Source organism: Cynocephalus volans, chromosome 14, assembly GCF_027409185.1.
Source record: "Cynocephalus volans isolate mCynVol1 chromosome 14, mCynVol1.pri, whole genome shotgun sequence".
Classification (NCBI taxonomy): Eukaryota; Metazoa; Chordata; class Mammalia; order Dermoptera; family Cynocephalidae; genus Cynocephalus; species Cynocephalus volans.
Window position 1 is genome coordinate 65,994,978 of NC_084473.1, and position 70,412 is coordinate 66,065,389.

General features: G+C 36.0%; 1 protein-coding gene across 2 annotated transcripts; it reads right to left on the reverse strand.

The window, feature by feature from the left end:
• Positions 1 to 7,290: 7,290 nt before the first annotated feature.
• On the reverse strand, positions 7,291 to 60,735 carry GFPT1 (glutamine--fructose-6-phosphate transaminase 1). Of its 2 annotated transcripts, XM_063077997.1 has the most exons (20): positions 60,578 to 60,735; positions 49,746 to 49,853; positions 46,958 to 47,065; positions 41,953 to 42,078; positions 37,345 to 37,403; positions 36,295 to 36,429; positions 34,817 to 34,878; positions 33,617 to 33,696; positions 33,360 to 33,413; positions 30,288 to 30,393; positions 28,344 to 28,507; positions 27,326 to 27,421; positions 24,048 to 24,145; positions 21,105 to 21,225; positions 20,576 to 20,733; positions 14,221 to 14,335; positions 13,825 to 13,952; positions 13,101 to 13,268; positions 12,219 to 12,380; positions 7,291 to 11,527 (listed from the first exon to the last, which is right to left on the reverse strand). In XM_063077997.1, the coding sequence occupies exons 1-20, from the start codon at positions 60,582 to 60,584 to the stop codon at positions 11,483 to 11,485; spliced, it is 2,100 nt and encodes a 699-aa protein (XP_062934067.1). In that variant the 5' UTR covers positions 60,585 to 60,735; the 3' UTR covers positions 7,291 to 11,482. The 2 variants fall into 2 exon arrangements, with proteins under 2 accessions (XP_062934067.1, XP_062934068.1); XM_063077998.1 differs by lacking the exon at positions 33,360 to 33,413.
• Positions 60,736 to 70,412: the final 9,677 nt, after the last annotated feature.

The window sequence follows — 70,412 nt, forward strand, 5'->3', positions numbered from 1 at the left end:
AAAAATGACCAAATTGAGTTTATCCCAGGAAGACAATGTAATCCAATTCATTAACGGATTAAAGCAGAAAAATATGATTATCTCAATAGATGCAAAAAAGCTTTTGATAAACCTAAGTAGTCTACGGGATAAAAAATAAAAACAAAATCTTCTTAGCAAACCAAGAATAGGGAATAAAAGGAAAAATTCCTTAACCTCCTAAAGAGTATCTACAAAAGTCTACAGCAATATAATAATACTTAATGATAAAATGTTGAAAGCTTTCCTTTGAGATCAGGAACAAAACAAGGGAGTTTCTATTATCATTTCTTTTTGAATTGTTCTGGGTGTTCCTAGGCAGCACAGTAAAACAACTTTTTTTTTTATTTGTAAGGATTAGAAGGGAAGAAACAAACCTGCTATAATTCACAGGTAATATGACAGTACTTCAAAAAGTTCATGAAGAGATTCATATTATCTTTTAATTCTATTTTTCCATGAACTTTTTGAAGTACCCTTGTATGATTATGTACATAGAAAAATCCCTAGAATTAATGTGAGGGGCTAGCCAGTTAGCTCAGTTGGTTGGAGCACAACCCTGTAACACCAAGGTCAAGATCGGCCCCCATATTGGCCAGCTGCCAAAAAGCAAACAAAAATAATTATTAATAAGTGAATTTCGCAAAGTTACAGCAAACAAAAATAAACATACAAATTTCATTGTATTTTGAATATCAACAAAAAGCTAGAAAATGTATTTTTCAAAGATATTTATAAACACGACAAAAATTATCAAGTACCTAGTAATAAATACAACAAAATGTGCAAAACCTTTTAATTGTTTCCTGTGGCAGCTGTAACAAATTACTACAAACTTGGTCATTTAAAACAATAGAGACTTATTCTTTCACAGTTCTGGAGGCCAGAAGTTTGAAATCAGTATTGCTGAGTAGAAAACAAGGTGTTGGTAGGGTCACACTTTGTCTGGAAACTCTAAGGGAGAATCTGTCTCTCATCTCTTCCAGCTTCTGGTGGCTGCTGGCATTCCTTGGCTTGTGGCCACATCCCTCCAATCTCTGCCTCCATGGTCAAACTGCTCTCCCCTCTTCTGCGTCATCTCCCTCTGCCTCCCTCTTATGATGATACATACAGGCCCGACCCAAATAATCTAGGATCATCTGCCCATCTCAAGGTCCTTAACTTAATCACATCTGCAAGGCCATTTTCCATATAAGGTAACATTTATAGGGTCCAGGGATTAGGACCTGATATCTTTGAGGATCATTATTCAGCCTATTACAGCCTGCATGGATTAAAATTATAGAAATGTAGAGTCACTAATGGGACTTACATAAGCAGAGAGGTGCTCAAACCATGTACATAGATTGGAAGACTCAATACAGTAAAACTGTCAATTTTTCCCATATTCATCTATAAAATTAGTGCAATCCCAATAAAAAACTCAGTAGTGTGTAACTTGACAAGTTGTTTCTAAAATTTCTACATAGATGCAAAAAGAAAAGAATAACCAAGGCATTCTCGAAGAGAAACAATGACGGGAGGAGGGTTACCAGAAATCGACATTTTATAAAGCTGCATAATGCAGACTGTTGAAATGGTGCAGAGAAAAATAGCTCCTGAAAACAGGTGCACTCATATAAACACTTGATATAAGAAGTGAGGTGGGAGATACAGAGAAATTGGGAAAGGATGACTGATTTTTATAAATAGTCCTGAGAAATAGGGTATCCACATTAAAAAAAAAAAAGTTAAAATTAGTCCCTATCTAACACCAAACTTAAAATCAATTCCAGTTGGACTAAAAACCCAAGGATGAAAGGCAAAGCTATGAGGGTTTTAGAAGATATTATAGGAGAATGTGTTTAAGACCTATGAAAAAGAATTTCTTGAACAAGTCACATAAAAGCACTAACCATGAAGGGAAAAAATTGATAAATTTGATTCTGTTAAAGTTAAGAACATCTATTCAATACCAAAAAGAATTAAAAGACAAGTCACAAGGGGGAGAACATATTTGTAATACACATAACAGAAAAAGAACTAGAATCTAGAATATGTAAAGAACCCCTACAGATTAAAAAGTAAATAAAAGATTATCCAATTTTAAAAAACCGATTATAAAAACACTTGATCAGACACTAAAAAAACAAGCAGAGAGCCACAGTCACAGGGGCCACATGCAGGCAGTAGGGTGTGAGGGCTGGTCACTGTGCACCCCCACAAGTCGGTCCTTGTAGATGAAGAAACTGAGGCAAAGGATAGTGGGGCCTGCAGGTGTGGGAGCAAGGTCCAGCTGGGCTCCAGTCCAGGGCCACACTCCCTACCCTTTATGCCTCAATAAAACACCTTCCCATCCACTGGCCACTCTCAGGTTTGCAGAACCCTTGATCTGTGTCATCTCATTTACTCTATGGCTCCCCCAAGGGTTTATTGCAGATGTGGAAACTGAGGCAGGTGCTCCCATCACCTGGTTCTGCCCCAGGCCCTCTGAGTATGGCCAAGTCTGCTTCTGGCTGGCTGTTGACTTTGTGCAGTTGCTAATCTCTGAGTGCTCAATCCCTCACCTGAGCCATGGAGGGGAGGCCCCAACCCTACCCCAGGGATCAGAGCCTTGCACTGGTTCATGCTCTGAAAGGCTTTCTCAGCATGGGGCAGGGAGGATGGGAAGGGCAGAGGGCAATGAGAAGCAGAAGGGTCACTTAGCAGGCCCTTGGTCTGTGAGAGTGTGTGGGTATGTGCAGGTGCAGGCGTGGGGGACTGTGGGGTCTTGTGAATGGGATGAAGGCCCTTATAAAGAGGCTAGGCACAGAGTTGGGCTCACTTGCCCTTCCATCTTCTGCTATGTGAGGACAGTGTTCCTCTTCTCCACAGACTAGACACCAAACTCGCCAGTGCCTTGATCTTGGACTTTCCAGCCTCCATGACTATGAGAAATAAATTTCTGTTCTTTATAAATTTTTTTTAAAAAAGCAATCAATAAACATATGAAAAGATGCTCAACTTATTAACAATCAAGGAAATATAAATTAAAATCATGATACAAAAATTTATACAATGGCAAAAATTTTTAAAGCCTCACAATGCCTGTTGAATTGAAACTTTTATCATTACTTGATGACAATTTTTGCTTGTAACAAGCCTTTTTTATTTTAATTGTGGTAAAATATATATAACATAAAATATGCATTTTTTTTTTTTTTTTTTGGTTTGGCAGCTGGCTGATACAGGGATCGAACCCTGGCCCTTGGTGTTATCAGTACCACACTCTAACCAAATGAGCTAATTGGCCAGCCCCCCATTTTAGCCATTTTTAATTGTACAATTCAGTGGCATTAACTACATTCACAATGTTGTGCAACCATCACCACTATTTTCAAATTTTCATCACCCCAAATGGAAACTCTATACCCATTAAGCAGTAACTACCCATTCCCCACTCCCTCCAGCCCATTAACCTCTAATCTGCTTTCTGTTTCTATGAATTTGCTGATACTAGATATTTCATATAAGTGGAATCATACAATATGTCTTTGGCTTATTTCACTTAGCATAATGTTTTCAAGGTTCATCCATGTTTTGTAATGTATCAGGACTTCACTCCTTTTTATGACTGAATAATATTCCATTGTATGTATGTGCATACATCACATTTTGTTTATCTATTCATCTGTTGATGGACATTTGACTTGTTTCCATATTTTGGCTACTATGAATTATGTTGCTACAAACATTGGTGTACAAGTATGAGTCCATATTTTCAATTCTACTGGGCATATACTCCTCTAGGAGTAAAATTGCTGGATCACATGGTAATTCTATGTTTAACTTTTTGAGGGACTGCCAAACTCTTTTTCACAGCAGCTACATCATTTCTAGTAATGTGTTTTTACTTAAAGTCTATCTTGTCATATTAATATAGCTCCCCAGCTTTACTTGGGTTAGGATTTGCCTATTATACCTTTTTCCATCCTTTCACAATTCAACTTTTCTGTGTGCCTATATTTTAGATATATGTACTATATTTGTGGTGATTATTACCAATGTATTTGAGTTTATTTTCCAAATTCCATTTTTTCCCTCTATCACTTTGGAAACTATATCCTCTAATTGTAATCTTTTAGTTGTTATCATAAAATTTTTAACAAGCATTTTTAACTTAACAAAGTCCAAGTTTATTATGTTGGTTATTTACCCTCATCCCACATAATAAAAAGGGCTTTATAATATTTTACTGTATAATGTAGGTCAGCAAGTATTTTATTAAGCAACTATGATAAAATCATTGTGCATAGGCACTGTGAAGTAAGTATGTTGTTTTGGTGAAGTTCATTTTTCCACAGGTACTTCTCTTATGATCTGTGTACACAGTAAACCCAGTATACTGGACAGAACAAGGTAAGAGAGTGGAAAAGAGTTTGCTGTTAAATTTTGTGAAAGGATTATCCATTTAAATAATGATCCAAGTTTTTAGGCATCTCATTTGGGCACAAGCCAAGCCATGGATAGGTTCTTTAATTTTAAAAACAATAAAATTAAAAATCAGCTCTATTTTCTGATAGGATGATTGTCAACATGTTCAGAGCTGTCCTCACTTGGTTTCAGCATATTAAGCCCAAAGGAGTTGAGAACCACTGACCTGGGAACATCACACTGTTGCAAAGATCAAGTTGTGGAGACCAATGTGTCTCCTAGTCAGCTAGCTTTTCTCTGTCCCAGGGAAATCCCAGTCACTCTCCTTCATTTCTGATCCTGTCCCTGGAAGAACCAGGAATATGCAAACCAATTTATACAAATCTGACCCTGCTGAGAAAACAAATCAAAGCATTTCAGCTACTAATGTTGTTGTCAGTCAAGTCAATTCTGTATTCAGAGGCCAGCATACTCTCCACTTCACTTGAAGCACCAAAAATACCTACATATATGAAAAAGTTTCAAAATTAATTTTTTTCAAAGAAATGCTTTAAACTTTAGTAACACCACATAGATGCAAGTTAACAACCAAGAACAAAAGAGAAATCTGACAAAGATTTCCCACAGTTCCTATGTAGCAACAATGGAAGTAAATTAATAATAAAATCAATATTGGGTTTTCTATTTTATTCAAAGGATAAATATAAAATTAAGAAAGCAAGAGATAAACTTCAAAGCAAATATCTATTTGATGCAAAACAATTCTACATATAAGTACAATAGGAAAAAACCAAAAGCCCCCATAAATCAAACTGGCTAGACACATTCAAGTTTAACAGGAAAAAAAGCTCAGAATTTAATGCAATGTTATTTCTCTTGCCTGGAAACTAAGCCTTTATTATCTCAGATATTTTCCATCACATTAGGGGCATTACTTGAAGACAATGGATCAAGCTTTCTAACCAGTTTATCTCACATTGAACCTGCCATAGTAAAACACCTATGACTGAAGTCATACTGGAATGAGGAAAAGCATGTCACCTGAAAGGGAGCTATTGACAGAAACAAATTGTAATAATACTGGTACATCAAGGCCTTTGCATGCTGGATATTACAACAATCTAAAATTAATGGATATCAACCTTTGGGTCTCACAAATTAAGTACATTTTAGTTAAGAACCAAGGGGTTATACCCAGTTCACAATACTCTTTCCTTCATTTGTCTTTTAGGTATAATGGGTCTGAAATTCTCAATGATTATATGCTTTGAGGATTCTGGCAATTTTCCTTCCAAGACTTCACTACATTTATTTGCATTTGAAAGCATACAAAGTAGAGTAACAGAGGCAAAAATTAACTCCTAAAGATACCAAGATTTCAACAGCTGTTAAAAATTTTTTGGTATGTCTGTGATATAATTTTCATGATATAATTTATTTGGTGGTTCTGGCTTATGAACTTTTGGATGCTTCTAAATACTCAGTATACTGCAGAGATTAAAAGCCTATGAAAATATGCCAATTGCTTTCATCTTAATAAGCATAAACAGTCTTAATTTTATACAACTATGTAGAGGCAGACTGATAAATGAATGGAAAGGAAATAAGTATACTTCTACCCAAAGAGCACTTTTCTAATTGTTTACAAGATCCATTTTTGCATCCATATTTTCAATTATATATCCATACTTCATGTTCAAAATCTCTTGAGCATAAAAAGAAAAATATGGCTATATAACAGCATTCTCTACGAGAAAATGCATAAGTGAACCCCGGAGTTTCATAATCATGTTAACATGAAGTTCACAAATATGTATTTCAACCATGGAAATAAAGTGTTTTTTACACATGCTAAACAAAAATAATAATGAATTTATCTTATGACATATATACTACATAGGAAGAGGTCAGCAGATTAAATAACCTAAAATCTGGTAACTTTCCTATGTTTTATCACAAGATCAATTTATTGCTCCTGCATGCTTGTTAAGCTAATAAAACTCTTACATCATCTAAAAAAGGGGGAAAACTATGTACTTTCAAATTAATGAGAGAAATTTAACCTTTACTTCAGATTAATGAGAAATTTTAACCTTTACTTCTTTCCCTCATTCAAAAAAGTTTATTTTTCTCTAAATACCACTCCTCTGAAAAATGACCTCAGTTTTTAGGGAAATTATTTCTTGGCCTTTAGTAAGCACTCAGTAAATACTTACTAACAGCCAATTGAGGAGAAATTAAAGAAAAGTGTTCACTAGAAGTAAAGCTGAATTTTATGTCAAAAATGTAGACTGTGGAAAAAGTGATCCATTTTGGTGGGGCAGCCTTAGGCTGTGCTGCTGAACAAGTGGTAGGAGAGGTGAGGGCAAGGGAGCAGGGAGAGGAGAGATGAGGATGGGTTCAATTCTACAGGAAGGCAAAACAGCACATCTATTCATTCAAACTACCCTGACAACTGTCTCCTGCAAAGCAGCAAGTGCTGTAAGCATTAGGGATAGAGATTCTAGGCTGCTGCTTATAAAAAGACTCTGTTAATGGAATCTTTGTTCTATGATTAACAGATTGCCAGATATTACAGAAACTTTAGATTATCTTGCTATTCACTCACCTTAAATATTCTTCTTTTGAAACTATCAATACACTTAAAGTTTTTAATCACTGCATATACCCTGGAAATTTGCTATAAACAACACATTATTGCAAAAAAATTTTTTAAAGACTTGGGAAAGTATATCTGTGGAATGTGATATCTGAGAGAGTACAGCCTTTGTTTTATCTAACAATCCTTTCTAAACAATTGAGAGATTGTGGTAGGAATTGTGGCTTTTGATAATGTTATGCAATCTTTTCATATTCTTAAAAGAAACAGTAATGAATAAATTTTTGGCATCAGAAATGTTTACTAACAACTAAGTAAACACTGGGCTACATTCTTAGTACAATACAATTTTTAACACAACTACACACATGTATAAGGTTCATATGTTGGCAAATTGCTTCAAAATTAAATTCTCAGCAAGTTTTTGGTAATTTATTCATAGTTCAAGCTTAGAATCACTGGACTTAACAAGACATGAGGAAGAAATGACCAATCCGGCTCAGTAAACTAAACATTCACTTCAAAGAACAAAAATCCAAAACAAAGCAAGGATGATTCTAAAATTTGCATCTCACAAAAAGTATAATTTATACAAACACTAAATGTTTTATTTAAGCAAAAACACATTCAACCACTGAACATTCAAAAAGCTAACAGGGTCATTTCTATAGTCATTCTAAAAACTAGTATAGTAAGAAAGGTAATTTGGTAATTTCCTAAAATGTTCTCAGTCATTTATGGTATATTATATAACATTTTGATATCAACCTATTACAGACTTACAAGTTAATAATGGCACAACTGTACAATCTTCTTGTTATTTAACTATGATTTTTATTTTAACCCTGGATACTACTGGTTTGAAGCTAATGTTATCAGTCTTACTGGTTGTCACTGTCACAGATATGAAGATATGTTTAAATTCATCAAGCTATGCAGATACTGAAATATTAACAATCTCTAAATATAGTGCGAAAAAACTGATTTAAGTGTTAAACTTCTAAACTTGAGACTCTAACAGCAAAAACAAAGTAATTTGAAATATGTTTCCAATGGGTAAAGCACTTGGCCTGGTATTTTTGTACACAAAATTTACTAAATATGTGGATATCATAAAACTAAAATACCTTTACCAGTCTCTTCAATTTCTTTGGCCTTCACAAATTCAATGTGAGCTATAAATTCTTTTTCAATAAATTACTTTTCAATGACGTGCTTTTTTAGAAAGATCACGTAAGTTATAGCATACAATAAACAGTTAAAATTAGTTTTTCTCTTTTATTGCTATAGGATGTCCTAATTTAAAAAAAAAAAATTACAGAAAAAACTGACCCCGAAGGACTTCTTAAAATGTGTTTATTAAAGCAAATATTTTGGTTGGTTTCTTTCTTTGAAGAGTAATAGAAATGTCAGAGGAATGTTACCAAGGAGCCAAAAAAAGCTCCTTTCCTCCCATCCTCAGAACTAACTCAAGACAAGAGACCTGCATTCAAAAGGATAAGACAATATTATCTCAGAAATAACCTTCTAAGAAACCTAAGAGAGAAAACCTGCATTAGGTCTCCAACCAATAGCCCCATCTGCACATCTCCATACGTCAGTTCTCTTTTAGTAGTAGTAATGCTTGATTCTTTTTCATCTGTGCATATTAATGACTACTATTATAGACCTTTGGATCATTTACTGCCTGTGACAACAGCTTACTTTACCAACATATTTCACTTCTTATGAACATGTTACACCGCAAAATTGGGGTTCATGTTCATAACTGGGCCTTTAAGTAAACAAATCCACTCACAGCATTTAACAACTCAGCTCAATTCCATCCTTCCACTCTCTCACCCTGTGCCTTCCAATGAACCTAGTCTTCACTAGTGATGAGTCCATCCAGGAACAAACAGACATTGTTCTAAAGAAGATTAGAACACTGTTCTAATTTGCAGTGCCTAGCATAGTGACTTGCCCATGACAGGTATTAATAAACACTTGCTGACATAGTCATAACAAACTAAAAAGTTAACTTTAATTTTTCTCTTATCTTTTATTCTTATGGCATAAATGATCTTAAGATAGAAAAACTGACTCCAAGGTCACAATCATTTACTAAGACGTGTTAGATGCTACACGTCCCCCTGCTCATAAAGGATTTATGGGATAAGGAACTCTAAGTTATATATGAGTGAGTTCAAACCTTAAATGTACTACAAGAAAGAACTTTTTATATAAAGGGCTCCTTTTGGAGAACATCTCTTTTAAAAAATCAGATTTTCTTATCCTGTATTATATTGATTTTAATTGGGCATGCTCATTACTTAGCATGCTTGCTTACTTACAATATCTTTTTTGTGTTAAGAATTAATTTATAAAAGCATTTAAAAGCCATCATATCAGATGGGGTAGAGAGCAAGAAGAAGGGAGACGGAGAAAAAACTATGTTTGTTTGGAAAATATCACTTCTTCGTTCTTAATTTTGGCTTTTAATATTCAGTTTAAAACTTATCCTAGCTTGCAGTGTGAGACAGTGAGAATGTGTGTGTTTTAGAGAGAGACACACAGAGGGAGACAGAGATTATGCAAACTAATAACTGAGTTCACATATTAATTTTAACTTAGAATGGTGAATCAAACGTTAGACATTAAGAAATGCTACAAACCCATACAAATCGTGTTTGTAAAATGCAAATATGCCAAACATAGGAAATGACACTATATACATACTAGTTAAAACTAGCAAGTTTACACAAAATAATCTTAGAAACAATTAAGGTAGATACATATAGCTATCGTAGCTATATATGTGATGTAAGTAGTGACCCTACTTCATTTTTAAAAACAATCAGGTCTATGAGAGTCCTTTCAAATTATCTTAAAATATACCAATTCTTTCTCTAACCCTAACACACAAGCAGAATTCTATGCTTCTCTTGCAGCAATAATAGCTATTAGAAAATCTAACTTCATCAAGAAGTTCAAACAAACAAACAAACAAACAAAAGACTGAACTTAAATAATTGTGCTAAATAAATACCTCACCTTCACAATCTAAAAGTGAAAACTTTTGAAAGAGAAGGACTTAACCAAAACATAAACACACTCTCCTAGCCCCCAAGATCTGGCCCCAAAAGCTCCATGAGGGAATTATAACTCACAATTTTTGAGGTGTCAAACTAGTACTCTACTTTAAATACTTTAATCCAAATCATCAACTTCCATTTCTGACACTAACCAGCTGAAGGCACCTCAATTATCACTTTATTTTTATCTTCTTCATTCCTAAATATATTTCAGGGGTAGAGCACAGCAAATACAGAGAGAAAAAATACTTAAGAAGTAATACTAAATTTGATGCCTATCACACATTTAGCTACCATACACATTTAGAGTCAAAAGATTAGTCAAAGACTGGCAAATCTTCCGAACAATTGCAAAGAACTTCCAAACTGGCACTAAGGGACTAATTTTATCCAACGAGGCAGTAAAGGAAAGTTAAAATTAACTGCAGGAAATTCTTCCTTGGGACAAACTTGAAAAGAATAATGAATATATTAATATTGACTTAATTTGAAACATTTGATAGCAGCTCTGTGTTGCAATTTCAAAGAACAAGATAAAATGTTTCATTCAGCAGTCACTTAAAGAATAGAAGACTACAGATACAAGGAAATAAAAACCACTTTTAGGAGATGAAAAAACAAGAAGAGGACACCCAATATGTACACATCCCATCTTCAAATTTAAAATCACATTGTCAGTTGTTCAAAGCAGCTCAAATTTAAAGTCTGTGCTATAAAATTATGCAAATATGTTCTGTTAAGGGTTGGAGAACACCAATGCACTAATATTTTGCTTCCTCAATTACCTCCCCCTACAGATAACAGGCAACAAGTCTGAGAAATAAGGATAATCAAACTAAGATATAAATCCCACCCAGAAAAGTTTTCAGTTTTTACATTTAACAAGTTTGATCTAAAAACAAAGCATAAACAAGTTTCAAAATAAATCACAGCATCTTCTCTTTATATATAACTTAAGCAAAACCTTCATTAAACATCCAAGTATTAGCATCCATTGCCACGGGCTTTAGATATTCCAACTAAATGCAGTACTCTTTCATTGGTCTGAATGAACAGAAGCATGGTAAAACAAATGCCAGTTATTTTAAAAACAAACAATCTTCTCAGATTGATATGGAGGGCCCAGAAATTCAATACTCAGCATTATTGAAAGCAAACAACAGCTAAAATCTTTCTGATACAGATTCCAATATAGATGTCATTATTCTAACTCCCCCACAAATTACTGGAAAAATATAAGAGGTAATTTCACAAAAATCACAAATTGAGTGGAATAATTATAACTGACATATAAATAAGGATTTACTAAAAAAGTCTTCAAGGGGTGATATTTTAAATCAAGGTCTTAAATACAAAAGGTGTCTAGTGTTGCTCAGTCGCCCAGAGTTTCAGATGCTCTTTACTCTACAGTTACGGATTTGGCAAGATTCCGTGGGAAATCCACCTGCAAAAAAGAACAAGATTTGAGAAATTATACAAATTGGGGGCAGGGGAGGAGGGTGCTATAAGCAAATTATTTTTGTTTATAAAACAGAAAACAATATGTTTATCAATCATCTTCAGTATAGACTACAAAGAATTAGTTTAGAAAAAATAATAATATAACGTAACTTGAAAAAAACTGAATTAAGTTAGGAAAAAGAATTCTAAGGGTATCAGTTCACACAGGAAGAAATCCATGGTCTTCTATAGAGGTGGACGCCCTCACGGGGGACACTACTAGAAATATAAGAGCAGGATTTTTGGTTACCACAATGACTGGGGACCAGAAATGCTAAAAGTCCTGCAATGTGTGAGACAGTTCTAAACAATAAAGAATTGTCCTGCCCAGAATGTCAATACCTACCCTTTTAAGAAACACAGGGTTATACTAAGAAAACAGATGGAAATTTCCCAAGGAGAGCCACAATCTTGGAGGTGACCTCCAAGGTTCCTTCGAATTCTATGAGTAAGAAGAAGCTGTGATGTAATCTACAAATTGGGCCACGAAAATATAATTAGAAACAGATATATATCTGATGGATTTCTCAAATGCTATTATTAAAAATTTAGTATGAAAACTATCAGAATATATCCAGGTAAAGAAAACAACCCAAGATTTCTGCAGTGGTAAGTGATTTCTGTAGATCACTTACATCATAGCCTCTCAGTACAGCAAGGTGGAAGGCCAGCAACTGTAAGGGGATCACGCTGAGAATGCCCTGCAAACAGTCTACTGAGTGGGGCACCTTGATCGTTCTTTTTGTGTTCTTAATGGTTTCAGTATCCTCCTTATCACAAATCACCACAGGGCGTCCCTGGGAAAGAAAATCACACACACATGCACATATAATCACTGTTTAGCAAATGTAGTATTATAATACATGAATGTGCAAATTTTGCACTACATAACCCACGTGGCCTCACCGACAAATTTATTTAATCTCACGAACCTGTATGGTTAAGTCTGACTGATCTGGGTTATAGCTGAGAAACAAGTTTTGTGGGAATTCAGTAATTTGTTTAAACTCACACAACTAAAAACTACCAGGCTCAGTAATCGGATCCAGGTCTGCCTATCTTCGAAGCTCAAGTTCATTACCATTATATTGTGCTCAGTGAATAATATTTTTGGAGATTTATATATAAAGCCAACAAATCTGAAGAAAATTCAATTAAGCACAACACTCATAATATTAATGTAAAATCTAAATGTTAGGTTTCTTCTGAAATATATATTTAAGAATACAAATTAAAAGGGAACAGTATATATTAATTGAGAGAAGACAGGATTTGGAGACCAAGACCTCAGTTTTGGTCTTGGTTGTATGAGATCTATGAGCTGGGTTCCCTCAAAACTCTAAGAATTTAATTCCTCATACATAAATCTAAAAGGCTGTATTCCAAAATGAGTGTAAACATGTTTTGTAAGTTAACTCTCTGGCCCTGGTCTATCACTTTAAATGTCATGAAATCAGATAAGCTTTAGTAACCCCTCTTAGATCTCCAACAGCGCCTAACAGTGCCCCCTGACTTACCTGCCGAGCCACCACCTGCTGCAGAGCATTCTGACACTTGGTGTAAGTGTGATCTCTCATGATGATCATAATGACAGGCATCAACTTATCCACCAAAGCCAGAGGACCATGTTTCAATTCACCAGCAAGAATACCTTCAGAGTGCATGTAAGTAATTTCTTTGATTTTCTAATAGGAAAGAACCATATTAGTCTTCAGTTCATTTTTCAAAAATCCTTCCTTAAGTATATATTATACAAAGCATCTGACATGTTAAGTCACCATCTATCCAAAAAGTATTAAAGGATCTGTCAATACAGCTAACAAGTTAATAAATCATTATTTCTATAACATGCAATTGGAAATTTTAAAGCTTCACAAGGACTTTTTGAACATTTTAGATTATCATGAACATATTCATATTTCTTTGTAACTGTTCTCCCACTTGCTTCATGTTTGACCTCAAATTTCTTATCTAGAGAACTTGTTTTATTTTATTCATATTTGAACTAATTAACCCAAAATAATTGCTAAACCCCAGTTATTATGTTAATACGTATTCTTCTTGATTTTCACTTTTGAATTAAGTTCTCTGTTTCACTTTCTCAAGGTAAAGAAATCACAATGCATGAATCAGAGACACTTTTAAAAGTTCCAACTATTTATTCATTCAATCTAAAACTCTGACTACATGCCAGGTCCATAAGTCAATAGACTGAAATTAATTATAAGTGAGAAAACTCACCAGTGCCCCTTCAAGACAAGTAGCATAATGATAACCTCGTCCCATGATCAGGACTGACTTCTGATGATAAAGTTCTGTTGCCAATTTCTGAATTTCATCATCCATGCTCAGTACTTCCTTAATCAAATCTGTTAAGAATATTAGCAAAATCCATGAAAAAGGGACAATAAACTAAACAGATATAATAGCAATAATATATTGGTAGCAACCAACAAAAGACCAGTGTTTCTATTCTTCTGTGTTATCAGTGTGGGATTTTTTAATGCTTGCGAGCAAAAGTAGAAAGATCTTATTGACTAAACAACTACAAGCCACAGCTTTAAGAATAAGAAGAGAATTTCACCCCTTTCCCACTCCCTTAGACAAGAAAAGTTTAATATGTGAATGTCTTCATACCAGGCAGCCGTTTCAACCCAAGCATGATCTCTTTGCGTCTCTCTTGCATGGAGATCCTGTCATCACACATCATAAGGGCAAACATCACAAGGGACACAAACTGGCTGGTGTAAGCCTGAAACACCACAAAAAAAAGCAGAATTAGTTGCAGTTCCATCTTAAGAACTTGGAACTTTTAATTTTAAAAAAGATAAAAATAAAATTCCCATTGGTTTTACAGTACATATTGCCTATCTTTTAAAAACGTTAATAACAGTGAACTGAAGCAGTACTTGGGAAACCTATCATTATTCTCCTTTTCCGAATCTTGAACAAATTAAACTTTATTTCTCAGATACAAAAACAAAACATCTTACAATGCATTGGATGCTTATGAAATACCTAATACCCCAAGGAAACAAGGAAAAGAAACATGCCAAAGGAAAATGAGATGAGAGTAAATCTGCATGTGCCCCACCAAATTAAGTTTTTGGTGTAAATCAGAAGGCAAGGATTCTCCTTGGGGTACTTTTTTTAAGTCTGGCTAAAAATAAGAAAGAAAGTTCAACTGCAGAAAAGTAAATAAGAATTATCTCCAATTCTACTAATTAATAGGAATAATTACACTATAATTACATTAATAATATGCTGTTAATAACATTTGTGAATACTGCCTTCTAGTTTTTACTGTGTTTTTCTTTTCTCTTTCCTTACATTGTTAAGAGAATTATTAGCAGGTACAATCTCATAAGTTGCTTTTACTCCCAATTAACATTAGACATTTTCCCAACAGAACCCTCTCTCTCTTTTTAGTGGTGTGTAATAACCTTGAGCAGTTTTCATCTCTATAGGCCTCAGACACCCCATCTGTTCAATACACATGACACAAGATTATCATGATAATTAAATAAGACAAATGTAAAACACTCAGCATAACACTTGATATATAGGCTCAAAACACACTAAATTTTATTAATGAAAGCTTAAACTAAAAAATTTATTTTCCTAGGCTACAGAATTGTGAATATTTTAAAACTTGCAGTCATACCACCAAGACTATTTTAATTCTCATTAGCTATATGCGAATGTGAGATGTGCCTGTCTGCCACAATCTGTAAAATATTGAGAATTATCGTTTTAAGAAATTTTTACAATTTTGGCTCCTGGACAATGGATGCTCACTATTACTTTACCACGCACATCTTGAATCCAAAAAATTAAGATTTTTTTCATGTTTGTTGGCCACTTATGTTTTCTCTTTTGAGAATTAACTTTGTTGTTCTTCACCTGTTTTTCAACTTGGTGTTTTCTTGGTTTCTGTTTTTATAAATTGGTCTTAAGAGGACTTTATTGTTATGTTTCAAATACTTTTTCTCAGTTTGAGTTTACCTTCTACATGGGTGCTGACTGACATAGTTTTATTTTTAACTTTCATGTAGTACTTTTAAGCTTAGACAATCCTTCCACATCCTAACATCAGTTAAGTGTTATTATTATTATTATTAAATTTTCTCAGTTTTGTTGTTTTCATTGTTCCTTTATATTTGCCTTTTTTTTAACATTTTCTTTTTTAGTCTATTTGGAATTAATTTTAGTGCAAGGTGTTAGTTTCTGTTTTTATTTTTATAAATAGCCAATTTTCCATTTCCCCCTCACCCTTTCTCTATTGGTTTGTGACATTTCCTGTATTCTGAGTCCTTTGACGTACTAGGGTTATGTTGCAGGACTACTGATTCTATCCCACAGATCTGTCATTTCTCTACAAAATTATCTTCCCATCCAAAAATATGGCATTTTAATCAATTTGTGCTAGTAATTTAAAGGTCTACAAAGTTATATCATTTTCATCTATTTGACAAATATTTATAAAGCATCTTACATATTTCCTACTAAAGTTATTTTAACATACTTTTATAGCTATTGAAAAGAGAATTCCCCTCCAACATACACACCCAAATCTTCCCCAAGATATTTTCTACTTATAAAGGCTTTTTGTACATTTTTTATATAAAGCACTTATTGAATTCCTATTCATTTTAAGAAGTCCTTTAGTTGATATTCTTAAACTCTGCAGATAGTCCATCATAACTGCAAATAAGCAGAATTCTGTTTTATCCTTTCCCATTATTTTACTTATTTTTCTTATTAAACTGGATAGAAAATCTAGAACAAGACTAACAAATAGGTTGCATAGAGCCAATGCTAACCCATTGGTAGTCACAGTGAAACATCAGGCTGAGGAAGAATCTAAGGCCACTTTTTCCTGCTTCTGCATCACAGTAATACAGATAAAATCCTAGGAAGGTTCCAGAAGAACAGCTGAGGCCCACTGAGATGAAGGTCCTAAAGCTTTCTGTTTTGTAATGTATTCATTCATCTTTCTCTATTATTTGCCACCTTCTGTATTATTGTTTTCTTTTTGAGTTAAATAGTTAGCTCATTTTCTCTTTGAAAATAAAGCATTTTAATGCTATGAATTTACCTCTAATTATTACTTTAGCCACACTTTCTAAATTTTTATCCCTATTTTTCATCATCTTAATTTTTTCTCATAAGTCTTTCTTAATGATAGTTCTGATATCTTTTTAACCCAATACTTTTATGTTTAGGTGTTTGAAGCTTTAACTAACATTTTTATTATTAAATTGTGAGGATTACTGTGCTATGGTCAATTACAGTGTTATGTATAATTTTAACTTCAGGAAACTTATTCTGGGGTGTGTGTGTGTGTGTATGTGTGTGTCTTATATTCTGAATCCCTATTACTCTTCCCTGGATGAGGGATCACTTCATTAGTGAATAGTTTCCTGTCATAATGTGGATAATGAGACTCCCACTATAATAAAATCACAGTTTGTTAATGTTGCTTATCTTCCCACTTTTTAAATGAGACTCCCTGTTTCCTCTTGCTAGACTTCCCAACTTCCAGCTGCTCATATGGTCCTCCACAATTATCTGTCCCTGTACTTCTATTATGTTCTACCAGAAGATTGGAATTTTTTTTCTATAGCACTGAAGTGGATTTGGAGTCCCTTGCCTACGAGTCTAATGAGCACATCTATATTCTAAATTCCAGTCCATCCTAGTCTACCTCTTCCTACTATAGTTTACTTTTCAATAAGCCAGTTAATCACAAAATATACTATCAGAGCAGAGGGAGAGACTCAGTATATTGGACTCTGTAATATCTAAACTGTTTCCAATCCAAACCGATCAAATAAATGGTATTGCAGTTCCTCTGGCCCATAACTAAAAATATTATTCTAAAAACATGAGTTTCTTTGCTGGGAATGAAAACATCTCAACCCTGGTTTTTGAGTACAAATATTAAACAGAGTAAATTTAATGCACGCATTTTTCCACTGCATTGCTATTACAGTTTAATTTCCAATTTCAATTTCATATTTTTCATTTCATCGATACATACCAGGAAACCAATTAGGAGAAAAATAAGCTATACCCCACATTTAGAATCTACTGAGGTTTGAAAGAATTTACCAGGAAAATCTTGACTCTGAACTTTTAAACTTGGCTTTTCTTTTTATTCAGCCAAAAACAAAGTTACATTGGTTTATTTTTTTAAATCAACAAAAGTCAGCACTGTGGTGAAATTTTAAACACCTGCAATAACATAAAATTTGCTGAACCTGCACATTTATCCCCATCAATTACCACAGAAATATCAAATTGTCTATGGTCTGATATATGAGAAAGTCAGTAATATCCCTTTAATCCTGACAGTTTTTCAGGCAAAGTTGAGAATTCATAAAGAAGATCATAGAATTCTTCTGCTAGTTCCATCACTGAACTCAGGGATCAAGATCAATAATCAACTTCTTTGATTAACCATTAACATATAAAGTCAGGTTTACCATTCAGAAGTGCTCTATGACTAAATATCCCAAAACTTATTTTAATTAACTCCAAGCCCAACTCTAAGACAGTTGAAGAAAACAGAATTACTTTAGAATACAAGAAAAAGGAAAGTAACACTAAACTGCCATACTTAACTAAATTTTTTCAGAGTCATTTTTTAAAGAAATTAAAGTATATACTATAAAAAGATGTTTATTTTCTTATATACGATGTAACCAATGGGGGAAACTGGGTGAAGATTCATGAGACTTCTCTGTACTATCTTTGCAACTTCCTGTAAATCTATAGTTATTTCAAAATAAAAAGATTTTTTTAAAAAGAACTTGCAAAAAGAAAGAACTACTTGAGACAAATAACGTGAATGAATCTCAGAAAACTTCATGCTAAATGAAAGAAGCCAGACACAAAAGACGCATATTATACAATTCCATTTATAGGAAATTTCTGGAAAATGGCATAATACAGTAAAAGAAAACAGTAGTTGGTGAATGTGAGGCTGGGTGTAGGAGTGAGGATTGACTGTAAAGGGGCACAAAGGAACTTAAGGTGAGTGCAGTCTTCTAAAACAGGACTGTGGTGATAGTTACATAGCCAAATACATTTACTAAAACTGTACATTAAAATTGGTGAATGTTATAGAATAAAATTATACTGGAATAAAACTGTATAAAAAAGGTTGATGGTAGAATCTATGTGGTGGGTATATGGGTATTAATGTAAAATTCTTTTAACTCTGCTGTATATTTGACAATCATCATAATAAAATGTCGAGGAAAATTAAAGTTCTCATAAACAAAAGAATTAGAAATCAAAAACACAGTATTTTCCCTTGGTAGCTCACAGTTCAAGAAAGGTTTTATAAAAAGGTAAGTCAGTAGCATCCATTCAGTCTAATGATCCCATATCCCATATATACCATGTTGAAGCCCTTGTTTAACAATGTGTTATGGATAAAGGAGCCCTAGGATTCCAATCCTCCAATCAAAGCTGTCAGTCTGGACACTGCTCCAAAAATCCATAAGCTGCTGCTAAGGGTAGCTGGTTACTTATTCAGCTACAGGATGGAAACCCAAGCACAAACATCTTACATGTTTTACATGTTTTAATTACCATGTGGAGAAAATTCAAGATGCAGCTATCTGCAAATTATAGTATTAGAAATATCAAAATACTCAAGAAATAAAAACCTCACTCAGTTTATACATAAGACTCACAAATTTTCCACAAAAAAATTATCCATGAGAGGCAAAAAAAATTCAAATGTGGTTACATTCACATTAACTCATCTTCCACAAGCCTTTAATTAAATTCCAATCCACCAATACCCAAGCATCTTATTATACAATTAGCAGGAAATATTAGACTTAAGGAGAAAAACAGATAATGAGAAACTGAAAATTTGAAATCATAAAAAGTACTACACTTGTGAAGAGAGAACATCTTTTGCATTTAGTATACAACTTTCTAAGATTCCTATTTTTATTACTATTACTAAATTTATGCATATCCCAATTTCAAAAGACAAAGTGGTCTCAGTAGGCCTTTTTAAAAAAATGAAAGAACTTTTATACCTCCACAGATGTAGTATCTAAAGAGAAACAGACACTTTCATATAATACTAATCTTAAAAAATTTTTTAAATGTTTTTTTTTATTGCTGATTTTTATACCAAAGGTGTACTCCTTAAAACCTTCAGAGGTAATACATACATTTTATTTTTTATGATTCTTTTTTTTTTTTTTTAGTCTTGGTGGCTGGCTGGCAAGGGGTTCCAAACCCATGCTGCACTCTAACCAACTGAGTTAACTGGCTAGGCTGTACATTTTGATGTATTTATTAGCAACCATGAATACATAAATTAAAATGTCAAAAATTATAGCAATAATCAGCTACAATGTATATCGACAAAATAAAATTTTAAAAAAAAATAAAAATAAAAAAAATAAATAAAATAAATAAAATAAATAAAATTTCCAAAAGTTCAACATAAAAAAAAAAAAAAAAAATAAGGAAGAAAAAGTTTCTGCTGGTTGTAGAAAATGCAATTGCTCTAAATATTAAAAAATACCCATGTACTGCCAAAAAAAAAAAAAAAATGTCAAAAATTATTAGAATTAAACTGCACGTTTCTAATTTGTTACTTTTCCAATTCCCAACTATAATCAATAAAAGGGATGTTATGTACTTACTATATATCCCACTGTGCCTGGTAGGAGGATTATAAGTAATGAATGGGGGACACCCTACAGAGACCTTTCCAAAGTGAACTTATGTGATGTAAGTTTGCCCCTTTTAAACACAAAGAGTGCAGGGGAAGGGTTTTTTTTTTTTTATCAATTACTGATCCTTAAGTCTTATAGTAATTACAATGATTAGTAAAATACATGAGTTCTACAACTGCTAACAAATGAAAAATAAGATATAGTTTAATCTACAGATGTAATCTGTTTTACCAACACTTTGATTAAATAATCACCAGAGAAATAAGTCAAGAATTTACCTTTGTACTGGCCACACCAATCTCAGGACCAGCATTAATGTGAACACCACAATCTGTCTCCCTTGATATGGAACTGCCAACTGTATTTGTGATCCCCACAGTTAAAGCACCTCTCTCCTTACAGTACCGAAGACCCATCAGGGTATCTGCTGTCTCACCTGTGTAATAAGTATGACAAAAGTAACACACAGAGCAGTTTCAGCATATGCTGTTTCTCAGATGCAAAAACAGATTGACCACACTTTCAACAATATTATTTATTTTAAATTAAATATACAACATGCACTTAAAATAATAAATTTATAAAACATTAGTAATAGGCTTTTTAGGATCTCTTTTCCTTCTCTGTCTTTGAAAATTCAGCTCTTTGAACATACAAGTTTCACTTTTACTAATTGATAAAGAATTATGTAATATTAAAATAAATCTGTATTTTTCAAGTCATCTGCAATACCAGTTTTTGCCAAGATATGCTAGCATTATTAGAAAGAATAATTTTCCTTTCCTTCAAGACCTTAAATTAACAAACCTGATTGACTAAGGAAAAAGCAAACATCATCTCGAAAGACTGGCGTGTTTCTATCCAAGAAGTCACTGGCTAGTTCCACCATCACAGGCAACTCAGTCAACTCCTCAAGAACTTGACGTGTCTACAGAGAAAAAATGACTTGTTCACACAACTTTCCTTCCAATACTCTTTCCCTGGACTTCTTTGGACTCAATGTATAGTTCTCATTTTTTCTGATTATGAAAATAACATAACATGCGCTATGTTAGAAAATACAAACAATACAGATCAAAGCATAAAAAATAAAAATTAAAAAATCAAAATCCCAAACCCCAAATCAAAAATCCAACAATAAGCACTGTTAACATTTTAGTACAAGTCTCTTTAGACAACCACCAATGAATACATTCTTATAAGCAAATACACCCACAAATATAAAATATTTTGAGAAGTAGGAAAGGCACTGTTCTAAATCAGCTAGCTGTGTGTGATCTCTAACTTCCCAATCCCTAATCTCTAAAATGAAAATTCATGTAATACCCAAGTCACTGAGGGATTTCAAACGAGGTAAAAGATGTACAAATACCCAGTGAAAAATTAAACATTTTAAAAATGCAATGTAGAAAAAAAAAATGGAAATGTATTAATAAATAGTACCTTTCCACAAAAAAAAAAAAAAAAAATATATATATATATATATATATATATATATATATATATATATCAATACATTTTAGAAACCTGGTTTAAGAAGGCTCACTATTTTCAAACTTTGTAGTATTAGGGGTGGGGATGAAGTAGGGGGTAATATCTGTCTGTTTAAAGAGCATCTTAACATTCATTTTACTAAATTTCCATTCTAATTAAATTCATTTTACTCTAAACATCAGAAAAATAAAATTTTAGGCAGCAGAAACTTCAGGCCCGACAGATTTATACAGTTAGTGCTGCTTTAATCCTAACTCTGGAGACCACCTATCAGGACAGACTTTCACAAGACTCTTCAGGCAAGGGGCCCTGCCCCTCAGCCTCCACCCTCGCCCCATCTCTGCATTCCTCCTTCACAGCAATAGAGAATTGTACATGTGTCCTTACTTCACAGCCCTGTAACTCTGGCTTGCCCACAAATTTAAACAGAATTATTTTGTTCTGTTTGATTCCCCAAAGGACATTAAATATTAAATGACTGTGGTTTGGTACTTTTTAACAATATTATTTGCAGAAAATCTAAGATAAAATGCTCTTATTTTTAATTATCTTTTTCATTGATGTATTTTATTTACTAATTATACATAAATAAGTTGCTGATACTAAAATGCTAAATGTTTTCCCTCAAACAAATGTAAATCAAACATTTCCCTCCACTGTACAATATAAATGTTAACAATGGAATTACATTATTCAAAATAAAAAAGATACAAATCTGGCAACTTACCAGATATTTAAAAATAATCTTATCAGATATTTAAAAATAATATACCCCAAAAAGATAATCTCAAGATATATCTGTGCTAATGTATAGTTGCTGTTTCAGTGGAAGCAACTTTTTATAAATACAAAGAATGACATTTTTCACCATAAAAGAATAACTTAATGTTATAAATTCCATTGCATGCCACTGTAAAACTCAGAAACAATTAAATTTTGAAAAGTATGCTATACTTAGAATGATTTGAGGGTAGTCTGTTGTTATTCTTTAGGACACAGAGGATATACTAAAAAAAAGTCATGCAAATGTGTCATTCACGTTTGACCCCAACAACAATAAAAAGGTAGAATAGAATTAATGGAATAAATGGAAATAATTTGTATGATAAGTCACAGAGGGGATTTCTACTGTTTCTTAACAATAGTAGTCCTGGCATTCATACACACACATAAAATAACCTTTATCACCTCATATTTCTAAATTAGTTCTAACATAGCACATAATTTCTGCCCCCAAATTCAGGCTTATCCTTAGATAAAGCATTTAATCAAGTTTTTTATTTCTGAATACAGGGCTCACTCAGTAATAGATCAAGCCACCACTGACTCATCCTTTCTTTAATTTACACGAATGTCTTTAATTCATTCTTCTTTCCATGCTCAAAACAATCGCTTTCTTAGAACGCTTCCCTTCAATAAACTTTCCTTTTAGGACCATGTAAATTTCCTTTTGGTGGGGTGGGGTTAGAGGGAGGGGGGTGGCTTTAGAGAAGAGCAAAGCTCACTGAGATGCAAGGGCTGTGGTGACCAGATAGTTTCACTCACTAGTGAAATGCCTGATTCCCACAAGTGTAAGTTAATAATATTTATGCCCCAGCAAATTAAAAATTACTATGTCATGAACTTTGGAAATCAATCCAAAAAGCAGCAACTGAATGTGAGGGTCTTCTGTACATCAGCAGCACATAAACTCTCTCTTTATAAGAAACTTCATGTGAATCTGACTCACTGAACTAAAAGCAATCACATTCCGATGCTTCTGCACGGACAACCAATACATGTCTTTGACACAGAATTTTGGCTTCAAAAATAATAATTTAAAGAACAAAGTCTGACAAAAAGCACACTTCCTTTCTTTGCAGAAATGTGCCCACAAGGTAAAAATCCTTTTGAGGTTCCCACATATTACCAGCCATCTGTCTGGGGCAATGACTACTCTTATACAAGTAGGCATACTCCCTACAAGTCCAGGACGATGCAAAAACTTTCCCTTCTCTGTCTTTCATGAAACCAGCTGTAGGTGGTGTATCTGTATATCTAAGGATCTTTCTCCAGCAGATCTTGCATTGATAAATAATTCTAAGCAATAAAATATTCCCTCCTGCCTTCCCGGATTTTGTCATGGCAAACATGAAAACATAACATGTTTTAACAAAGTATAGTTTTACAGGGTATGTTACTAGAGCTATCTAGTATGAGTATCTGCAGATATCCCCTAATATATCTAACATAACAGAATTTTAAGAAGCCACTTACTGCTACACCAGCATGGTAACTTGTTCCACAAGCAATAAGAATCAAACGCCGACACCTCTGGATCTCTTTAATGTGATCCTTCAAACCACCCAAATTCACTGAAATAAAAGTTTGCACATATAATTATTTGGTAAAGAATCATGTGAAATAGGCAATCACTTTTCTTGAGTGTCCACTGCCAATATGAGAAATAATGCTGCCATTTTAAAGAATTCATATTCCTCTTAGGGAACGCAATTATCCATAGTTTTGAAAAGTAAATTAAATAGGTCACAACTTAATTGGCCCTCCCCAAACTTATAACTGACCTTATCCAACCTCCTAGAAGTCCACAGAATTACAGTGTTTATCACATTCTATCCTGTTTAGTCATTTCAACATTCCTTTTTTAGATTAAAAGTTATCTTAAAGGCAAAACTATACAGACACAAACAACAGATCATTAGATGCCAAGGGCTGGCGGTGGGAGGGGGCTGACGACAAAGGGGCACAAAGAAATTCTTAGATGGAATTGTTCTACATCTTGACTTTGTAGAGGCCAGGGTTATGACTATGTTGTGGAGGTTGTATAAACTCAGAATTGTACACTAAGAATGGTGAATTTTATTATATCTAGTCATATCTCAAAGCCAGCCTGGAAAAATAACTGTCATCGTTATGTTCATTTCCGGAACTTCCAGTGCCCAGAACAGTGCTGTGTATGCAACATAAACCCACTCTCCTCTCCACCTCTGCCATCTCAGTTATGCTGTCTCCATTCACCTCACTGCTCCTTGACTGCATCTATCCCTCCAAATCTACCTTCAATGCTATCACCCTAGACCAATGTCTCTCCCCGGATGAGAGCAACAATCCCCTGACTGTTCTCTGTTCTAATCTCAACCTCCTGGAGTCTGCTCTGCACACAAACACACAGCAGAATGACCTTTAAAAACAGAAATCTGATCTTGAAACCCTCCAACGAAGTCTGTCCTCTTTTCCTTTTTCTGTCTCTTTAGCTCTTTGTGTTCTTCTACGTATGTCTTGTCTAGGAATTCTACTCAAGCTAGTTTCCTACCTGTAGGAAATTCTCATTCAACATTCACTCAATTATTCAACTAACATTTCTTGTGTACCCATCACATGAATATACTGGTCAAGGCACTGAGTTCTAGACTGAAACAGGTCAGATTTGGCTGAAGAGAAGGATGTGTACCTCCTCGTGGACATCTTCCTCCGGCTCTCTCTGAATCATCACTCCGCTGCCTACTCTGTCTCTGCTCTCCTCATCTCTCCACCCTTTTTTCTTATTTGGTTATACCATAAAACCAAGGTATATGTTTTTACTTTTTAGCTTTTTGAATATTTTTATGTTCTTTTTTGAATTTCACTAGTGAAAGAGAGTATTAAGTTTCTCTACTTTAAAACATCAGCAAAATGGAAAATAAAACTACAAAAAGTGTCATTGGCTTCTCAAATAACTTAGCATCAAATCCAAACTCCTTATTATAGCCTTCAAGTTCTACTTCGTCTGTCTCCTGCTGAGCTCTAACCCAATCTCCTAGCACGTTGCTTCTCACCCACAACAAGCCAGCTAGACTGGCCTTCGTGCTGTTCCTGCACTAGACCAGGCCTGCTCCAGTGCCTCTGCTTGCAGTGTTTCCCACAGACCTTTGCATGTTCTGCAAAGGTTTAGGAAGAAAGGATACAACAGTAACAGGTTGGGATAGGGTCATGCAAAGGCAAATCAGTTTGGAGACAACTCAGTATAAAAGTAGACAGACTACCACAGATATATGCATTGCACGTGATGACCAAGAATGACAGGGAGGTAAAATGGTAAGATTAGCAGGCTACAGTGTTTCACTAAAATTAGTTCTAGCAAATTCTTGGTGACTGAGGGAAGTATGTGGTAGTTCTGGAAGGAGTTGCCCAAGATCTGAATTAATGATGCTTTTGAGAGATTCTGAAAAGGCAGGCAGGCCATGGCTATGGGAAACAGCAAGAATGCCTGGTGAATGGGGGTGGAGAAAAAGAAGACTCAGAACAACAATGAACACATGGGGACTAGTCCAGCACCAAGAATGACAAGCAATGCAACCTTCAGCAAGACACTCAAACTGACAGAGCCTCAATATCCTCATCTTAACATTGAAAAACAGCTATCCTGTTTATAGTAATTTTATGCCCATAATATAGATAAAAGTGCTTTTTAAAATCATGAACTTCTCAAAGTTTGTCTCATTCTCTTCCCTTATAAAACAAATCTTTTTTCCTGACTTTATTTCCATAAGTACCATAGACGGTATTTACTGCTACTGTCCCAGCTTCTAGCTCAACTGTTTTCAACAATCCCCTTGCCCCGCACAGGCAGATGTAGGTCTAGTTTATACTGCTCCTGTTTCTCTCCTGGTCCCCACCTCCCTCACCTATCACTGTAGTCCAGACAGGACAACATCCTAATTGACAACTCATCTCAGTCTCACCCCTCCGATGCACACTGGAGAAGAGTACCCAGTTCACCTCAGTAGAGCACAGCATTGACCACCCCTGGCTCCTTGGTCTTCCATAACTCCGTAATTTTTACAAAAGGAGATACCTTACACATCACCCTGCCCCAACTCCCATGTTAGAATGCATTCAAGGCCCTCCCTAGCAGTTCCTTTTACCTTCTTTCTGAGACTTATTTCTCTTTACTCCTCTTCAAATACTAGATCTAGCAGACAAAGTAGACTACATATTATTCCCTAAACAGCTTTCCAACTATTTTTCCACTATCTCCTCTTAGCAAACGCCAACTTCTTGCCAATTGAAATGCTCCCATTTGATCCTCACCTATTTAAATCTTCCAAATCCTTCAAAATCCACACCTACCTACTTCATGAAGCCTTCCCATATCCCAAAGCCCCTTCCCACAGATTCATTCTCTGCCTTCCCTAAATTCAACAGCTAACTTTGAACTTCAAACATTTCAACATGCACCACTATCAATCTCCAGAACTTTTTAATCACCCCAAACTGAAACTATGTACCTATTAAGTGATAACTCCTCATTTCCCCTCCCCCAGTCCCCGGTAACCATTAATCTCTACTTTTTGTCTCTATGAATCTGACTATTCTAAATACTTCCTGTAAGTGGAGTCATACACTAAAGAACTTTTAAAAGATGGCTGGGCTCCACTGATGGCTGGCAGCCATAGTTGTTCTACAAGGATATAAAGGACAGGGAACTTTCAGGTTGTTAATGGCATCCCTCATAAGAGACTTCGAAACAATAAAATAATTCATATTTTTATTACCAGTATAGTCATCAAAGTTGACTCTTCCTCTCATTGTGTTCACAACAGACTCTGGCTGCTCAAAAATTTCCTTCTGCATAAATGAACTGAAGTTGCCTACAGTAATAGAAATTACATAATTAAAATAAAAATTAACAAACCAAATAAGAAAAGAAATTTGTACACAACTAAAAGTCTATTTCCTTTAACATAATCTCAGCAAATAACAGAGAACCATATCCAGATATGATGGTCTAAAGGATTGGATCAATATGTTTTACTCTATTTGAAGAAAAATGAGAAAGTAGGGAGAAAAAGTCACTTTTATTAACTTCATACCTAAAATGTGCAGCTAGAGCAAAAAAGGGGAATGAGACAAGCTTAAGTTCTGGAGCCAGACCTAGGTTCAAACCATGGTTCTATCCTTTACTATCTAAGCTGGGAAAATTCCTTACTCTGTAAAATAAGAATAGCATTTACTTCATAGTGTGGATAGTAGTGTGGATTCATATAGCAAGGAAGTTGACATATGGTGGTTATATAACAAATGCTATCTTTTATTCCCACCACAACCCCATCAGAAAGGAGGAGAATAAAAAATCAAAATCACAATAATCATAATAGTTAATAGCAGCAAACATTATGTAGGTCTAAGTGTGTCAAGTACTGTTCTAAGGTCATCATATATATTAGTTAGCTCTCTTAATCCTCAAAACAACCTTAATGAGGTAGGTTCTACTACCTCCATTCTACATAAGAGAAAACTGAAGCACACAGAGAATAGGAGAGGAAGAAAACAAAACACAAACTATATTTATGTTTATACAATAGTTTAGAAATATTAAGTGTTATTTAATCTCTTTTTTATAATGTAAGACCAGCAGATAAAATCTCTGAAGAATCCATCCCCTTTCCTGGGGTTGTCCTAATCATGTGGAAGAATCCACTCAGCATGATTACTAGAGTCAGGCTAGGACAGGAAGCAGAATGTCTCCTTTCTGTTAAGGACACCAAGCTATAACATGACAAAAACTTTCACCCTTCATGATCTGTTGAAGTTCCATCTGGAGGGTTTGCACAGCTCGTCCAGGGTGATCTCCGGCAGTTCGTTTAATTCGATGGATAGAAAGACGGCCATCCACCACTGCTGCTACATCATCATCTTCAAGAAAGATGACGCGATTGGTGTGTTCTATGACAGCACTGTAAAACGTTCAAGGAGATATTACCATCAATAACCAAGGATCATTATTACAAACGCAACAATCATTAGGATAAAAGGACCAAATTTAAATACAAACTCTATCATCCTGCAATATCTCTAATAACTTTCTAGTTGTCGATGCCATCACCTACAGGGAATGGGGGGCAAGGAGAGGTGGTCACTGTAGGCAAAAAATAAAAGGATCTCTGCACAGCAATCTAAACCAAATTAGTTAGATAAAAAAGCATGGCCATTTCCCCCTCAGTCTATCTCCATCACCAAATCCTGCAATTTTAACTCCCAAATACTTTTCAAAATTTCTCTATTCCACCACCATAACCAGTCCAAGCAACCATCAGGTCATTTTGGCTGGACAATATAGCAACCTCCTAACTTGTCCACCCACATTCTCTCTTATCTCCCTCCATCCATTCTCTATTTCCAAGAAAACTGATGGCAAAAGGCAACAATAATCAAGATTTCTCCCTTACCCAACAAACCACTTGATGGCTTCCATTTAGCTCTTAGGAAAACAACAAAATGCCTAACTGTGACCCCTATACCTCCTTCTCCAGCCTCATCTCCCACTAAACTTCCTCTCACTTTCTCTAATCCAGCCACACTCACACCCATCCCAAGTTCTCATAGCCTGAGCCATCTGCAGAGAATGAATGTTCTTCCCTCCACCTCTTCACCAAACTAATTCCTAATCTCTCCTTAAATCTCAGTTCAAGGTGTCATTCACTTAAAGAAATTTACCCACAAGAAGGTAAATCACTGTCTTATAGGTATTCTGTACCTCATCACAGCTTGAATTCTACACTTGTGTGATTATTGTTTAAAATTTGTCTCCTCCATTACAGAAAAGGTCCTTAAGGGCAAGTAATATTTTTATCTCTGCTCATCATTAACTCCTGAGGTTAGCATAAAGCTTTGCTCAGAGTGCTCAATATGAATGCATGAATAAATTTTAAAAAGAGGCTAGTATGTCTCTGCAATTTCCAGTTTATTTAAGCCATAACTGACAACTCTGTACCAAACATACTTAATGACAACAATGACACATCTTAGCACTGACTATACATCTTACACACCTGCAAAAAGTAGAAAAAAGTGACACTTGTTTTCCCACTGAGATAATACATGCCCTGAAGTCCTAAATAGCATCATTTTCCCATTTTTATCATTTCCTCTTATTTTCTCGCACAGTGAATGACTCAAATACTTGTTGGTAGTTTTAGTGATTCTATTTTATCATCATTACTATTTGCATTTCATTTACAAATGCATCTTAACATCCACTGCACTTTCACTCAAAATGTCTTAGTCTAGTACTATTTCTTTACAAAAGTGATTATATTGCAAATTACTTCTAAATATAAAAGATAAGTGTCCACATTAAACTGAAACTACAATGACTTAGCAACTACACTATAACTGGTTGGATAGTAACTAAGCCATTCTGTTCTCCAATTGAAAATCTCTCCTCCCTACAAAACCTAGGTAAGGCTCCTATAAGAAAAAAATACAAGAGCTCTAAAGTAAATACACTGCAAGAAATCTCAAGGAATATATGTGCTGTTGGTAAGCTGATCTACATGCTTTGAAGTGAGAGAAAAACTCTTCTTATAGCCCCATCTCCAAAAGGTCTCCAATATTTCCTTAACTATGAAAATCCTCTTATATAGACTGACTAGATTTATACAAAATGACTTCTTGGTTTCCTGTAGTACGGAAGTTTTACTAAAAATTCTCTTTGAATCAATGAAGGAAGTTCACCTTGCATCAGAAGCAAAGTAATACTCCACAGCTTTTTCTTCAACAGGGAAAAGGCAAGTTGTGCTGTCCACACGAGAGAGATTGCAGCTTCCTTTCTTGTCTTTGCCTAGAGCATATAGGTAACATGAATAGGCAAACATGTAGAAAATCATGGCCAATATGGAAATATGCACAATTTTCTACAAACTCAACAAAAAAAACCCATAGCAATACAAAATAATTTCAACAATTTAAAAATGCCAGGCAGATCACCTATTTCCATGCAATAAGCCAATAAGAACAGACAAAAAGTGTAGAGTGAAATAGCAACTATCAAAGAGTACGTGGCACATAATAGTGCTACATTACAAATGTTTTAATATAATATTTCTTTTTCAGGTAAAAGTCAAATAACTCATTAATATCATTAACTTTTTTTTAATCAAAATTATGTATAGACTAATCTTAATTTAACTTTATTCAAAACTTGATGGACTTACACATAAGTTTGTGTACCTATACTTATCACAGAAACTACATTAAAATATAAAACTTATGCAGTAAAAAATTAGTGGCAAATTAATTTTTATTATCTGATAATAAAACATCTCTAGATTTTAACAGCAAGTTAGTATAACAAATCAAGTTGTAGTCTACACTAATTTTGATTTACAAATAAAATAAAGATACACATCAAACTAACCATGGTATATCATATGTGGTACCTACTGCTAGAGATTGCAAATATTATAAACCAAAACCCTCTTCTTTCTTAGAAGAAGTGTAAGAAAACCCAATTTTAAGTCATGATAAAGTATGATCCTTTTGCAATAAAAATGTCCTTTTAATTCTAGTACTTCAGAATTCTGGCATCTCTGCTTAATTTGTCAAGTAAGTCATTCATGAATAATATTTTTTTCTTTTTTGCTCATTTACAACTAATGTCATAACTGGAAAGCATACTGAAGTTTGATAAATAAGCCAAATATAGGAAAAAATCTATTAAGTGAAGACTACACAAATGCTTTACAGACAAAAAAGCACCTTTCTCCAAGGCCAGGACATAGTAGCCCTTATAACCTGTGGACACAACAGCCAGAGAATACCATACATACACTTGTAAAAACTTGTCTTTATCCTCTAAAATGCATGTATAAAGAACTGGTAATTATTCTTAGAGAAGTACACCCAAAGTTGTCCACTACCTGTGATTATCTGGTGTGTTTGAGGCATGAAAACAAAGTAGCTCTTCCCATTCAAATTCAACAGCAAAAAAGGTATGGAACTTTGAAAAACAAATATAAGATGACATTGTAGGAGAAGTAACACTATAGAAAAATAACAGATTGGTGTTTGCCAGGGTCTAGGAATGGGACAAGGGTTGACTACAAAGAGCAACTCAAAGGAACTTTTTGGGGGATGAAATTGTTCTGCACCTTGATCGTGGTGGTGGTTACACAAACTATTTGCATTTGACAAAACTTATGAAACTGCCCATCAAAAAGAGTGACTTACTATAGCTAAAAAAAAGTGAATTAAAAAACAGGTAAAAGGATAGCCCAGTACTGACATTTTGAAAATAAATACAACTAGCTTTGGTTATAAAATGTCCTAACGGGGTTGAGTTTCACTCTGTTTTTCCTTCAAATATCGATCATTTCATTCTTCAAGTAACAAAGTATATTTAATTAAAATATTTAAAAGAATTGAGATATCACTACCGATTTAAATTTTTAAAAATTACTACTTGACATCTATACAGCTCTTACAATCTACAAATGTTTTCGCATTGATTATTATCTCATCTGATTTGATTTAAATGTAACATAATTATTATCATCCCTGTCCTACAGATAGAAAGATGGCTTTATCTGGTCAGTGGTCACACCTGGAAAAAACAGCAAAAGCCTAAAAGCCAGACCAGTGTTCTCTCCTTTACAAAGCCTCTTCAATAAGAGGCTATTCCTTTTAAACTAAATTTCATTGAGCTACACATTACCTACCTACTAGGAGTTAGAAAACTAAGAGTTACCCCAATTTCAAAAAGCTCTGTCACATAATAAATTTTTCTTCCAACTTAAGACCTCAGCCAATGTTTTTCCATTGGTATTTCTAAAAGCAGCCCAAGACAATGTACAAGGTAACATATAGATAATATATACATGAATAGAATTATTAGCAGAAATCTGGAATTCTGAATACAAATCCTGTACTCTCACTGGTAGATTAGTTTTTCTTCTGAAAAGAGGGGGCAGGAGAGGTAGGGGGAGAAGATAAGAAGAAATTCTAACATCACAGGATTAAAGGTTGTTTAAGGAAATAAGTTTCTGCTCTAGATAAAAAGCAGCCACCATTCAAAAATGAATGTGTTTACGGTACCTTTGCTAAATGTTTTTCAAGAAACCAAGAATTATACATTAATAATATAGGTTTCAAATTTCTGAACCTACCATTCCCTGTCTTTTACATAAAAGCTTTTAGTAATAAGTAAATGGAAAAGCACACTGTTGCTGTTTGTGTAGTTATATCAATAAAATGATCCATGGTTTGTATAGCTAAAGGCCTATACAAAAAAAAAACTTCAACCATAAACAATAAAAAAGAACAATGACTTCAAATTCAAATAAAGCCAATCAAGATATAAAACATAAATCTAAACATAAAATGTCATGCATAAAATAAGGTCCATTTAAAAGTTGAAACACGTTTAATTAAAAGTTAAGTGAAATTATTCAAATAACTACCACTTAGTTCAATCTATAATAACCTAGCACACAATGCTCTTTCCCTAATTTAAGCATGTATCCTACATGACTACAAAGCAAAGAAAAAAATACTTTACAATTTCAATTATTTTCTCAAATTCACCGATTTTAATGAAACAAATTATTAAAAGCAGTTTTCTAAATGCCAAAAGCAGACAGGCAAAATATACTCTGCAAATTAGAAAAATAATGTCAAACATGTTTCACCATAAAATGAGCATATTTTTAGAGGCCCAGCACATTCATTCACTCCAAGAACAAAGAATTAGTAAAGAATGAACTAAAGAGGATAAGATTCCTCCCCATCCATGCAGAATGCATTTCCCACCTCTTTCTCCCTGTGATCCCCACCACGTGAATTTTGATCCAATCTGAGTCCTAGCTAAAAATATACAACAGAAAAAAATTCTACTCGTCAGAGAACTCACAAAATCACATCTTTTTCATGTCTAGACAGAACTATATATATACATATGTGGATCTGACCAAAGGAGCATTTATTTCAACTTAAGGAAAATAATTCTTTACATCTACTGCACTCAATTTATACATTTTCCCCACGGTATGATGTAGGAGCAGTTTTACCTGTTCTGTAGAGTATTGGAATGTGATCAGTAGAAAGTTTATGCTCACTCCGTACACCAATCAACAGAGGGCTACCTCGCCTGTAAATGCAAGATTAGTCAGAACCAAACTATTTTTATAAATAATGCATGAACAATAAAAAATTTAAGTTTAATAAACCAACACTCTTCAAACGTTTAAATTCTCCCTCCAAGCTTGACTTCAGATATAACAAAAGAACTAGATAAACAGAATGTTTACAAAATATTCTCTAGCAGAGGTCAGCAAACTGACCCACATGCCAGGTTTGTCTATTTTTTTAAAAAAGTGTTTTTTTATTGTTATTATTTCTTTTTTAAATTGACAAATAAAAAATGTACTAAATAAAGTTTTATTGGAACATAGTCAGGACCATTCTTTTACATATTTTCTGTGGCTGCTTTCACACTACAACAGCAAAATTGAGTAGTTGATACAGAAGCTATATAGCACAGAAGGCCTAAAATATTTACTCTCTGGCTCATTCCAGAAAAACTTTGCCAATCCCTGTTCTGTAACAATATGCTTAAAATTTTTCTCCTTTTTATGTTACATGGAACCTTTCTTTCAATTGTACCCAGAAGGCTGAGATACGGGTTAGCACCTTCTCCTCAGTCACCCTGCCTTCAGATTAAAAATAACACTCTCTTACCAAATTTTAGGCCTCCTTACTGTTCTAAAAAGGACTTCATGATAAGGCCTAAATATCCTAACAAATGTAGAGATGGTACAATTATCTAGGAATCCGTCTAGAATACAAAGATACTTCAAAAAAGTTCATGGAAAGATTTGCATTATCTTTTAATTCTATTTTTCCGTAAACTTTTTGAAGTATCCTTGTATATTTTTCCAAAAAATATGGAGAAAGTTAATGTTTAAGGTCTGAAATCAGAGAATATTCAACATCCAAATTCATAAAGTAACCACAGTTTACCCCCCCACCTCCAGACAAAAGGGCAATTATAAATGCCAACATGGATTTGCTTTAGTAAGGGATTCTGTTAAATGGAAGACTGATAAAACAATAGTCAAGAAGCAGCATATGAAAATAAATATATTCACACAAATACCTCTGAGAAAGGGCAGAGTCTTTATAGTAAAGGGTCATTTATAGTCTATAGAGAGTAAACTCGTAACTTAAATGTTTCAAATATAATTAGTCATTATTAGATTTATATGTACCTCGTGCCAACTGCTTGTCCGGGAAAATGAACACTTTTAAATACGAGAGCAAAAGCACCTTCCTGTGGAGGGATAAAAATGCATTAGCAATATTTATTATAATCAATTATCAAGTGCGAAATGCCTAAAACATACTGGCTTTACATTGATATATTTTGTTCATGCAAGTGCTCTTTTGCACTAGTTTATAAACAAGTCTAAATTTTAGGTAGACACTCTTGAGTTTTGGTATATCCACAATGCACTTTTTTAACCAAACCCACTCTCAAAATATGCTCAATAAATAGCTCCAAAACCAGACCATTTTAAAAGTCACCCTTTGTACATGGTACCAACATTTCTCAATAGATACACCATATTTCTCATACTATGAATTAGTAAGGTGAAGAATGAATTAGAAAAGATCCCAAGCGCAAGATCCAAAACCCATTCTCTGTCCCGGTAAGTGTATAATACTGTTAACTTCCATTCTTTTTGACCTTGATATCACTAATACAAATATATACAATCACAATTATTAACATGCAGACCATACCACCCATCAACCCAATTTCCTCAAGGACAGAGCCTAAAGAAATTAAGAATAGATTATGAGGTAGGAGAGGGAAGAATCACCACAGAACACAAACTGGATTGCACAATGAATAGAAGAAAAAGGCTATTAGAATCAAGAAAAGGCTGAGAAGGCACACTACTCTGCCTTGGGTAAAGGGAAGGAACAAGTATCTATATTCTCCATCTTCCTAATTCCTCCTTCTGCTGCAGACATCATCAGATCTGTGTGGAGGTGGGAGGTGAGGGTCGGACCTTAGAAGGGAAGTAAAGGGCTTTTAAATGGGAGAGCTAGAGTTATGAGTGGGAGATGGGGATGTGCCCTTGGATTTTTTTGGATCTTTAATGCATTAAATCTTTAACTAGGGCAACTGGGACAGGACCAAAAAGGATGCTGCTTTCTCTTCTAGGAAATACTTTCTACAGAGGTACAGAACCAAGGAAAAGCCCCCAAATGAAAAGTTGACTGACTATGCTGGCTCAGAGACATGCAGATGTTATCCCAGAGCAAAGACTGTACTTCAATGAAGCTACCCTTGTGTTAAGTTATTGGTTGGGAAGAACACCTGAGTGAGCAAAAAGCAAGAGAGTGATGAATTTTCCATTGTGTGTATTGAGTACATGTTTGTGTGTGGTGTGTATGGGTTTGTGTGTATGTATGCAGTTTTTAGACAAACATTTTGGATTATTTTTCATTCCCATGACACTAAACTATAATGAAATAAGTAGAATTTTAATTGTGTGTGGGGAAAGGAAGTTAATAAGTCAGTCTCTCAAAATTATTCAAGTTGAACAATCATATAATGGGAAATAAAAACCAAAAATACTGAAGAAATTAGCATAGTTCCTGCTTATCAAACCTTATTTTAAGAAGGTTTCTCATGATTAATGTTGGCATAATTATCTTTAAATGTGTAGTTTAATACCAATTGTTGGATAACTCTCTCCACCAAGGTAGTAAAACTGGTATCTTGACTTTCCCGATTGTCATACATATACTTAACAAGCTTAGCAATTGTCTCTGTGTCTGTTTCAGATTCAAAGTCATAGCCTTTGCTTTCCTGTAAGTAAAAAGAGAGAAATAATGACACATTTAAGAAAATATTCATGATGTCCAAATCTTTTCTAGTTTTCCTCTCAAAAATCTCATTACCTCATTTCTAAATTTCTGAACATACCCTATTACCTATTAATCAAGATTAAGATCACCATCTGATTATAGTGACCACAAAACAGTGTGATATTCTATATAACTGAACATAAACATAACATATAAATCTATATAATACTACATACAAATTAAATAAATTTCAAATAATTAAAATATAATGAAATATATAACATCCTTAAAACGCTAATTCCATAATGAATGTAATTATTCTTTCTTTGATGATGATATAGCACAGCCCATTAAAATAGCTATTAGCTATATGTGGCTATAAATTTAATTAAAATTAAATAAAACTTAAAATTCAATTCCTCGGTAATACTAGCTCAACAGCCACATGTGACAGTGGCTAGCACAGCTATGGAACATCTCCATCACTGCAGAAAGTTCAATTGGACAGGCCTGAGAAGGCACTCAGGGAGGTCACCATTATAGCCATTACTATACAGTATATAGCCATTTAGGACATAAAACCTTCATTTAATCTGTCCTGATTCTTCTTATATGTAATAGAAACTTTAAAAAATGAAAAACAACATCTCATAATGCAAAAGATGTCTCCCCAAAATCCCAATTTCATTTGAGTTTTTGATCATTTGTAATAAAGTCAAATAATTATTTCCTTTTCATGTAGGAAAACAGAATTGTTTCACTGTTAACAATATCCAATAAACCACCACACCCTTGTAATTGTCTTAAGAACTACCTGATCATACGGAGATGGTGTTACACATTACAACAACCAACCTCACTGTTTTCATTAAAAGTGTTTTCAAAGATTGGTGTCTTTTGAGGTCACTTTACTTACCAAAAACTTTTTCAAGTCTTTGTAGTTGGTGATGATTCCATTGTGAATAACAATAAATTCTAAAAGAGATAAAAGTATTGTAGAGATGACAAAAAAGATTAAAAATTTAATCAACACTATAAATTGCTATTACTATGAATAGATTTTTCTGAAGTCAAAAAATTTGTAAAATGCTATCTACACTTCCAGGTGTAATCAACTATCATCTACTTCTCATCATCGGATTATCATCAGGTAGATCATAGCACTGTTTACATGGCTTAGCAGAAGCACAGGGAGGTGGTTATAGTGGAGAAAGAAAGAAACTGGAAATCTAAAGACATCAATTTCAGTTGTGTCTAAACTACTAACCCACTGTTACCATGTGAAAGGGGCAAGTTTACTGGGCCTGTTTTTCCTCATTTGCAAAAAGAGAGGGCTAAACTATATTATTCTCATTTTTCTGTTCATTCATTCCTGAGTATAAGTTTAAAGAGAAGGCCCTTCAAACTAAAAACAATGATCCAACTTACACTAAATAAGTTTAAGAACTAAAGTGAAGGAACTTGCTAAGAAAAACCAATTATTCACTTCTATAGTTAAATTTACTTGTGTGAGGTATAAATAATTCTTAGAATTCCAGGTAAATGAGTGTTAAAATATCATTCCAAGAGCAAATAAACATGATCTTGGGATAATTTTCATCTTTTTTTAATTAAATAATATCTTTGAAAAATGTAAGAATGGATAATTAAGAATTAACAAAATTATTTGCAGCCACCAATGATACATAAAAACTACCAATGTAGATTTATTATTTAAAGTTCATATAAGTCAGGAGAAAAATTACTAAGTTCAATTTTATATCAAGTTATCAAAATATTCTTAATATACTTAAAGATCTGATGTTTCAGTCTCACAGTAAATGAACTTGAACTGAAATGCATTACATACCAAATAATAAAATAAACATTTTCATTAGATTTTTGAGAGATGATATCAGCGCAAAAATAAATTTAGGGAAAAAAAAGTAATGCTAGACGCAGAGAATCATAAATAGCTGATATAAAGCCTTAACTTAAAGCCAGATTCTTAAAACATAACTAGATATGCTTTTAAGAATATTTTATAAAGGCCTTGTCAGTATAAAAGTCTGTGTGGTCGCTAGCATTCTAACCTGATTCAATAATAATTGTTGAAGCACAAGAAACCTAAATAGGCAGCTTCTAAATTAAATTAAAAAATCAAAAGGGATACACATAAACACACATTTGTATGTATTTGCTTACTTTAAAAAATGGAAGAACAGACTCAAAAAATTGGTTAAATGATATCTACAGGGAGAGATGGAATAAGGAAGAGGAAACAGGATAGAGTCTCTACTTCTTTTAATATGCCTTATTTTATAGGTGTGACTTCAGAAGTAGGCAGCTATTTTAATAATTTTAAATAAAATTGATTTTTAAAGAAAATCATACTTAAAAGTCAAAATAAAATAAGACATTTTAACATAATGCTATTTCCAGCTGGTAGCACAACCACATAGAAAAGGATTATTCCTAGTAACTCTAAAACAGAGTAATTTGAGAGCATGCCTAGGGTTCTAAGGCAGCCCCACCACCCAGATGCAGACAAGAAACAAAGCATACCCAGGGTCCTAAGGCAGCAGCCAAGGGCAGCCCCCTCTGCCTGGAAGCAGGCAAGAAACAGAGCACTCCCAGAGTCCTTAGGCAGAAGCCTAGGGCAGCCCCCCTCCGCCTGGATGCAGGCAAGAAACAGCACACCAGGGGTCCTTAGGCAGGAGCTGAGGGCAGCCCCCTCTACCTGGAAGCAGACAAGAGATTTCACCTAGGGTCCTAAGGCAGGAGCTGAGGAAGCATCCCCAGGAGCACACCAAAAACACCACTTCCACCGCCACAGCCGCAGCTGCTGCAAAAGTGGTGGATGCTGCAGCAGTAGCCACAGCTACTGTGCAGGTAGGTGCCCCATCAGACACTCAACTACGTTGACACAGGGACAGTCACCAGCAGAGACCGGAAAAAGAAGAGGACATCTCTCTCCTTGAAGCCCACCCCAGAGTAACAGAAGAGGCAACTGCTCTGCCAGATGACCAAACATCAACATAGAGATACTAGAGATAAGAAAACCCAAGAAAATATGACACCACCAAAAGAGTACAGTAATTCTCAGATACCAGATCCTATATGGCAGGAAACCCTTGAACTGACTGAGAAGGAATTCCAAGCAACAATCCTAAACTCTCACTGAGTTTCAGTGAGATATGAGAAGACTCAGCTGGACAACACAGCAAAATAAGAAAAAATCCAAGATATGAAGGAGGGAATTTACAGAGATTGTCAGAGAGGTGACAGAGACGCAAAGGATTACTCAAAGCCCATTTCTTCTGAGCAGTGAGAGGCCCGAAAGGGTTACTTCCAGAACCTTCAAGAGAGAAGCATTCCTCGGAAATAACTCTTTCAGGCCTCTCACTGCTCAGAAGAAATGGGCTTTGAGTAATCCTTTGCATCTCCATCACCCTGAGAGAGGTGACAATTAATACCTTAAAAAAGAATGTAGCATTTTAGGATAGGTGTTTACAGGTATAAATTTTCCTCTAAGCACTACATGAGCCTTCTGTCCTATAAATTTTGATATGTTGCACTTTTTATCTCAAAGTACTTTCTAATTTCCCTTTGATATTTCTTTTTTACCCATTGTTTATTTAGAAGAGTGCTGTTTAATTTCCACACATTTGTAAATTTTCTAACTTTCGTTCTGTTATTGTGGTCAGAGAACATATTTTCCATGATCTTAGTCTTCTTAAATGTATTAAAGATTTGTTTTGTGGTCAAAAATAAAAAGAAAATGGGCCGGCCCATGGCTCACTCGGGAGAGTGTGGTGCTGATAACACCAAGGCCACGGGTTCGGATCCTATATAGGGATGGCCGGTTCGCTCACTGGCTGAGCGTGGTGCTGACAACACCCAGTCAAGGGTTAAGATCCCCTTACCAGTCATCTTTTAATAAAAATAAAATAAAATAAAATAAAAAATGTTTTAAAAAAACATAATAATTTGATTATACAGCCCTAGACAGATATACCCTAAGACAATAATAATAAAAAAAGAATCTTAAACAGTTTTCAGTAAACATGCCATATGGCAGTGTTGGTATTATTATTCTGTTGTATGTATAACATGGGACAGATCAAATAAGTATGTTGCTTGTGTTAAGAACTGAATGTCTAGGTATGACTGAAAGAAAATACAGATACCAGATTGATGAGGTTAAGTAAAAACCTTACAGCCCTGAGTCTGAATTGGAAGTAGCAGTATAAAATCATGCTGTGTTTTATCTTTAAATTTATACAAATGTGTGCACACTGTGCTCACTTTGGTAGCACACATACCAAACTGGAACAACACAGAGAAGGTTAGTATGGGCCGTGCACAAGAATGTGTATATTTCCTAGCTCTGCCCACTGAAAAGGCCTAGGTGCAAATGAGCACTTCTAGGACCTGGTTTATAGTCTTTAAAAATCATTTCCACTAAAAGGAACTAGAGCTCCTTGGAGATAATGGCTGATTCTACGTCTGGGGCAGGATTACATGAACCTGAACATCATGGACTATCAGAACGTTGAAGACTATTGAGCCTATTGGGGTCATGTCAAAAGGGCTCAGGAACTAACTTGAATAAACTTCACATGGCCAAAGATGGGAAATTTGTGCATCAATATAGATAATTATTTCAGTATCTTAAAACAAACCAAACATTTGTAACAGTCAGCTGCAAACAAAAACCAAAAAGCCTCATCTTAGGAAAACATTAAAACAACTTCATTTTTTTAAAATGGTCAATAAAGGGAAATAATCAAACATTTACCCTGCCTTTCCTATATAATCTGTACCTCAGGGTAACCAAGCAATTAATAAGAAATTTCTCTTTATAAAAGTATCTGAGACAACAAATGAAGAAGAAATGATAATAATGGACATTCACCATTTTACAACCCCCAAAGAAATAATTAATCTTGGCAACAATTATCAATGGCTGCTAACAACACAAAAAGAAAAACATGCATACATTATATACCTTTAGATGCAAATAAACATCACACCAATTTATAAGAAATAGGAACAGAGAAACATGTTAAATGACATCACAGGGACAATGCAGTTAGCAAGATATAGACTGTAGGAAACTCTACAGGACAAACAACACAGTAAACTGAAAGGAAAAAGGAAAGAAAAAGCAACAACCTATAGATTAAAAGACTAAAGAGACATCAATCTAAATCCTTACCTTTTAGATACACACTTAAATATTTACAAATTAAATGCTATGATATCTAGGTATCTGTGATATATCCTTCTGTATGATATCTATCGGTTTCCAAAAGAATATGGAAAGGAGGGGTATAGGGGTATACAAACTTAACTGACCATGTACTGATAAATGTTAAAGCTGGGAAATGGGTAATCAGGTTCTGTACACTCTTTACTTCACAATGTTTGAAATTTTCCAGATGAAACAAAAATTAAAATAACAAAAAATGTAAGAGCCTTCATTCTTCTCCCATTATCAGCCCTCTGCAATTATTCCAAAGCATGTGGAATCTGTCCATACCATTATTTTTATCAGAACGCTGGGGGTGGCTATTGACAGGATTGGGTTCTCCATGTGTTGCCCAACGGGTATGAGCTATTCCAAGGTGTACATCAAATTCTATATCCAAATCCATATCCTGTTGTTCTGAAAGACATAAAATGAAAATTTTCGATATTAAATCACACTGTAGAGATAATATTAAATATAATATTACAGTGCTGCTCACCTGGAATATACAATTATTGAAAGTGAAGATCAGGCATATTCAGAATAGTAATTAAAAGACTTAAGAGTTAATGCAACTGAAATATTTAGGGCAAATAGTTTCAATAACAACCAAAAAACTGTATACAGAGAGTTAAAGGAAATGCAACAAAAATGTTAACAATTGGTAAAGCCAGGTGAAGTATGTACACGGGTAATTAATGTACTATTCTTTCAACTTTTCTGGAGGATTAAAAATTTTAAGACTCAAGAAAAGACAAAAAAAGTTAATTTAATTTTGAAAATCTATATTTAATCCTCACCTTGAAAATATCACTATTATTTTAATTAGGCATGTAAAAATAAATTCATTTTCTAAAGACCACATCACCTTATGACAACTTTTGTCCCCAGTAAATGTAAACATATCTCACAAGATAAAGTACAATTATAGAGTTCTTCCAAAATGAAAGAATAGGTACTTTGAGAACAAAGCAATGCTATGAAAATATGGAGCTACTGGGAAATCAGCATAGGCTGATGATGTTCCTTTATCTTGGAGTAGCTTATACTTAATTTATTTTCCCTATAAGATATCCCTTCTTGCTTCTTCCAGAAAAAAAAATGAACAGCTCTAGTTATTAACTAGTAATATCCTCCTTCTAATTTCTTAAACATAAAATTCATTTGACTAAGAAACTAGATAACAAAGCTACCAGAATTAGGTCTAAATTAACAGCAAACTGCTCAGAGGTCTGAATAGGAAAGTCCGTGCACTTTAGCACAGTCTTTGTGGTTTTTATACTAGCTATTCAGAATTCATTCTAAAACACAAATCTGATCAGGAAACAACAATTAAAATTCTTGAATAGACTTCCATTCCTTTAAAAAAGCACTTTGCAACTCTAGCTGCACATCTGAATCATCCTAAACCTGCTCACAGGAATTTAAGAAAAAAATCCTCAAATTCTAATATACAACCAGAGAACCATATTCTCTCAAGATAACGCCCCAATGGCATACAAGGCCCTTTACATCTGGCCCCCACCTACCTGTCCACACTCAACTCCACTCTTCAATTACTCTTCAGCACTTTCAACGCATCTTTTACAAATGACAACAGTTAAAATTTACTGAGAACTTACTTGGTGCTAGGTACACTAGAGACTTCTCACCACTCTATCCCTATTACTGTGACCCAAGCCACCATCATCTCTCACCTGGACAACTTCAAAAGAATCCTGACTGGTCTTTTTTTGTTTTTGTTTTTGTTTTAATTTTTCACTATGGTCAAATAATTGCCCAATTTATTTTATAATTCTGCCAAATTTCCTCCACTGATTATTTCAAAGAAGCAATTACTATTCCGAAAAAAAATAAAACCATGACCTTTATCCACCAATGCCTTCTCTTCAGCCCCTCCATGGACAGTGCACCGTTCCACTACAAATTCACTTTTCAAAGTTTAGAATGAGATCCATCCTGACGCTTTCTTCTGAACAGGCTAATTGACATCACTGCTCAATAGAGAATAATTCTGCTCTTAGGATTTCAAGAAACCAGTTTTCTTCGTGTGTGTGTGTGTATGTGTGTGTGTTTACAACTCTCATATTTATCAGCTGCAAAATAAATTTTAGTTAAAACCTCTTAATGTAATTTTTCAGCCCACCTCTAACTGGTATTTCTGTGTCCAGTCTTCCCTTGCTACAATCTAGTCTTTCCACACCAAACAGAGTGGTCATTTCAATACAGAAGTTAGATCATGTCACTCACCTGCAAAATCTTCCAATGGCTTCCCATGACACATTGTCCTTAAAATACTATATGACCTCACCCCAGCCACCTCTCTAGCCTCATCTCCTCCTACTCTCCCCCTTTCTCACTGTGCTCTAGCCCCATTAATTTCCAGCTATAAGCAGGCCAGGCCCACACAGGATCCTTGCACTTATTCCCTCTGCCTAGAATTCTCTCCTTCAGATAATCACATGGTCTATACTCAAATGTCACCTCTACCATACTTTTTCTTCATAGTACTAATCACTGCCTAATGTTATATATTTATTTGTTGTCTGACCCTCTCATTAGACAGCAAGATCCATCAGGGCAAGGAGTTCGTCTATCTTGTTCTCTGTTGTATCCATAGAGCCTAGAAAAATGGCTAATATACTAGGGGTCTTCAAAAAATTCATGGGAAGATTCATATTATCTTTCAATTCCATTTTTCCACAAACTTTCTGAAGTATCCATGTATAATAGGTACTTGGTAAATACTCATTTTATTATTGAATCCTCACAATACTCTGCAGGATGGGTACTATTGTTCTCATTTTACAGATGAAGAAACTGAGGCTCAAAAAGGTCACAGAACATTCCCAAGTTCAAATCTAATAGAAAGTAGAGACAGAATTTGAACCAAAATCTGGTTGACTCCAAAGTCCGAGATTAAAACCACAATGACATACTCTGCTATACTATTACAACATCTATGACACACTGTCAACCTAGCTTCCACCAGAATTTGAATTCTACAAAAGGTGCAGTCTTCCTTATTACTTTTGAATACAAAGCACTAAAAGGTATATAGGGCAGATAAATTTTTGTTCGATTGCTCAATCCATCAGTGAATAAAATCATGTATGTATTCTTTCCTGGCTTAACTGTGTTCTGAATAATTAAGGAATAATAAAGGTGACCTGATAAATGACCTCCAGAATAATAAAGGGTTACTGTTTACCATTAATTAACAGGATGATAATTTCACTTACTTCATGGGATATAATGAGAAATAAATGAGCTAATAATACATGTAAAGCACTTAAAAGAGTGTCTGGGACACAAAAAGCAATCAATAAATGTTAGCTATTATTATCAAAATCAGAAGCTAAAAATCCAATGGCCTTTTCTCAGATGTCTTCCTTCCCTTTTTGTCTCAATAAGTCAAGCACACTTAAACTTGCTAGGAATAATAAAATATACATCACAAACATCCAAATACCCACACCCAGAGTGAATGAATTTAACATCTAGCCATTAGTGCTTTAGATCTTTTTAAAGATCTAAAATGTAAAAAATGCAATTGATGCCTCCTTTATATCTTGCCCTAATCCCTTTCACTTCCTCCCAGAGGATTCTCAAGTTGATGTAGAGCCTTCCCACTTACACCTTTAAACTTTTTTATGCTTATGTGACCATAGATGATAGTATTGTTTTATGTTTTTTAAATGGTCTTATACTTTATATACCGGGAATTATCCATGCCTCCAAAAACAGAACCAGATTCAATTCAACACACTCCTTTCAAAAGCTACATATAAGTCATTCACTATCATATACAACTTAGTTTCCCATTCCCTTATTTGTAGACATTTAGGCTGTCTCTAAATTTTGCTACAATGAATCTTGTTGTCATATCTCCTTGTCCACAGTGTTTCCTTCAAGAATATGCACAAGAGTGGAAGCGCTTGGTCTCAAGAGTATAGGCATATCCCATTTAGACACTGCCAGATTGCTCTTTGAAGTGATTTACCAGTTACAAACTCCCTAGCAAGTTCCCGTTTCTCCACTACTTCCTGACTTTATTGCAGGAAGAGGTATGTCTCAATACGCTAACATTTGAAGATGGTGATTCTAATTACAATCTGCCTTTCTAGCCTCCAACACTCATCTACCAATAATGTAGACAAAAAGGACTACTAACATCCCACCAACAAACCTGCTTTCCTTATTCTTATCTTTAGCCATGCTATTCTACTCAGAAGGTTCTCCCTTCTCATCTTCATTGCCCAAATATAATTGGCAGTCATTCCCTGTGTTTCCCCAGTTTTGCCAACTTGTGGAAACTCTCTCTCCCCTGAACCTCACAAAGATTGTTTGTTCTCTCCTATAGAACCTATTATAATCAGCCTGGGTATACAGGATGTAGAATACATGGTAGACAGATAATTTATGCTATACCATTTGAAGTGTAGTTATTTGGGTGCCTGCTTTACCCCTAGCTAATCTTACCCACAATACATGCAAAACAAGTATTGACTTAATTTGTTAAATAAGTACTACAAAGCTAAATGTTTGGCTATGTGAAAAAAAAGTTAAATAAACCCAACATTTTCCTCTTCCACCTGTACTCCTATACAATGATTACAATGGCATCCACTTGATTAGGTACATAAAACACCTACTGTTTTCTGGTTTCTGTGGAAGATTTTTAAAATATTCTATCAATCAATCTACTTCAAAGTTTGTTTTATTTTCAAGTTTCTTGTGAAAAAATAAAATGTACAAGCATAATGTTATGAACTAAACATTGAAAAGTATATCCTCTTTAATTGTGCATACATCTTTGGGCAACAACTTATGCCAGAAAAGTAAGAAAATAGGGAAAAAAGTAATACTTAACTGATTATATCAGACCTACTAAAAGGTACAACATCCGGATTGAAGACACATCCACACTAGGCATTTGATCCAAAGTGAAGGCAACCACCAAGTAAAGACACGTGAATAAGGACACCACTAAAAATAACTTTGTCCTATGAAAGGCTCTTTCTCAGGAATAGTGGTTCTGGAGCTACTCATTTTAAGATACTAAACTTGCTCTGAACAAAGTGTACATAACTGATTTCCTTCCCTAGTTGCTATGATAATTTTTGAAGATTAAGCCCATTTTAAAACTAGTCCAGACAGTAACAAAACTACTTTTCTTCCCTCCCTTCAATTTTAACAATCATTACCATTAAAATGGGACCCAAAATATGGGGTGGGTGAGGGAGGGGAGAAGGAATAGAGGGGAAGGGGACAAAAATCAAACTAAGTACATTACTGTGAACTTCTTCATCCAGTGCCTTGACTTTTCCTTTCTTCTTAATGAGCTGAATTTTGCAGGCATTGGCTTCCCAATCTTTGTCATTGCCTCCATCAACTCCCACACCTAAATCATCAAGAGGTAGAAAAACAAGATTCAGAAACTAACTATTGCTAGATTATCAATGTGAGGTGATAATTTAATTTAAAAAAATTATATTTTCATCTAATTAATTCATTTACTTATCAATTCAACATCCATTGAAAACCTATTATGTATCAAGAACCATGATAGCTGCTAGAGACAAAAATGAAAATAACTCAGTTCTTGTCCTCAAATTTCTAATAGTCTACAGAAAAGACAGATAAGAAAAAAGTAATTACAACACAGTGTGATTATAAGTTATAATAAAAGTACTACAGGTTGCAACTGGAGTACAATGGAAAAACACAGAAGATGGACACCCACCTCAGAAGGTGGATAAGAAGGGAACACGTCCCTTGAGATTCTACCTTAAGTTCCAAAGGAATTTGAAAAAGTTACCCTGAATGTACTGGGAAAACACTGAGTCATCTGAAGCACAGAAACAAAATGGCAAAAACGTCTAGCAAACTCTGAAAACAGTGTAGAAGATGGACTGGAAGTGGGAGAGGAGAAAGAAACCAGTTGTCAGAAGCTACAGCTACATCCCTGTGCCAGCCAGCCTCAAACAAAACAAAAAACAAAGAACACAAAGAAGTCATAGCTACAGCAAAGAAAAATGAAGAGGGCCTGAACTCAACAGTGGTAATGAAGACAGAGATAAATGATACTGAGAAGCAGAACTGACCAGATGTGAAGTGAGAAAGTGGGAAAAGTTTGGGATACCTCTTAAGCAAAAAAAACTTGTTGAATGATTATTGATGAAAAGGACATAGAAAAGAGTGGGGAGTAGAGTGAGGACTGCAATATATTCAGTTCAATTCTGAACGTGCACAGTTTATAACATTGTGGTCTATCCAGAAAGAAATTTCTAGGAGGCAGTTGGAAATACAGGTCTGCAGCTGGGGAAATACATCTGGATTAGAAATATATCTGGATTGTAAATTATCCACATACAGGAGGTTTGTGAATGCAGAACTCACCCATGAGGACACAAAGTAAGAAAAGTGGGCCTAGGAAAGAATCTTGAAGAACATTAACATGTAAGCAACAGATAGAAGAAAAGGAGTCTCCAAAGCAGACAAAAGAAATAATCAGCATTTTAGGAAGAGAATGAGAAGATGTATTATCAGAGAAGGTAAGGAAGGACAGAATTTTAAGAACAAAGGAGTTGAGGAACTGACTTTCCCTTACTGAGGAAATTTAAGGAAGATAAATGCCTATTCCATGTGGCAATGTTAAGGGCACCGAAAAGAGTTATCATGGAAGGTCTGAGACTGCTATCCTTAGAAAGGTGTGTTTTTAAGGTTGGCCCTTGGCTGGCGTCTGAGAACTTGGATTTCAGAAGGATTCCCACCACCCTAATTGATAAGAGTGGCTCACTGTGCCTAAACTGTTTGTGCAAACAACATGGTTTATGCTGAACATTTGCTTTCCTGCTAGGAATCTAGAATTTTTAGAATGTTCTAGGCAAAGGGTGCCTATGTGACCAGCCCCCAATCAAAATCTTGGGCACTGAGGCACTAATGAGCATCCCCAGTAGATAACAATTCACATGTGTTACAACTCTCTAGAGGAATTAAGCACATCCTGTGTGACTCCACTGGGAGAGGACTCTTGGAAACTTTTGCCTGGATTCCTCAAGACTTCACCCCATGCACCTTCCCCCTTTGCTGATTTTGCTTTGTATTCTTTTGCTGTAATAAATCATAGCCGTGAGTACAACTATGTGCTGAATCCCATGAATCCTCCTAGGAAGATCACTGAATCTGAAGGTAGTCTTGAGTACCTCCATCATAGTTAAAGGAAGGAGTAAGAGTAGCACGTAAGTTGCCAGAGAGTTATTTTTACTTGTTTTGTCATTTATTTAAGAAAGAAGAAATCTTAGTCAAGTTTAAATGCCAAAAGCATGGAATCCAGGGAGAAAAAGAAATTAAAGGAATAAAAAAGAGATAAAAGGCCTTCAAAAACTTGTTCTACCATAAAATTTGTTCTACTATAAAAATGCCCCATATGATTTATGTTTTTACAGTAACATTCTTTTTTTTTTAAAAGAATCAACTGTAGCAGGTTTAATAATGAATTATAACATGTTACAAAGTAGCATGCATTGTATAGAGTTATAAAAAGTAAACCAATAATAAAGTTTTAACAAATATTTTAAAAAGTCAAAAAATATATAAAAATATATCCAAACACTTAATGCAGACACTGAAATGAACTGAAAATAAATTAGAAATGAACAAAAACTTCAAATAACCCTCTGAAATGTCCAGACACTTTTTGTATTACTCCTTTAATGTTTTATTACTTAATTTTTTATAATATCAAAATCAACACATGAACATTATAAAAAATAAGACTATTAAAATTATAGTTAAAATATTCACTTTACCCAAATATAGTAATATTCTTAATAAAAGATCTCCATAAGAAGCAATACTCCACATAAATGGTAATACTACTAAAATTACACGAATAAACCCTTTAAACATGATAAAAGACAAAAGTTCTTCAGATTTAGATTTATTGAAAACAATAAAACAGACATTACTAAAAAGTCCAGTGTCCTAAAAATAATAATAATAATACTGAGATTCAAGAATAATACAAAACCAAAAATATTTTTTAAAAAAAACAAAAACAAGAGAGAGAGAAGAAATACCAGCAGAATCATATCCTCTGTACTCCAGTCTCTGAAGGCCTTTGATAAGGGTCTCCAAGATTTCTCGTCTTGTGCGAGGAACATGGTAGTTTAAGTAAGCAAATATGCCTGCAAATAAACAAATATTTAATGGAAAATTCTGATTAAAGAATCAAAATTGACATAATTATGTCTAGGATGTGCAAAAATGTCAAGCTAGAGTCCAACTTTAAAAAAGAAGAAATCTCATTTCAAATCGTTCAAATTATTTTAAGACAGTGCAACTTTTTCAAAGGTGAATTTCTAGGGCTGGCCTGTGGCTCACTCGAGAAAGTGCGGTGCTGATAGCACCAAGGCCATGGGTTCGGATCCTATATAGGGATGGCTGGTTGGTTCAATGGCTGAGCGTGGTGCTAACAGCACCAAGCCAAGGGTTGAGATGCCCTTACCGGTCATCTTTTTAAAAAAAAAAAGAAAAAAGGTGAATTTCTCATAAGCATAGAAGGCTTTAAGTATGTCAAAATAAATGTTTAGTTTTGGGGGTTTTTTTTTCCAAAGAAGCTTATAAGGCTGGCCATTTACCTCCCTTGACTGCCATTTTGCCAAGTGAGATTTAATTTTTAAAAATTAACCAATCAACAAATTTGTGGTTTATATCCTATACATTGAGCATTATGTTTAAAGTAAAACATTTTCTGCAATAAGTATTTTAAGCAACACATGGGGCCTACAAAACAATACAGATGGAATAATTTTGCATTTCCAATGACCATGCTATCAATAACATTTAGGAATAAATATGTGATGAATATTCACAACTTAAATCTTTTAAATTTTTTTTTTTTTTTTTTTTTTTTTTTTTTGGTGACCGGCACTCAGCCAGTGAGTGCACTGGTCATTCTTATATAGGATCCGAACCCGCGGCGGGAGCGTCGCCGCGCTCCCAGCGCAGCACTCTACCGAGTGCGCCACGGGCTCGGCCCACAACTTAAATCTTTTAATAACAGAAAAGAATTGACCAAATATATCTAACCATCTTAAAGATAATCACTTGAATCACTTGTTCACCATACTAGCAAAAGACAAATATCAATACATGTTAATAACTCCTGAAAATTCATGGAAAAAGAACCATCATTTGGAAAAATAAATCTAGAAATAAAAGGACAAGTACATTGTGAACTGAATCAGAAAAGCAGAGAGGTAACAACACAGGTAAAGGAAATCCACATTTTAGGAATGGCAGCATGGAAATCATCTGAGGTCTTCCTTGATTATGCTTAGGCCAGAGTGAATACAGCCTAAATGTATAAACTGAAGATCAAAATATATGAAAATATAAGTACAAACTGCTTATTTATAAAATAAAAAACTTCCCTTTTTCTTAATTACATTTCACTATAATTCCACAATTCATAAGGGGTTTAAATTAATTCTGTGGGATAGAAGTCCAGAATGACTTAGTCTTCATTTCCATCTGAAAAGAGATCTTTATTTCTGTGAAGAGTGTGGTCCTACTGAAACATTTTAACATACAAAAATAACGCATTATTAATACCCAACAGAAAAGCCATCGTAAGGTGTATGCTGATGACCATGCTGAGTACAGTGCAACTTTCTCGAACTATCCTACCCTAAAGGAAATCTGCACTTTAAAACTAAAATCCAAGGCAACCTAAAACAACTGTTTGAACTTTCCCCAAAAAGGTAGTACAGGGCCAAAAACTTATAAAAATCCTGCATTTTGTTCAGGTTAAAATCAAAGAAACCAAAAAAAAAAACAAAAACCCCTTACATTTGTAACGATTTTTAAAGTTTTTATGTGTTGGTACAATCACCTCACTTTTGCACTACCACAACACTGTAAAGGGAGGGTAGAACATCTATTTCATAGATGCAAAAATATAAACTGAATTAGGTGATATCTCAGAGATGGCTACAAATAGCATTCCCAACCTCAAAGCACAGCAATTAAGACAAGAATACACCACCACACTGGTTAATGTTTTTAAGGTAAGAGTAGTAACAACACAGCAGTGTGCACTTTCCAAACTTTCAAAGGCTCTGCATGATATAACCTCTAGGAGACAAGAGAAGAGCCCCAAGACCAATTGTCCACCCATTTGATCCAGAAGCATGAGGTCTGGGGTTTTTGCCGCTATTGCTGTTCCTTCACAAAGTACCTGTAATATCAATAAACTAAACCAATAACCCTATTGTAAATTATACTTTTATGTGTGTTCCCCTCCTATGGGTCACTGATCTTTGGGATAGATTAAATACACACAGATAATTATCAGTTAAGCCTCAAATAAGTACTCGTGTTTTAACTAGATAATTAAAAGGCAACACATGGAATATACTTATTTTCCAAAATAATACTTTAAAATAAATGTGCTAACAAACAAACAAATATTGATTCTCAACTAGTCTACTCCATGGCCACCACTGACTAGCATCAGCTAGTCTACTAAAGAGAATACAATGTAGCTCATTTGAAGGCCATTCACTAATAAAACACAAGGCTGTCAGGGACTCCGCTTGCAGTCTGAGGAGCTCTGGAAAACCTGAAGAGGAAGTCCAGAGCTGCCAAATCCCAATAATGCAGCACACCCAGAAAAAATCACCACTAAACCAACTCTTTTCTAAGAAATGTGTAAGTCCGACAGTTAAGTAATACACTTGGAGAATTAAAAATTAAATATGATGGGCCGAGCCCGTGGCGCACTCGGGAGAGTGCGGCGCTGGGAGCGCGGCGACGCTCCCGCCGCGGGTTCAGATCCTATATAGGAATGGCTGGTGCACTCACTGGCTGAGTACCAGTCACAAAAAAGAAAAAAAAAAAAAAATTAAATATGATAATCTAATACCAATTTTAAATAAACAATTTAAATGCTAATGATTAAAAACCAAACTGTTTTTAAGGCAAGTTACAGACTTAATACTTGTTTTAAAAAGAAGATTTGGAGTGATGCAATATTAAATTCACTGTTTTAGATACATGTAACTCAACAACAGCACTGGACTTTGATATTACTTCTAACTTCAATCTCCTTCCTTTACAATGGCTAATTGTGTGAATCGAGATCCTGAGTACGTTTTCAAAGAAAGAAAAGAGAACTTCTAAATCAATACTTACCCCCTAGACAAACTTATAAAATTGTAACCATTTGATAAGCTAATAAAATTCACACTAAACGTTTGTTAACTTATTAAAAAGCACTCTTGTGTTGAAGAAATCCATGAATTCCTTCAACTCATGTGTGTCCCCAAAGCTTTTCACTGTACTACCATTTCAGCTTCCCCTTCTGTGAAATGAATGGCTTTAACTGAGAGATGGTAAAATAGATTTCACAGCAAGTGCCAGGAAGTTATTGATTGGTAGTAACTGTAGAAAACACCACTGAAAAGGATTCAATGGCCCCATTTCCTAAGCAGAAGGAAAGCCATGATTGATTGGCAACACCTATTATATGGGGAGTAACAACACAATGGTCAAATATTTCCTACCTCTGACATTTTGAGGACATCGACAGTGCCCTCCAGCTTGATGGTCTATGATTTCTGAGGATTCTTCCCTGATTCCTCCTGATGGATCTGACACTTTTTAATACATCTACAAACTGCAATTTTCTTCTGGGCTTCATTTCTTTGTTACAACATCTACATGATTTTGTTCTGAGTACAATGTATCTACCAAATTAAAACTGGAAACCTAGTGAAAGGCCTTATTATTTTCAGAGTGTATGGTTAAGAATTAATAAAAGCAAAGTAACATAAAATATTAAGGACATTTTTCTACAAAACCATAATATTATTATCACACCAAAGAAGATAACAATGCTCTCATCACCTAATACAATGTTCATATATTCAAATTTTCCCTATCATCAAAAAAAGTCTTTTATAGCTGGCTTGTTCATGCTAGGATTTCACAAAGGATCATACCTCACATGTCTTTAAAGTCTATTTGAATCCAGAATGGTCTCCCCCACTGCCCCATTTTCCCCAAGACGAGCCCAGGCCAATTTTCTTGTTGAACATCTCACCTTCTGGCTATGTATAATTGTTTCCACACAGTGTAATCTAACCAGATCTTCTGTCCCTTGTATTTCTTGTAAACTACAAGACAGACCTAAAGGTATGATTGGTTAAAAATCTGGGGCAAGAATTGTTTATAAGGGTGTCATATATTGTCTGGTGGTCCCCTATTAGTGATGCTAAGCTTCATCTCTGGCTTAAAGTAAATACAATCAGATCACTGAACCTATGATATTCTGAAAGCAACTTCAGACTACTTTCTAGAGCTTTAGAGACTGACAGCATTGATTTTAAGACGTATATTTTTTCTTTGTGTTCCATATAATAAAGGTGCATCTTCCAATCAGTGACATCTTAGATTCAATGAAATATATATCAAGTTCTAATTTGAAACCCGCCTGAACACTATTATAATAATCATCACTGTCATTTTTTTAGTTCACTATTAGAACAAAGAAAATTAGAAAAGGAGGAAGAGAGAAAACAGAAGTAGGAGCAACATTTTTCCTTATATAACTGGGAAGGAACTGAAAGGGAAAAAAGAATGAAAAATGCCAAGACACACGTAGAGAAATTTTCTAAGATCAAAGTAATAGAGCTGGGAGAAGGAAGAAAGGGGATTAGCCTAATTAGTACCTGGTTAGGAAAATGGGGGCTAAGAAGTTGAACCTGTTGGTTTTACAGACCTGTGCTTCGGCAGGCCTGTCGGCCCAAAACAGTCCACTTGCTGGGATTAGTGGGTTGTCTGTAATCTGGAGTGGCCAGAAAAGCAAATAATCAGGCATGCAGGACATGTTCACAAGGAGGCATTTGTAACTCAGAATTGTACCTATTACAGCAGAAATCACTAGTTTGACCCCTTATTTTCAGGTCTTCGGCTTGTCTTACCAAACTTCCCAATAAACAATTCTGCTTAAGGTAACTACAAAAGCGTAAAATCAACACTCCACTACTCTTTGGGAATTGCTCCAATACCACACACAGTAGTTGTATGAGCATAGGAAATTTTCTACCCTCAAATCAGCATGCACTTCCAGTGTGTACGTTTTCTTATTAACGGAATAAACAGGTTGAGTATCCCTTATCTGAAATGCTTGGGACCAGAAGTGTTTCGGATTTCGGATTTTTTCATATTTTGGAATATTTGCAGTATATTTAATGGTTGGCATCCCTAATCCAAAAATCCCAATTCTGAAATGATCCAGTGAGCATTTCCTTTGAGTGTCATGCTGGCATTAAAACAGTTTCAGATTTTGGACTGGCCGGCTAGCTCAGTCAGTTAGACTCAAGGTCAAAGGTTTGGATCCCCACACCAACTAGCTACCAAAAAAAAAAAGTTTAGATTTTGGAGCATTTCAGGATTCAGATTTTCAGATTAGGGATGTTCAACCTGCACTTGGAATAAAATATCTCCCTAACTGAAACAGGCATCATTCTCAGAAAACAGCAACTTAAATCCAATGACATAAAAGCATTTATGAGGACCTTGCTTAACAAAATTTCAGATGAACTGGGACCACAGTCTTGACATACCTGATTGAAAGCAATCTAGCTACAAGTAAAGACTGTTAAGCTTACTGAAATGAAAATGGAATATAACTTAACTCAACAGGCAAATTATTAAAATTCCTATGCCTGATTGAATTTCTGTCCTTATGAATAAGTAATCTTACTTTTACATTTTTTTCACTTGACAACTTCAAGTTATTGAAGTTATATTTTATAATTTTATTCAAAATATTGTGGAACCCTACACATTTTAAAATTTCAGTGATAAGTGTTCAAACTTATTCTCTAAATTTAATGCCTTCTGAATCAAAATCCATCTACAATGCCACTTAAACTTTAAATTTATTTTCCATAGAATGGAAGTTACAAATTAATTCATCATCATTGTTAAAGATTCAAACTACACAGATGCCATAGAATGAATTGTGAAAATCTCCCCTTTCTATCTCCACACAGGTTCCAATTCCTTCTTCAGGTAACACCACTATTAACCCCATACACATCACCTCAGTCCTTCAGCTCTAAATTTTTCTACATCTATGAACCTGTGAATATGATTTTAGAGGGCTTTTTTATAACACATAAATGTGATACTATACATGCTATTCTGTACTTTTTTCTTTTACTTAATATGTTGGAGATCTTTCTAAGTCAGTACACACATCTACCCTTATCCCACTTAATGGCTGCATACTAGTCCATAATAGATTTACATATTTTACATAACCACTTTCCTACTGAGATTTCTGTAACTCACTGCAATTGCAAACAGTGCTGCAATTCAACTTATATAAGTACACATCAAGTAAAAGCTTATCATAAAAGTATTCGACACTAATTATGGAGTTACATTCTACATGTAAGATTTCTTAAAAACAAAGAAAACATAACATATTGTGCGTGTTTTTTAATTGCTTTACATCTTTTTCCTATTTACAAAATGCGTTCAAGTCCCCCCTACTTTATCCAACAGATAGTTAACAACCAAGTAACACAAGACCTCTCTTGCACATTTTTAACATTCTGCAGCTCAAAGTACTGCTTAAGCCCTGACATCTCTAATTATATGCTCCCTCACAGTCTACCTATGTCATCATCTTTCCCAAGATTAAAACATGCAATCCCTGCATACACACCTTCAACTATTCCATCTCTCCCATTTCTCTCTGACCATTTACATCACACCACAATTTTTCATCATCTTGCCAAGTCAGCCCGTCTGGGCCCACCATGCTGTTACTCCTTTGCTCTCTGTGGAACTATGAGAGCCATGCATAGCTCATCCATCTATTTCAGTCCACTTTCATATGGGCCCTCCCAGCTGCTGACTAATTCTGCTAATTCCTCACTTGCCTAACTTTCAAACTTCCCACAGATATTATTTTATAGTCTAGAATACACACTATTCTCAAATCCCCATTTCTCTCTTCCCAGCTTATTTCTGATTTTTGGTAGATTCTCGCTTTATAGAATTGAAGCCTTCATCTTCATTTCAACAGTATAATACCCTATATACCTCTCATCTTTCCTTATAAAGCTCAAAAAAGAGAGACATATTCCTCCCCTACTTATAACTCTTGATGAGTGATTCTCCAACTTTGTAAATACATAACATTTTGTTAACATCAAAATATTCTAATAATTCTACATAATAGTGGGTTGAATTTTTATTAGTCAATGATCTAGAACAATTTTTATTCTACTTACAGGCAATGCTTTGAGTATGAATCAAGCAACAGACACTCTGTAGTAACTTCATGGCTTAAAAGGTCAGGAACCAAAGCTCTAGAACTCAACTTTCAACACTCCCTGGGGACCTCAGTCCCATAATACTTGTGCCTCTTGCTGGTATTACTTGCCACCCTCCTCCTTAACACAATCTCATACATGCAACTTCTCTAATGATTTCTTTGTAAAAAACCCAATTAACTTCTCTCTGCAGTATTAAACATGAATAGCCTTTTTCTACTATTGCAGACTCTGTCCAAGGCAATATACTACTTTGGAACTCTTCTGCTACTTGTCACTGTTTTTTGACCTCTTTTCCTGGCACTTCTATTTCTTCCTTCAACACCCCTAGCAGTAGTTCTCAACTTATTTCTGCCTCCATTCACTGACAGATAACATATGCCATCAATAATTACCTCTTACAGTGTACTGATTCTCTACCAGCTAGCATTTTCCTCAATGTAAGAGTCCTGCCCCATCACCTGAATGTCCCTGGCCTAAAGAAGATACCCAGAGACCAGAGCTCTACAGTCTCTGAACTTGTACTCATTCCACTTGTAGTCTATGATATGGCAATGATCAATAACTGCATAACATCACCTACATCTGCTGCATGTGAATTCACTTTCTCTCCTTTGATCAGACAGCAATTCCCTGAAGGCAACTCTTGTTTTAGTCATCTCTCCAAAAGGCAGAGTGCCAAGAAGCCACCATTTCAAATATCTGCAAGTATCTTCTAACACTTTCTAGGTACCTGAAATAATACAGTTAAAAATTCTCAAACCACAGAAACAGAACAGTATTTCACGGGTACTAAAAAGAGATGAGGTAAAGAAAGGTTTCATAATCAAAGGTTTAAGAACTACTGGGTTAAACAAAGTTAACAGATTTATTTTTAGAATTTTCTAGAATCTTTCATCTTGCTAACTGTGAATTCACAATTCAAGAGCAGAATTTCCCAAACTTGTCTGTTACAAAACCCTTTCCCACCTTCTACTGCTCATTACCAGCACCTATTAACTTCACCCTTTCTGGGAAACATAATTGAGGAAATGCTTATTAAACAATTAATTTTTTCTCTCACAACTTCTTTATATCCACTGTGATTTCTAAGCATATGTTAATAGTACTGGGTTTATGACTAATCCTAGCAGCCAGTCTCAGCATCTCTCGATTACCTCCAAAGCCATTAGACAGTATAATTACAAAAAAACTTTTCAAGGATTCATTTCAGGATATGTTTAAATTGTAAATTCCCTTACTGCTTTTAAATAGGAACTTATTTACCAAAATTCCATTTATAAGAACATTTATAAGAACAGCAAAATCTGTTAAAAACTGCGGGTAGCTTAAGTGACCTGACAACCTCTCGGCAAAAGCAAAGGTAATACAAATAAAGAGGTCAAAGTGTATTCCAAAAAACCAAGAATGAGAGTAAGATAAAATAAATTTGGAAAATATTATATTCTTGGAAAATAACTATTCTTCTCTAGGGGATTCACAATGCTTATTATTAACACATTAAAGGTTCCAAGAAGTCCTCCAATTGAAAAAAAAAAGTACCACACTATTTAATCTCTATTTAATCTGTTGCTTCCCAAATTTATCTGACTACAGAATCTTTTCCTTCCTAATATTTATTAACGTTCCAACACAAGTTGGTAAATATCAACAGTTTTATCGTTATATGTGATTGAAAAAAGCATACCACAGCATCTTCAGTCTTCATTCTTCTGCTTCAACATCTTACAGTGTTGAAACAAAATAATCTTTTAGAAAAACCTGACTAAGCAGCAGGTAATCAGAAGTTAAGCTTCCAAATTTTCTCTTTTAATCTCATTTCCACTCAATTTCTCTGCCTAGAAATTTTACTTTATGACTAAGACGTGGGAGGAAAATAAAGACAAACTTTCACCTTCTTAACAGTTAACTTTCAGAATTTACATTACAGAGAAAATAAATTCTGGACACTATTCCTGGAATCATCCGAAACTCTAATCCGGTTTAAAAGCAAGACCTTAGTAGAAATGTCTCACATACTAGTTTTGTATTTATTCTTTACAACCTGTTTCCTCAGCAGTAAAACTCTGGAATAAAGATACTGGCAATGTGAAAACTCGCAACATTTAGTCTCCACCTAAAAGTCTCACCCTTATCTGACCTCTTCTAAACCAGATCTGATTTTTTTTTATTCTGTAATACTTCGACTCCCTTTTTTCCTGGAACGAGATGATGAAATGACCTGCAACCAGAATGTCTCGTACTTGACTAGGCACACACCTCACCCAGGAAGTTAATTACCAAATGAAGCACACTGTGGAATAACCAATCTGCAAATTCACTACTTCACAGCTCCAAACTAAATTATATGTTTTGCAAAACCATCCTGTTAACCAGACACAGCAAAAGTATAATTGACTTTCAAGACCGCTGTACTCTAATAATTTCAGTAAGCTATTTAGTGGTATTTGTCATGTGGAGTTTTTAAAATCTACTCTAAGTTTAAACCTAGTTCTCATTTTCAGAAGCTGAAATGAGCATAAACTTAAATACAAGAAAAATACGCTCAATGAGTACAATCCACCTCCTGCTCAGTTCCTTCCTGCAAAAGGCTGCAAAGAATGTTTCCCAGATAGCTTCAATTCTATGACAATGGTACTTGCCTTAAAAAGTATTCTTTTTTCCAAGGGTAAAGTCGGTTGTAAATTTCAATAAAAAAAGGTAAGAATACAATTTTTTTTAGAGTATATCAATCACATCAGATATGACTCTCACAGTCCCTTCACTAACACTTCTAGGTAATAAGACGACTAACTCTTAAAACATAAAAGGCCCTAGCTTTATTTTTTTTTTTAACTGTTCTAGGAAAGATATTTGTTAAACTTTTCATGGCTAGTATTTTAAATGGGTGCACATGCGAGTGATAAATGATGTATGTTGTTCTATCGTCATGGACATTTCCGGGCCTCAGAGGATGAGGTCTAAGCCCATTCACCGAACTACTGATGAATGATGGCTTATGTTGACACGGGGGGTAGCAGGAAGTAAGATTATGTGTGATACCATTGTCGTACCTCTAGCTAGAGTCTGTTCGGGTCTTCCCGAAAGAAAGCAACTAAGAATAAGTATTTTTTGAGAAGTAAATCCTACAAGAATCCAAGGTAAGTTCAACAGACTTCACCGATGCTCCACAGGTTGCCTCACTCACCTGGAGGACCCCTTTGAAGGCACCACCCTCTACCCCGCAGTTTCTTCAGCCCGCTCCTCCTTTTTCAATACAGGCATTTCTCTCCCCACTGATTCCTTCTCCGCGCAAAGTCGCCTCCTTCAACCTCCCCGACCCCCTCTAGAGCTCTCCCTCCTCCCAGGTGTCCTCCTCCAGGCCACCCCGCCTCCCGCCCGCAGATGCCGGCCCCCGGCCCCAGCACCTCAACCACCGCGGGACGCCCCGGCCCATCGTCCAGACATCGGACCCTCCACACTCCCGCTCCCGCCCGGCGCCTCGGGCCTCGGCGGCACCCGTGCCGCACCCAAGCATCGCCCCGCAACACGCCCCCCGATCCCGGGCCCCTTACCGCACATGATGCAGAAAACACGGTCCGCGAGGCGAAGGGCGGGCGGCTAGCGAGATCGAAGGCGCACACAGGAGCTTCGGGGACGAGCGGCGGGCTCGGAGGCCAGGGTGGCGCCCACAGGACTCCCTCGGGGATGCGGCGGCCGAGGTTAACGACAGCTTTCCCCGCCTCCCAGGATCGGTTCGCAACCGCCGCCGGGCCCCGCCCCTCGGCGCACACGGCGCCGCCGCCAGCAGGTCCCATTGGGCTGCGTCCACGCCGCTCACGCGCTGGTCCCGCCTCCCCGCGCCGTCCCGCCCCCAGCACACGCAGGCGCTGGACTGCTGGCAACAGAGACGTGGCAGTGGCTAAAGGCCGCATCCGCCTGAGGTTCCTGGAGCGGCCCGCCCCAGGGATAGCAGCAGGAGGAACCGGGCCGTGAGGCAGGAAGAAACTCGGCGCTGGCAGGGAAAGACGGAAAAAGGAGGGCGGAATTGTTAGCAAAGCAAATAGCTCGGGGCGCGCGCCCAGTGCAGCCCCAGCCCCCAAGCTCCTGCACCCCACGAAGCGGGGAAAGAAAAGGAGGAAAGCAGAAGGCCCGAAAAGGGGATCCTGGGGGGCAAATAGAGTGTGAAGAGGACATAAGGATGAAGAAAAATGCAAAGAATTGGGTGAGATGGGGGGAGAGATGTACCAAAGTTCTTGACTGCAAAACACCATTTGGGCTCGGCCAGTATTTGTGGTGATAGGCAATTCAATTCACAACTTAAGTTCTGTGTAATATACTCGCCCTCTAAAAGCCCTCCGCACATCCATCCCCATCCACTGCCTCCCTAACCCTAGTGTATTTTGGAGAGGGAGGGGAGGGATGTGAGGCTCAACCATCCAACACTGAGCCTGGGCCTCTACTTGGCCCGCCTGTGATGGCCCTCCAGAGGACTAGGAATTGTCTAATTTCGACAGCCTTGCGTTTGACCCATGAACGATTAATTCTATGAATTAATGCGACTTTCCTGCCAAGAGAGACTTGATTAGAGTGGGATGATGTTTCTGAGAATGTATTACCTGGGTGTTTGCTTTAGGAAGATTTAAATGATATCTTTAGTCAAATGTAGATGGTTATCAGAGCTCTACTAATGGCTCTAAACTAGATCACATAAAAAACTTACATGACACACAGAAGTCCTGGAGTTCTGACCGCTGTTTAGGTGTCTGGTTTTACCTCACCCTAGTGCTCTCTTCCTGTCCCCGCTTCCAGCCCTATACACTCTAACAAAACTGAACAGGTGGTTCCCCAACTGGGCAACATTCTCAAATCTTCTGCACATTTTGGTCACTCTGAATAGAATCCCCACCCCACCTCTGTTTAAAAACTGTCTTTCTGGGAAAGCCTGTTTTGTTTCTCCCATACAAACTTGGAGACATGCATTAACTACTCACGTTTTGAGCTGCCCCTTTAAAGTAATATGCTCCAATATTTTGTGATTTTTTTTGTATATTTCACCACTAGGCTATAAGTTACTTGAAGCTAAAACAAGTCTTTGCATACCCAACACCTAGTATAGACCCTACCACAAAGTAAGAGGTCAGAAATGTTTTTGAGTGAGTGAAGAAAGCCATCTCTTTTTAGCAGAACTAACCTATGGCTGGTTATATGATCAAGCGAGCAAAGGGCTTTCAGTTTTTCTTAGGAGGAAAATGCCTTTTTATCATTTGCCTTAAAGAGAGGCTGAAAAACGTCACATTTAACTAATCGACGTGTTTCCCACCTAAAGCCCTTTGATATTTCAAGCCCTGAACAGTTCCCTGGATCACCCAAACTTAAAAAAAAAAATAGTGAGCCAAGCTGGCCCCGTGGCTTGGGAGAGTGCGGCGCTGGGGGCGCTGAGGCTACAGGTTCAGATCCTATATACGGATAGCCGGTGCGCTCACTGGCTGAGTGTGGTACAGACCACACTGTGCCGAGGGCTGCAATCCCCTTACCGGTCAAAACAGTGAGCTGTTTGTTAATAGTGACACATTTATTAATTGAAGAACCCTCATCTGAGAAGTTCTGGGAAGACCTTGGTGATATTGACCAGGAGTCAAGGGATGGTTTCAACGCTCAAGCAACACCTTTCTGGACTGGCAGCAAACCTATTGTTATCACAAAGAAAATGCCAGCAGTACCACCAAAGTTCTCATGCTCTATGATAATCTATTGAACCCCTTGCTCTCCTCTTCTACATGCTACTCCGTCACAGTGACTATCAATTGGTCTTATCTATTTCCATTCTACAGGTGTTTTGGAAGGTGCCTATGCACCAGCTGACAGGAACTTTGAAGGCCAATATTTTCCTAACCCAACCTTGAACAACCTCACTAACCCACCACACAACAAAGAGCCCTTTGTAAGCATATGCCAGTCAAGAAATTGATACAGAACAACTGTGTCTGACTGTGGCCCGCCCCACCCCCTTACAAAGCTCTGCCTTAGCTGGGCGTTTGAGAATAAGACCTGGAGCAGAAGAAAATAAATGATTATGAAGGAAAGGAGGTCTAACTGGGTCTACCTCGAACATCTGAGGAAATGGAAAGTATTTTCTCTCCTGATCAAACAATTCTGAACTTTGGAAAAAAAAAAAAAAAAAAAAAGTAGGGCCGAGCCCGTGGCGCACTTGGTAGAGTGCTGCGCTGGGAGCACGGCGACGCTCCCGCCACGGGTTCGGATCCTATATAGGACCGACCGGTGCACTCACTGGCTGAGTGCTGGTCACGAAAAAAAAAAAAAAAAAAGTAATGATGGTAAAGGGGTGTCACTCCTTGTCTCTTTATGTAAGTCCATTTCTCTGTTCACAGGTTTAGTCCCATCAGATCCAATGACTGAAGGCCACACCAGGCTTCCAGCTGCCATTGCTAAAGAAACGAAGAACCATAACTGAAATAACTCCTGCTTCCAATTCAGTGGGTACCCTGCATGTACAGGATTAAGCCCAGACTCCTATGAATGCATACACGGTTATTCAGGATCTCATTCCTGCCTGTTTTATCAGCATCACCTCCTTCCACTCTATTCTAGCATCTTATGATCCAGCTGTACTGAACTGCTGGAAGTTCCCTGAAAAAAAAGAATAGATAGCATCTGAAACTTTTACATAGTTGCATTTGCCCTTTTGTGAAAAGAAGCATTATAAAGGGAACCAGGTGTTAAAAGTTTGGGGCTTGACTAGAGAGGACTTAATAGCCACTCACGAAATTGGATTATAAGGGGACAGAATGTTCACTTGACAAAAATTACTTTCACTCCTTGCCCATCACATTGCCTAAACCACCTGTACATATATACGTAATGTAGAACACCCTCCATGACTTAATGACTTCATTAAGTCATTATAAACTATTAACACTTTATAGTTAACAGTTAATAGTGTGGACTATTTATAGGATTACTTTTCATTTGGATAATAGTTATGAAAGGTCACTGAGAAATGGGAGTTTGATGGATATAAGATAAACAGAGATAATTCTGGAATCAGGAGGAAGGCAGACCTGAAGAGTACCTTGGTTAATGACACTGGGCAAGAAAGGACAGTATAAGAGAATGTGAAATTAAAAAAATAATAATAATGATGATAGTAAAGGGGTATCATTCATCATCTCTTTATGTAAGTCCATTTCTCCATTTGGTGATGTAGAGAAAGGGGGCCAAGATACAGAAGAAGGATCAGAAGTAAATTGGTAATGAAAGAGAACTTTATCCACTGTGATGGTTAATTCTATATGTCAACTTGGCAGGGCCTCGGTGCCCAGATATTTAGTCAAATATTATTCTGGATGTTTCTGTGAGAGTGTTTTTGGATAAGCTTAACATTCAAATTGGTGGATTTGGTGTAAAAATAGATTGTCCTCCATAATGTGAGTAGGCCTCATCCAATCAATTAAATGCCTGAATAGAACAAAAGACTGACCTCTCTCAAGCAAGAAGAAATTTGCCACTAAAAATGAACAGCCACAGTACTAACAGTCCCTTTCAGGAACGTCCCTGAAGGATAGTGGTGAAGGGAAATCTTCTCAATGGGCAGAACTTCAGGCAGCACACCTGGTTGTGCACATTGCTTAGGAGACATGGCAAAATGTGCGATTATATACCAATTCATGGGCTGTAGCCAATGGTTTGACTGGATGGTCAGAGACTGAGGAAACATGATTGAAAAATTGGTGACAAGGAAGTCTGGGAAAGAGGCATGTGGACAGACCTCTAACTAGGCAAAAAAAAATGTAGATATTTGTGTTCCATATGAAGTTCACTGAAGTCACCAGTGACCTCAGCATAGGAGGATTTTAATAATCAAGTGAATAGAATGAACTGTTCTGTAGATATTAGGCAGCCTCTTTCCCCAGCCACTCCTATCATTGCATTGCCAATGGGCTCATGAGCAAAGTAACTGTGGTGACAAGGATGGAGGCTCTGCATGGGCTCAGAAACATGAACTTCCACTCACCAAGGCCGACCTGGCTGCAGCCCCTGCTGAGTGCCCAATCTGCCAACAGCAGAGACCAACACTGCATCCCCAATATGGCACCATACCCCAGAGTGATGAGCCAGCTACTTGGTGGCAGGTGATTACATTGGACTGCTTCCATCATGGACGTGGCAGTGTTTTTGTTACTTCTGGAATAGACACATACTCTGGATATGGATTTGACTTCCCTGCACACAATGCTTCATCCACAGAATGTCTTATTCCACCATCAGTATTCCACACAGCATTGCTTCTGATCAAAGAACTCACTTTATAGAAAACGAAATGCAAGAATAGGCCTATGCACATGGAATTCACTGAGCCATGTTCCCCACCATCCTACAGCAGCTGGCTTCATAGAATGGTAGAATGGCCTTTTGAAGACTCAGTTACAGTGCCAGCTAGGTAGTTATACCTTGCAGAGCTGGGGCAAGGTTCTTCTGAAGGCTGCATATGCTCTGAGACAGTTCCCAATATATGGTGTTCTTTTTCCAATAGCCAGGATTCATGGTTCCAAGAAGATGGTGCCATTCAAGGGGTGGAAATGGGAGTGACACCACTGTTACCCCTAGTGACCCACCAGAAAAATCTTTGTTTCCTGACCCTGCAACCTTATGCTCTGCTGGCCTAGAGGTCTTAGTTCCAAAGGGAGGAATAATTCCATGAGGAAACACAATGATTCCATTGAACTGGAGTTAAGACTGCTGTCCTGCCACTCTGGGCTCCTCATGCCTCTGAATCAATGGGCAAAAAAGGCAAAGAAGGGAGTTACTGTACTGACTGAGGTGGTCAATCTTGATTATTAAGGAGAAACTGGATTACTACCCCACAATAGGGGTAAGGAAGAGTATGTCAGGAATACAGGAGATCCTCTAGGGCATCTTAATATTGCCATTCCCTGTGACTAAAGTCAACAGAAAACTACAATAACCAAATCCAGGTAGGACTACCATTAGGTCCAGACCCTTCAAGAATGAAGGTTTGGGTCACCTACCAGGTGAAGAACTATGACCAACCAAGATGCTTGCTGAGGCAAAGGGAATACGGGATGAGTAATGGGAAAAGGTGACCAGTTACAGAAACAAGGACTGTAATTGTCCCATTTCTTCCTTATTTTGTTATCAATTTGTGTGTTTACGTGTGTATACATATATATATGTATACCCATATATATATATATATACACATATAATCAAATATCTTTGTCCCCCCTTACACCTTATTATGTAACATGATATATTGACTTTATATTATAGCATTGAAGTATTACTAACTTTACATCATAGTATTTAGATTATAGGATATCAAGGAAAAGAGTAAACTTCACCCAAGGACTTTGCATCCTCTTCAGGAGAAAGGTTTAGTGCATTTCTGGTTGTGTGCAGGATGGCTGCATCATGTTAGGTGGAAGTGGGACCTTGCTATGTCTCTATTTGGAGATTATGGTTTAAGGAGATGCACGTGGGTGCCAAGTTGACAAGAGGTGGACTTACAGTTTTATGTGTCAACTTGGCTGGGCTTTGGTGTCCAGATATTTAGTCAAACATTGATCTGGATGTTTCTGTGAGGGTGTTTTTGGATAAGCTTAACATTTAAATCTGTTGACTCTGAGTAAAGCTGATTGCCCTCCATAATGGTAGTAGGCTGCACCCAGTCAGCTGAAGGCCTGAATGGAACAAAAGATTAACCTCCCCAAAGCAAGAATTTGCCAGCAGACAGCCTTCAAATTTGAATTGAAACACACAACATTGACTCTTCTCTGGTCTCCAGTCTGACGGCCCACCCTAAAGATTTTGGATTTGCCAGCCTCCATAAATACGTGAGACAATTCCTTAAAATCAATCAATCTCTCTCTGTCTCAATACTCCTCTTTCTCTCAAAACACCTCTCTCTATTACACACACACACGCATACTCTATTGATTCTTTTTCTCTGGAGAACCCTAATACATCCACCTAAATATCTTATTGATTTCCCTAAGTTGGATATATCTGATTTAAATTTCTAGAGGACAGAGCTTTCAATGACAAATAATAGAAACCCACTCAAACTAGTTTTATTGACTAATGTAATGGAAAGGACAGGGCTACAAACAGCTCCAGGCACATCTGTATCCAGAGATACAAACAATATTGTCTGAACTCTTTGACTCTCTAGCTCTCTGACCTCATAGACAGTGAAATGACCCTGAAACAGCTCTGGAATCACGTCTTTACAGGTCGCAGCCAAAGGGGAATGAGAAAGGCTTTTCAACTATCCTCTTTATATTCTGAGTAAGAATTCTGATCAATCCAGTGTGAGTCATATGGTCCACTCCTGTGGCAAAAAGCACAGGACACTGTGACATGATAGGTCTACCAGAGCCATACAGAGTCAGGGAGGTGGAGAAGTTCTTCAAAGGAAAAGCAAAGGTGTTGCTAAAAGAATGGAGAAGGAACACCAAGGAGGCACTAACAAAAGATGTCCATCCGGTGAACATGTCCTGACTGCCCCCCCCACCCCTGGAAACCTCAGGCTTGAGGACAAAGGACACTGACTCTAACTAGAAGTAGTACCTTCCCCAATAGTCCTTCCTAGCGTGGCCCCACATTTTCCCAGTAGGCAGAAGCTGGGACAGTTTTCTAGTTCTGCTAGAAAGTAACTCACTCTACAGCCAAGAAAGTCAACAAATTGAAAACCATGAGATTAACTGGTCCTATCTTTATCCTACTATTTCTGTCCTTTAGGATGTGATCAGAGCCAAAATTAGGAGTGGACCATTCAGTGAGCTGCCTAGAGCACAAAGATCACTAGAAATGTAAGGAGACAGAAGAAGCACTATTTTCTAGATTTCTTTCAGGAGATACAAAAGTCACTTCTGGATAGCCTATTAGCTCCTGTGGAGTTATTGTACATAACTCTGATGTAGGGAAATGCAGTATAAGGATGGGGTTTCCCAAAAGGATGTAGATTCCCACTGGAGTGAAGAGCAACCAGCTTCAAAATTCTGCATAAGAAGGGCCACACATGCACATACCACTGCTTTTGCCTACTGTGGTTTTTGATTAAACAATGGAAAAGACTCTTGCCCACTAGAAAGCACCCATGAAAGCAAAGAAAGCTTCTTTTCTCCCTGAGGTAGGAATACTCAGGAGAGGTATGTGGGCCCAACTCCCTTAAGGCAGAATAGTTTAGTAGCAATGAGCATAGGCTCTGCAGCCAGAATGCCAGGGTTCTGTTCCTGGCTTTTCCACTTAAGCCTCCATCTTCCCATCTATAAAAATGGGACAATCACAATTACCTATTTCATAGGATCAAATGACTTCCTAAATGTAAGGTGCTTTGCACAACATTTCTCACATAGTAAATGTTCAATGAAAATTTGCTGTTCTTAAAATTTTGCTCCCATCTAACCTTATTCTGTATAGGGCTTCATCCTAACTTTGGTTAGTGAAAAATCTTCCAAGTGCCTGATTTACTCTTGACCAATAATCTTAGTATCAAATATCTATTGAAATGTCCTGTATATAAAAAGTGTATTCAGGAATACTTCAGGTAAAATGTTTTATATGTTTTTGGGGGTTTTCATTTCTGTTTTTGTTTTAGCTAAACACAACTAATAGTAAATGATTGTTTTCTTTCTTTGGGATTATATAGGGGCAAATTAAGTATAATTTAAACATTTGGCAAGGTCAAGGGTTTGGATCCCCATATAGGCCAGCCCTTTGGAAAAAAAAAAAAAATCAAGAAAAATAACTATTACCTGATTTAAACTATAGCCTCTAAATTAATCTTTGATTGAACAGTGGTTTGATTAACTAAAAAGTACATGTTAATTTGTTTTCATTTTAAGGTTAACATTTGGCAGTTTTGTCACAAATGAAAAAGCAGTAAAAGTATTTATCAGGTCCTCTATGATTTATCAGTCTATTTGTCTGTTAGATCACAATCAGCTTCAAGTTACAGAGTACCTGATAACCGCAGCTAAAACAAGAACATTTATCTCACATGATATAAACTCTGAAAGTGGGCGGTTCCTGGGCTGGCTCAAAAGTCAACAATGTTCTCAAGGATCCAGGCCCTTCCTTTCTTTCCTCCTTGCCATTACCAGTGGGTCCAGCTTCTGGTCACGATAACAAGTTGATTGTCAGTGCTTTGGACATCTCACACTACAGTGGAAGAACAAGCAGGAAGGAAAGGAATGATAGGAAAAGAGCCTTCTTTCCACAGATTACCTCTCTTTCTTTTTCAATCAGGGAAAAAAATCTTTCCAGAATTATCCAGCAGACTTTCTCTTACAGTTCACTGGCCAAAGTTAGGTGATATGTCTATCCCTAGAGTAATGATCAGCAAAGAGAAATAAAGTTGAAATGACTAGTTTAGGCTAGTTATAACTTATCCCCTGGGCACACTACTGTCAAGTGACAACTGAGAGGGCCTCTCTTAGCAAGAAGTGAGGGTGTATGTTGAATAGGCAACCAAGAGTTTCTGCAGCCCTGTCCATACTGCCACTGCTTACTTCTACACCATTTCCAGCTAAGCACTTCCACTTTAAACTCAAGCCATACTTAGCTTCTTGAAGTTCTCAAATACATTCCATACCTTCAATTCTGATTACACTGCTTATGTCTTAAATGTTCTTCCTCCACCTTCCCTCCTTGTCTTCATGGCTGCTCCCTTTCACAGAAAATCTTTACAATACCTTGGCCTCTCAGTTCTATTTCCTCTCTTTTAATAATCTAATCCTTTACTCACCTCAGTTACTTATTTCATGGCTATATCTAAGATTTGCCATTAACTGTATCTCTTCCACAATCTCATTTTCATATAGTTTCAACTAAAGGGCAGGTTAAGGTGCCTAACTTACTATAGTAGATTGAATTATGTCCCCCGCAAAAGCACTGAGGCTTGAATTGTGTCCCCCAAGTTTTATGTGTTAGGAACTTAGCCCCCACTGTGACTGTTAAGAGGGTGGGAAATCCTATTATAGTAATTGAAAGGTGGAGCCTTAAAGAGGTGATTGGATTGTAGGACTGTGCAGTAGTGAGTGGATTAAAAATGGTGGTCAGGGGCGTGGTTCTGAGGGCTTTAAAAGAAGAGTCTGTGTGTCTCTCTGCTCTCTCTGCTTCCACCATCTTGCAATGTGAGACCCCTGGGTCACTGTGCCCACCACCAGATAGACTTTGGACTTCGCAGCCTCAGAAACTGTGAGCAATAAATTTCATTTTCTTTAAAAATCATCCAGTTCACTGTACTTTGTGATAAGCAACAAAAATGGACGAATACACTTACAAAGCAATTACCAGTGTCTAGCCTAAATTCATCAATAATAGTTCAGAGAATGAATTTTCCAACTCCACTGTCTGGTTCTATGT

What these genes read in the sequence shown, in the direction of transcription:
- GFPT1 (XM_063077997.1), bottom strand. An exon ending in AAGACTTGAAAAAGTTTTTG is followed by an intron (nt 36,430 to 37,344) that starts GTAAGTAAAGTG and finishes TTTTACTTACAG; the next exon opens with GAAAGCAAAGGCTATGACTT. An exon ending in CTGTACTGAGAGGCTATGAT is followed by an intron (nt 11,528 to 12,218) that starts GTAAGTGATCTA and finishes TCTTTTTTGCAG; the next exon opens with GTGGATTTCCCACGGAATCT.